Source organism: Patella vulgata, chromosome 1 (assembly GCF_932274485.2).
Source record: "Patella vulgata chromosome 1, xgPatVulg1.2, whole genome shotgun sequence".
NCBI lineage: Eukaryota > Metazoa > Mollusca > Gastropoda > Patellidae > Patella > Patella vulgata.
The window spans coordinates 90,848,017-90,920,105 of record NC_065879.2 but is presented as its reverse complement, the minus strand read 5'-3'; the positions used below and the strand labels follow the sequence as shown (position 1 = coordinate 90,920,105).

The 72,089-nt window shown below is 38.3% G+C and overlaps 1 protein-coding gene and 1 long non-coding RNA gene across 4 annotated transcripts in view; one reads left to right on the top strand and one right to left on the bottom strand.

Annotated features, from left to right (window-relative positions):
• LOC126818998 (uncharacterized) overlaps positions 1–4,735 on the bottom strand; it is a 5,817-nt gene extending 1,082 nt beyond the window's left edge. Inside the window, exons 1-4 of the long non-coding RNA XR_007679444.2 lie at positions 4,606–4,735; positions 3,630–3,846; positions 2,165–2,266; positions 1–372 (exon numbers count right to left, since the gene is read on the bottom strand). The exon at positions 1–372 is cut by the window's left edge and continues 1,082 nt beyond it. This is a non-coding gene — a long non-coding RNA (uncharacterized LOC126818998). The remainder of the gene's footprint in view (positions 373–2,164; positions 2,267–3,629; positions 3,847–4,605) is intronic.
• Positions 4,736–47,944: 43,209 nt separating this feature from the next.
• LOC126817682 (uncharacterized) lies at positions 47,945–59,495 on the top strand. Of its 3 annotated transcripts, XM_050544803.2 has the most exons (11): positions 47,945–48,050; positions 49,024–49,145; positions 50,381–50,514; positions 51,856–52,072; positions 52,403–52,536; positions 53,383–53,599; positions 53,908–54,077; positions 55,255–55,480; positions 56,431–56,556; positions 57,298–57,377; positions 58,524–59,495. In XM_050544803.2, exons 1-11 carry the CDS (start codon positions 48,013–48,015, stop codon positions 58,551–58,553), a joined length of 1,494 nt encoding a protein of 497 aa, XP_050400760.1. In that variant the 5' UTR covers positions 47,945–48,012; the 3' UTR covers positions 58,554–59,495. The 3 variants fall into 3 exon arrangements, with proteins under 3 accessions (XP_050400760.1, XP_055954290.1, XP_055954291.1); XM_056098315.1 differs by lacking the exon at positions 49,024–49,145 and having other exon boundaries at positions 47,961–48,050; XM_056098316.1 differs by lacking the exon at positions 47,945–48,050 and having other exon boundaries at positions 49,046–49,075.
• Positions 59,496–72,089: the final 12,594 nt, after the last annotated feature.

Genomic DNA, 72,089 nt, shown 5'->3' with positions numbered 1-72,089 from the left:
TGGCATATGCGACTGTGTCATTGGATGACGCATGTGTATCATCATCGGATGAAACGAAATCATGGACATCATCTCTACTGACTACTGAGTTGTCGTCAACATTTGTCTCGTTGACATTATCTTGCTCAGTCTCACGAGTTCCAGGATTTAGTAGTGACATATAAAAGTTTTTACGGTTATCAATTTCATCTCTGTTGACAGGATCGTAAGGATTGGCATATGCATTTGTGCTGTTGGATGATATATCTGTATCGATGGATGTAGAATCAGGGATGGTGCTAATTCCCCCAGGGTTGTTGAAATTAAAATTATTATTTTCAGAAATATTGGTGCGTTCCTGTCTCTCTGTGTCATGTGATCTACGTTTAAAGCCTGTAAAACATAATTATTAGTGTTTAGTGTTAATGAGCATGAAGAGGGGTTTACCCTAACACCAATAGGTTGTTACAGTGAAACAAACATTTTGATGTTATATTTACTGCAGTTGATTAAACAAAAACATGCTCATGGTCGGATGATAATCAGACCAGCGAGCTCCATTCCACATGTTATATCGAAGAGGGGGGTTGGATGGCTGAATGTCATTGAGTCGACTGGCGTGGTTTCGAATCCCCGGTTGTACGTGACAAGGAGTAGGGTCGCCCGTCCAACCTCGTGGGTTTTCTCCGGGTCCTCCGGTTTCCTCCCACTGCTAAAGACCCCTACGCGCAAGCGAATTATGTAAATAAAATTAAACCATATGTTAGTCCCGAAATGACCTAGTTTGTGTCGAGTGGACGTTAAACCCCATTTTTCTCTCTCTCCACATGTTATATCGAAGAAGTAACAATAGGTTTTTCGGCATATTTAAAAAAAAAATGTCTGGTGTTGGGAAGCGTATACCAATTGCTATATTTGGCCATAGAAAGGAGAAGATGCTGACATCATGCATAACTTTAAATCAAAAAGTGTGAACAAATTCACAACTAGTCAACTAACTTTAATCTTACTTTTATTTTTGCAATGTACATTTCATATAAATAGTGTGAACAAATTCACAACTGGTCAACTAACTTTAATCGTACTTTTATTTTTGCAATGTACATTTCATATAAATATTAATGTTAGGACGATATACATGTGTTCTTTGTGACTGAAATGAAACACAACACACATAATTTGTGTCCGTTTAGGGTCTTTAAAAAAAATCAAGTTAGTCACTTTTCGTGCTTTATATACAACTATTGATTTGTGTCTCTACAGTATAATGATGCAACTACGACGACTTTGATGTATAATGATAATACTGCAATCGGATTAAAAGACAGATCCTATTTCGTTTCGTTTTTTTATAGTTCAAAATTTCGTTTTGCTAGTCTTTACTACACTGGGATCCGGAAGAGTTGCTATATAACCCGCGTTCTGGTTGAGGCGAGGGATTAGCCAATGACACGATCTGTTAAGGATACTTCTTGGCGTGCGGTGCACGAAACTGTGGATAACCAACTAGAAACAACAACACTGATTGGTTAATTAATGCCTGGCGACATAGAGTTAAAAACCGCTCGGATGACCCCTGACGCAACCTTCCACTACAACCGGTCAGGTCATCATGTAGTAAAGACCATCGAAAGTATAAAAAAAGAAACGAAATATATATCTGTATTTTAATCAGATTGCTAATACCATTCTGCCAAACCTGTAAAGTGCATATCCAAGGGAGGAAATGAAATGGAGTTTAACGTCCTACTGTTCTGCTCCTAACCTGGGCTAATGAAGACGGGCATACGCCATACAGTGTGCTATGAAGGAAATTTTGCCCGGGCAGCGGCGCTACGGCCTACTCTTATATCGAATTCCAACTGCTAAGGGATCTTTTACGTGCACGCCAATGTGTACACGGGACCTCGGTTTTTCGTCCAATCCGAACGACTAGACAGCTGTTCTTGACAGACTCTCCATCCTGCATCACCGACAGGGGGAAACCACGCCGGAAAATCGGGATGAACTTTCTCGGCCAATGCAGGGATCGAACACCCGACCTCCGGGCTAGCGAGCCAGCGTCTTACCCACTTAGCCACGTGACCCCCCGTCCACGGGAAGCATTTGTTTTCATGTTTAATGGTATAATATCTGATTACATTTCTTAAATTAACCTTGTATTTTAATTGTAATAACCACTTACCACGAACAAAAAATCCAACAAGGAAACATACCAATATTATTATTAACAGCAACACGATCAACAGAATGGGTTCAAAGCTCATCTTTTTTGTTTCAGGTATCACTATCACAAAAACATTATAGTTTTATGGTAAAACACTATTACATATTCATAAATCTAAATCAAATAAATCGTGACAATAATTAAATATTTCAAACTCATATTCGGTACATATCTTTGTATTGTACAAGGTTAAATCCACCTAACCACTTTGAATTAAAATAAAAAAAAATTGTGGACGCAGGAATAAGACGTGCTACCAAATCTTTTTCAGACAAACGAAATGAATTGAGCTAAAAAAAACAAAAACAAAAACGGAGCGTCTTTCGAGTTTGTAGAACATTTTGATATGGACACGTAAGCAGAAACAGCACTTTTGTGCTGCATGGAGTTATTTGCAGGTTGGTACTGGCATGTTATATTTGTGTAGTTATGATGTGATTACTTCGGTAATAGCATTCATCACCCTTTATCCGGGACTAGTATCAGCTATGACACTTTTGCGAATAGCCCTTTCTGAAGGACACCACTATGGACCGTATCTCCCCACAAGATTGATTCTAGCTCCAACCGTCAAAGTATGTCAACTTTACTGATTTAGTTTTCACATTTCAAGCAATAAACACAAAACCAGGTTGATCAGCCATTAGTAGCAGATATTTTTTGTCATACGAGTGTATCAGCCAGGGCATTGCTATTTGCTGTTTAAAGTCTGGTTTAGAATTTCCAATACCCTAAATTATATCAGATATTAAACGAGTATTAACCAATTTCTGCATGACAGCTGGGAACAGTCTTTGGGGCTGAGGGACGGAAATATACTCCATTACATTAAGGCTCACTTAGAGTACCGGCCCAACTGTCCTGTGTGCCTTTGACATTTAGACGCATTTCAATGAAGTGCAAGTATTTAATGGGTTTTATTTATGCATATTAATATTGGTACAATAAACACAAAACCAGGTTGATCAGCCATTAGTAGGAGATATTTTTTGTCATACGAGTGTATCAGCCAGGGCATTGCTATTTGCTGTTTAAAGTCTGGTTTAGAATTTCCAATACCCTAAATTATATCAGATATTAAACGAGTATTAACCAATTTCTGCATGACAGCTGGGAACAGTCTTTGGGGCTGAGGGACGGAAATATACTCCATTACATTAAGGCTCACTTAGAGTACCGGCCCAACTGTCCTGTGTGCCTTTGACATTTAGACGCATTTCAATGAAGTGCAAGTATTTAATGGGTTTTTATTTATGCATATTAATATTGGTACAATGTGTTTGGCGGAATATAGACCATAACCCCGTTGGAGCATAGTTGCCACAATACTCCATTTCTTTCAATAAGTAATACTTGATAGAAACAAAGCAACTGTACATATTGGTTACTTCTAGTAAACACTATTCAGGAATTGTCCACTAACCTTTCTCAGATTGCAACTTTACTTCAATTTCGACAGAACTTGTATAGCCATTTTGGAATATGACATCAAATTTGTAGGTAGCATCATAATCTTGAAAAATTGTATCTAGTATGGTCAATGATATCTGACGTTGTTCTTGGGGTGTAGATTCTTTACGGAACAACAGTCTCTTGTCTACTGGATAAAAAGGTTTCTCGCCCCAGCAACCCAATTCAAACTGTAATATAAAAATGCATTGCCAAGGAACGACACATGTGCCCAGCTCATAACTCGACCGAGCAATTCATAATCATAAAAAGTGTATCTACATGAATGTTTGAGAATTTGATAACCATGAGCACTTGAACAATCGAGTTACAAAACGAAATGGGAGTGTTCCAAAATAGATGGAAAAAGCATCAAATAACTATAATAATGCCATTAATAATTTAATGACGCATGCAATGGATATACAAGCAATTATTTTGGAATTATAATTCTGGTTAGATTTACTTAAAGTTAAGTTGAAATGATGTATGCTTCTAATCAACTAAGTGGCTTGCTGATATTGCTTAAACTGAAATGGGCCAATGAAGACGGTATGCGCTACACAGTGTGCTATGAGGGAAACTTTTGACCGAAACCTCGGTTTTCCGCCCCAAAGAACGACTAAACATTATTTTTGCCAGGCCCCCTTCCTTCACCACTAACTAGGGGAAATCGTGCGCAAAAATTCCAACACCTAGTCCGAACCTGAGACTTCCTTGTGCGAGCCAGCACCGTTATATGACTACAACAAATTCGTTAGAAATTTGAGCCTCTTTCGCTTTCACGAAGCAGCATAGGGGCATGACGATGGTACGGATGGTAGTACAAATTTAATTGTTGACAGAAGGACCCGCGTATATAATAAAACGTTAGTGTTTGTGGTATATGAACTTATACCAGTAAATGTTACACAAATTCAGGCAATGTTTAAAATAAAAATTTATCTTACGGATACTCCCGACTGATCTATACGTGAAACAGTAACGTTGACTGCTTCGAATCTATAGTTGTATGTGAATACTACTCTTATATTTTGACCAATTCTTCCCAAAACAGTTTTGTTAGGAACAACAAATCTAGGTTCTGTATAACAAAGGAAAATACATGTACAAAGATAGCCACGCAAAGCCTAGAGATATGCCCATACAAAAGCTTTGTCTTGGAAAAATATAACAGTAGAGATCAGCTGATCTGATCACCCAAATTATCAAATGATCGACAACAACCTGCAAAGGTTTTAAAGGAATTATCTTTTTATTTTGTATTATCATTTACATTTCCGGATAAATTTGAAAAACAAAACATTTTTGCTCTATCATCTACCTTAAATGGGCAGTATACACGATTAGGGGATTACTGGAAAACTATTAACATACAGGTTATAGAAGCTACGCGTAGTCATAAGCTTGCTCTGCAGGGCGTGATTTGATAATAAAGTATTGGAAGCGATATCCATTCAAAGGGGCAAAAAATGTAAATATATTAACCTGTCTCAACCAATCAAATTGCTTATCAATGCTTAGCCTTAGTGAAAAATGTGCATGCTCGTACTCTGTCAAGGCATTTACCTAATCAAAGTGTGAAGGGCGGACAGACTCATTTTCATAGTCCACTGCTCTCTTCGAAAAGTATGGTAAATAAATGAAGTAGTAAAATATAAAAGATGGGCCTTTAATCATTGATATACTCATATATAAGCAATATTTTCCCAATGTTTCATATTTTTTCACGGAATGCTAATTTTGCAAGACACCGACAACAAAGATATGGCTTTTAATATAGCGTAGTAAAATTTCTTCACTGTATCGAAGTATTGATTTTATTTTATTATTATTTTTTTATTTTTTTGGTTGGGGGGGGGGGGCATTTATGGCACTCCATATACAGTTGACGGTAATTGTTCTGTAAAATTTCATGGTGAATTCTCAATCTATATAAAATTCTCTTACCAAATGTCAGACAGACTAGAAGATATAAAATTAGATCATCAAAATAGTAGTTTCAAAACTTGCGAATTGATACCTTAAGTCAAAGGGCCATCTCAATCAATATTATGGCTATGGTCATATAACCTTGCAGTTTTACATACGTTTGTATGTACCATAACATATATTTTGTTCATAATATTCTGAGGAAGTCACCCGGCCAGCACTTGACATGGGATGAGGCTGATAATGAAACGGGAATATATTGAACATTTCAGCCATATTACGTCATTCTGAGCGAAGGTATGATCGTTTAAAGAATAGTGTAGTGTCTACTGTGATTGCTACCGTTATAACGATAAAACACAGTTTCGATTATCCAGTTTTTTTAATTAAAAAATCGTTAACTGAAGAACGTGTTTTGATCCGTTGAACATCCCAATCATCCGATGGTATAGAGATTAGATTATAGTTTATATAACATTTGAGGCCAAAAAAAATATCTGCAATATTTAGATTTAGCTCTAAAATAATACATCTTTAAGCATCAACTAATTAAGGCAATAACTTACCCTCATTCAAAAGAACTGGTTCGCTGATCATGGAGCAATTATCACTATGTCTAAATTCTATGAAGTAATTATAGTTTACGTCTTCCTCCATTACTTTACGTAAAGTAAAAAACACTGTTGTTGTGCCTTTGTCATCCGTATCTAGAGTTAAGGTAACCCTGTCATCAATTCTCTTCACTTCCATATTTTCTATTGTCAACTGAACAAGATCCTGTTGAATAAAACAACAAATAGATCAACGTTTATTAAAGGTTATTGAGAACAGTACATAAATCGGAAAGCTCGCCATAGGTAGGTGAATAAAGTTTGATCTGCTCTCCATACGTTTAATGTGTGGCTTACTTTTTACATCAATGCATTTGTTACACCGTTTCTACGGTATATTTATTCCGTCTGAAAACCCCACTGTTTGTAACGTGACCATACAAATTTATCTACAGCAGAAGGGTTGACCTCATCATCTGTCCCAAATTTGCGGCACCTAAAGACCGATCTGAGTTTTGGAAGAGGACAAAGACGTCGTGAGCAAGATCTAGAGAATAGGCTGGCTGTGGAAGGATTTTGAAGGTATAGTCCTTGGAAAAGATCACTGCCAATTTGAGGGTGTGAATTGGAGCATATTTCTGGAGGAACGAGACACCCTTGGCACTTTTTTTTGATTTCATCAAACAAACTGCATAATTCATAGCATGATTTATAAAGAACCCGTCTTTAGATAATCTATCATGATTAAGCTCTCCGAGCCCCAGAAAACAAGAGTTGGTTTTACCATTTGGGCCTCTGACCGGGTCACGTGCTTTCCCCGCATACTTAGCTATTTGGCTCAGGGTAAAAAAATATGATTCAACAAGCAACGTGGATCTATCCAGTAATTCCTGAAGTTGTTATTTACCATGACTCTCTGACTTTTTGTATTCATCCGGATTCCTCGATTGTGAGAACAAATGAGATGGTCCATGCTGTCTGGCCAAAGGGGCTGAGTGCCGAATGGTTAACACGTGCGCGTTGTATTGGAGTCTGTCATTGAGTCAGGATGTGTGTTTTCGATTCCCCGCATGTTCGTGACAAAGAGTGTGATCGACTGTACAAACTCTTCGGTTTTTCTGGGTCCCCTGGGTTGCCCCCACTGCTAAAGACCCCTACGCGCAAGCGTATTACAGAACAAAAATTGAACCATATGTTAGCCCCGATATGACCTAGTGAAATTCACAAGTGTTTTAATTCACATAAAACCAGTTTCCAAAACCCCAAATGATTTAGTGGTTAACCATGTTGATAAACACACTTGGTTTCAAGTTGTAGCATAGTCGGTAGAATATAGTATCTAAATCCGTCCTGGATCAGTATCATGTTTACAATCCTATACACCAATACATCTGACCTCAAAAGCCAATTGCAATGGTAGATTGAAACTGAATTTAATAGCTTATTAGAATTGCAAATGTTTTTATGGTGTTGCGAAAGTACTTACTCTCCTGGACTTTTCATCAAACGGCGATATTCTATAAACCAAAATATATTTAGATACAGCCTTAGTTATATATTCCCAATTCATGGTAATATCTTCCCCTTCTCTAACTTCTATAGACTTGCCATCAGTCTTCCATTTGAAATCTGGAAGAGTATCAGATAAATATGTATGTACCATAATATAAGATTTCGTTCCAACATAAATTGATCATCACCAATGGTATGTTGTAGAGACGAATTAAAAGTTGCTGCATGCATTATCAGATAAACACTCCCTGTTTCGTATTTTAGAGAGACGGTATTGTGTACTATGGTATGGTTTGACTGAGGTTGCTTTTCACAAATGGAAAAAAAAGGCGACGTCTTTATTATTTTTTTGTGAGATTAGTATACTCACCCATAACTGTGAGATTTATATCTTTGTATTTCTGAGTTTCATCAACTACACATCTGTATACACCAGAATCATTTACTGTAACATGGGGTATATTCATATAAATATTAAATCCCTCATCTGTCTCTTTATTGTAGATCTTATACCTCTTGATATCGTTCAGTGTATTGTTTTCCTTCTTCTTGAGAGAAAACAAAAAATAGAAAAGTAATGTGCATTAATTGTTGGTGTCCAATCAAACGCCCCTCGCGAAACAAAACTTCACCATTTCATTTCATTTCTTTGGAGTATAAAAAACGACACAAAATACTTGTTGGTTATCTGTACATGCTTCTTTTGAATAGTCGAATATATTAGCTGGGCATATGGAAACAATTTCAATGCCATGTAGTATTAATTTGTTATATACTTTAACTATATATTTATGGGGCGATTACCTAGTCATTTGCGCTATCGAGGTGCTCGAAATTCAATTTCAAAGCAACCAAACATATACAGACCCCAATTTCGTCAAAATGGATCTGAGGACCATCGCCTTATCGCTAGTGGGGTTAATTGCGTGGATGAATCCACGATACTAATTTCACAAACCCCTTTCAGTCCAAGTTTAAATGCATATTTAGACATGCCCCTGCCCCCTCACATCACCAGTATTTACGAAGACTGGTGCCAGGACCTTTTGTGTACATCGATCATCAAGGTTAGTTGATTTCTCTACATTATTGTCATGTAATAAACTCCACTGTCATTGCCGTTCGCCACTGTGAAGAATAGCGATAATCCGTCAGTATATCTCAACATTGTTTCTTGTCAATATTTTAGATTATATTCAAGTTGCGTGGTACCGATCACATGTTTATACATGACAAGTATTAGGGTAGCCTGACCATCTCTAGGCCTCAGGTTTCTTATCACTGCATAATACTCCGGACCCCCAACTCCTCATTTTGACAGGTTTCTATTTAAAACGTGATCATACACCATGGGGATAATCGATAGTAAGTTGCGGCTTAGTTTGAATCACAACCGAAATTAGATTTCGTTTTTCGAAATCAAAGACACTCAGTGTAGTTCTGCCAGTATTTTGATCGTTAGTGAATCATATCTACTTTAGAGTGATGTCTTACAGTTAAAGATGGTTAATTGATTTTCCAGATTCTCCCAAGATATAGAGATATTCCCCATAAAACAGTATTCTTTTCGTTACCTTGATTGAAGTTTCGAAGTTTTTTATCTGTAAATTCCATTGAAGTTGAATGTTACAGCCGATCAAACCAACAACTGTATCATTGCCAGGGGGAAACCAGTCAAATGCTTTAGTTCCAAAACCTAACGTATAATTGTACAATTTATTATATTAGCATGTGTTATTGACAAATAAATTCAAAATGCTTCCCAGGTATACTCAAAGATAGGAAACAATTAAGACCCGACCAGGAATTAAAACACTCAAAATCGCCATTTATAATATAATATTTCCATACATTAATTATGGACACGTGTTTTCTGTGACCCAGTCCTGATTTTGCATATATTGTACACGGAAATGACTACACGGATAATTCGGATTAGTGCAATGCAATGAATGTTTATCTTTTTTTTTAAAAACAAAGTATGGTACATTAAATGGGTTAAAATTTAGCGTAGAGGATTTTAGCACAATAAAGAACGCTTGGACAACTCCCCTACATTTACATTTTCGACTGTAGATGAATTTCAATGGCCTTGTGTATCCCAAGATCACTGCATTGTATGGAGAGGAAAATAATGAAATTATCAGTGTAGCTAATGACCTCGATATATAAAATGGTATTAGACAAGCGTCAAATGTACTCATATAGAAGTTCCTACATTGTGTGATGTGGCATCCTTTGAATCTGTACTCGTTGAATTGAATGAGATATTTGTATATTGTTTGATATTATATTCAATTAAATAATGACCCTTTTTTTACATCGTAATTATAATTGCAGCCACTGTGATTCTTTAAAATTATTGATATCCATGCACAAAGGGGACCAGATTGGATAGGTGAAAGGTCATGTCAGGTCAACTCACAAAGATGTTATTAAACTAAAAAAAGAACCAAAAACGTAATTATGTTAGGGGCAAATTTAAGATGGGTGTGGACGTTCCCGACGAAATCGCCCAATTTTTGATGAGAGGCACCATTTCCTCCAAATATGTTTTGGCGTTCCTACTTGTCTTTTTTATATTAAAATATATTAACAAAAGTCGATCAAGTAAAAAAAAACGAGTTGTGATATTTTTAGATATATATAAAAAAAGACGAGTAGAAGATTTTATTTATTACCCACCCTTTCGTACGTGCACAAATAAATAAACATAATTCTATGTTATGGGTTTAATTTTACTGAACATGATTTCATTATGGCGTAGTGATCATACATCATTTTTTGACAGTAAGTCATCTGTTGCAGTTCTATATATCGATCTAGTGTTTCCATTAAGGTTATGATGGTAATTGAGAACTTTTCTCCAACAATATTGATTACTGGATCCAAAAAAGTAGCTCCGTTTTAATAAAAGTAGTTCCTTTTTAATTGACCAATGAAATTCATGTAATCAGCTGAAAGTTATCGCACAGGCGATATCTACTGTAGAATGTGTTATTGGGTGATGAATGTATTTTAAAGTCAGGGATTCTCATAGCACACTGTATGGCATATGCCCGTCTTCATTAGCCCAGTTCGGAGCAAAACAGTAGGACGTTAAAACCCATTTCATTTCATTTTAAAGTCAGGGATCATGAAGATCCAAGATGGCCGTCATATGTGCCTATCGAAAATGAATGCTAAGGCAATGAGAAACATCTGGAGATGTTTTTGTCGGGAACGTCCACCCAACCTTAACTACATTCTAAACTACAGTATTAAGTAAATTATCACGAGCACGAATTGTCGCCATTAATTAAGTTCATTTCTGTTCACCATCTTTCAAATGGTATAAATAGTTTGTTAATCCAAAGCCCTTGACACATATATTGTAACAGAATCCCTCTCCTGGGTTTGAGAATCATTGATTTAGACCATAAAGTTATACATTATTACACAGAAATAATTTAACATTAATATATTTTTATTATTACAACAGGAAATAAATGCGTATAAGAAAGGCTATGCTATTTTTCGTCATCTAGAAAAACTATGTTTCAAAGTGTAACCTTTCATATCTGTATCACATTTCCGCCATGACAGTCTAGAGAGCGTCGAAGCACAGCTTTGGTAGTATGGGGGACTGCCTAGAACAATTTGAAAATAAGATGGCCCGCCTGTATATTAGTTATTTAGGGGAAAAGGGGGCAGAACAATTGGTGGAACACTAATCGATGTCCCAAAACTCTCGCATAATGAAGTGACTACAGACCAAAAACTCACGATATTTCGGACACTGATGTTGCCGACTAGACGGCAAATCAACCTTTTTTTTTAAATTTTACATTAGTTTTTTTTTTACTTATCCCGTCCACTAAACAAATCGGATTGCCTGTACGCCTATGGGTATATACCAGTTTATTATTAAGGTCTATCGACCTCTAAAGAAATGATAATATGATCTAATTTATTAACGAAGCACATTACATTTTGAACATACAAGTTCAACATCGCAATATTCCGGTTTCCTTCGTTCGGGTTCTAAGTCTAGGGGTAAACCGTTCACTTAAATGATTTTTTTCCTTTTAACAACATAACTTAGTGTGCTTTCTTTTGATCATCAAATGATTGTATCGACTTCCTCTGTACTTCTTTCATGTGATGACGATAAGGCAAGGATATTAATATAACCTTTTGTTAAAGGAGCTAAATCGCTAATATCTGGGGCCTAGAAATTGACCGAAATGGTTCGCAACGCATATAACAATGTAATCTGATTGTATATAAACTGATTTATATACAATTGTTTCCGTTTTGACTCTAATTTCAAATCAGTTATATCCAGCGAAATACGGCATGAGTCTCAACCGACTGGCAATTTCTAGCGTCTGGTTATTCCAGTCTATTGCGCATGCTCTCCAGATAAGATATGGCGTCACCGTTTGACATCAGTTGTGGAATATGTCTAGCCTCGTTCTTCCTGGTCATTTGTTACAAATGACGCTGAAACGTACTACGATACACGATTCGTGTACCAATGGTAAAATGTTTATTGTGTCTTAAATTTTGGATATCAGAAGCCTACCTTTTCCCGCTAAGATCACAACATCAATGTTGTTTTGAATTGACAAATAATTCGTGTTTTCAACGTGTAAGACCTTGGATGATATTGAGTTAGAGAGTTAGCTACTTTATTGTGTGATATCAACATCCATTTGAACGAGAGATTGGGATACTGAACTTTATCGACTATGGGTGCTTGGTCTTTCGGAACAGACTGTAACCGTGCTCAACCCATATATACATTGGCGTAAATGTGAACTTCTACGCATTGCACATATAACCAAGTCAGTACTAACACTAGCTGGGAACCAAAAAACACCATTCGATATTAATTATACACATTGATATATTATTTTTGTTAAAATCTTTGATTGCGCGTGAGTTTTGAAATATAACTACTGCCGATACGATTCTAAATAACGATGTAGCACATGATGAGTCTGTGTGCGTGTGTTGAAATACACCAGATGGGTAGAAAACAGGTTTTCTATCCGAATTCCTGAAACGATACAAGAAATTTTGGCGATGGCATTTGAATTATAGAAGCCGAGATTCTGGGTACATAATAACATCTGGGTAAAATTTAATGATTTCAAAAGATACAGAACTCACCGATCATCTGAATAAAGCAAACAATAGCACACTGTATCTTCATCTTGATAACTAATGAACTATACCAATTACATCTTGATAAATACTGAACTATACTAATTACTTATTGTTTAAGTCTGTATCTTATTATGACGATATTTCCCTTCATTTCGATTGTTGTTCGTTATGTAAAGAAACGATACATCCGTTAAAGCAATTTGATCTATGTAAAAACTGTGTGTATTTTGTATTACGGGGCGTTTGGATAAGTCATTCGACATAAGAATGAATCAATGAAATGAAGTTTAATTTCACGGGTAGCTCCAACTGTGCTATGTTGCGCCATACTTATGGTGATATTACACGACACAATCTTGGAACAAATAATCACAATATATATATATACAAAAAGTTCTGGAAACACCTCTCAGGTGATATATAAATAAATAAGATGTTGGAAAAGAAAACAAACTACATATTTCAAGCTAGCGCTTTCAGTTCCATCAGAACCTCTTCAGGCTTTAATAGAGGTTCCGATGGAACTGTAAGCGCTAGCTTGAAATATGTAGTTTGTTTTCTTTTCCAACATCTTATATATATATATATATATATATATATATATATATATATATATATATATATAGTGTGTGTGTGTGTTTATATATATATATAACTATAAAATAAAAACAAAAATAAACTGTAAGTATTTTTATTTAAAATACGAAACAGAAATTCAAATATATACAATTAAAGTTGTCTTCTAACGTTTAACAGAACCTGTTTGGCAAATACTTTCTTTAATGACTGGCAACGATACTACTTTGATCTTACCTCGATGAAATACGTCCCCTCGAGCTAAATGTGGGATAATGTCTAACAACGGTAATATTTTGATCTATTATTTCCGAGAGGCTTGCACTTCATTAAAATGTGCTTAACCACCAAAGGGGGGTTACAGTGTTCACATTAAGTCCCGTATACCGCAACAACATATTTGGCCCTGCATGCACACCCGGGGCCATGGTGGCTAGCCTGGAAGTCGGGTGTTCGATCCCTGCATTGGCCAAGAAAGTTCATCTGGATTTTCCGACGTGGTTTACCCTTGTCAGTGGTGCAGAACGGAGGGCCTAACAAGGACAGCTGTCTAGTCCTTCGGATGATACGAAAACCCGAGGTCCCGTGTATACATCAGAATGCACGTAAAAGATCCCTTGGCAGATGGAATTCGATATAAGAGTAGGCGATAGTGCCGCTGCCCGGGCAAAATTTCCCTCATAGCACACTGTAGGGCGTATGCCCGTCTTCATTAGCCCAGTATAGGAGCAGAACAGAAGGACGTTAAACCCCATTTCATTTCATTTGTTTCCACACGGAAACAGTTCGTCAGCTGGTAGCTGCCATTTTGTCTACATCACTTGAGTCCGGAAGATCTGAATTAATCAACGTGATTAAGGAGCCAGAGATATACGACGTCCTGTAAGATGGGTGTTCATTGCTTGGATTGAGGGAAAAGAATCAGTAGTGCATGGCACATGCTTTAAATTAGATGAAGGTTGACTGAACTCAGGGCCCTGTTTCACGAAATTTTAACTAAAGATAAAATCCAAATTTTAGTAGATACTTCAATTTTGATTGGCTAAGGACTAAAATCAATCTAATATTATCCAATTAAATTACTAAAATCTGGATTTTATCTTAGTTAAAATTTCGTTAAACAGGCCCCAGGGCCCTAAGAATAGTCTGGAGCTCAGGTGTAAAATTAGAAGCTGCAGGTGGAAGACGAATAGATATGGTCTTAAGAGTACTTCTCGGTAGCAAACGCGGAGTTTGCAATACTGTCAGTCTCAGACAAATGGGGTTGTATGCGAATATCAAATGATAGAATAACTAAATTTGATGTTATATGAGGGGAATGCTCACTAGTCCGTGGGTACATTAGTCCACTGTTATCTATTATTATGGGAAGGGGTTAGGGTCAACGGGTACATTAGTCCACCGATATCTATTATTTGGGTTGGGGTTATGGTTCGGATTAAGTTTGTTGATACCCATCTTTATAATATTATGAACCCCTCTCTTATATGAAATATGATTTCCTGCCGAAATGCTAAAAATGAAGAAGACACCAGTGTACACAATAATAATAATAATAATAATAATAAAAACTTTATTTAATGAGGCAACGTATTTAGTTTAAAAAAAAACCCAAAAACTAATCTTCCATAGGTCCCTCCTAAGCTACAAAGACATATATACATGTAATATCAGGATAAATTCAAAATCATTTGAAATGCAATAGCATTTTAAAGTGGGAAGTTTGGGAAGTCACTCCCAAACTACAAAACATATACATTATACAAGTAGAATATAGGAAGAACACTATAATTACACACAAAATGAGATGGAATGCAGTTGCAAAATAATAATTATGTCATCAGTTGAATATTATGGTTCCTTCAGTGTGCAAAATAAATGAGTTTTCAGTTTTATCTTAAAATTTTCAACATTTTTACACATCTTTATATCAAAAGGCAGATTGTTCCATGAAAGACATGCAGAATAATGAAAAGTACGTTTCATGGATTCCGTTTTGCATTTTTGAAGAAAAAGAGACTTACTGGTCTGTGAACGGAGCAAGATATCCGTTTTGGAAACAAGAGATTTTTCAATTAAATAGGAATTTAGATAAAGTGGAGTATCAAATGTAATAATTTTGAATGATGAAACCATTTTATTGTAAAGGGTGTAAGGGTAAGCCAACCGAGTTTAGTTTCAATCGGTGCATAAAGAATAGTTCTTGCTGCCCTCTTTTGTAATTTTAAAAGAATGTCTAATCTACTTTTGGTAGCATTTCCCCAAATAATAGAGCAATAATCAATATTGGTAGTATCTAACTGTTATGAAACAAAATTCTTGTCTCGTAAGGTAAATGATATTTTATCTTATTTAGGAGAAATATTTTTGATGCAAGTTTTTTAGACATATCTGCTATCTGTGCTTCCCAATTAAGGTCTTGGTCAATTTGAATTCCAAGTAATTTTGCGGTAGTAACCGTCTCAATTTTCGCACCATGTTGTGATAAAATTAGGTTTTTCTGATTTCTTTTGTGTTTAGATGAAATCAGCATTGATTTGGTTTCGAAGGATTGATTACCATCCCATTGTTTTCATACCATTTAGCAACCAAATAGAGATCATTTTGGAGATTATTGGCGTTTATTAAAATATCTTTGTGTGAACAATGCAGGGTACTGTAATCAGCAAACAAATCTATCTGACTTGATTCAATATTCAGTGCGAGATCCTTTAATAAAAAATAAGGAATAGGAGAGGACCCAGGATCGATTATCCCAGTCTGGAATGAAAAAACTATTACTTGCATGAATGCATACATGCCAACTATTCCGATTTTGTCGGAATCATTCCGATTTTCTGAGACTAATTCTGAATTCCGATTTTACTCTTTATAATTCCGTTTTTTAAAATTTATTGGAAGAAATTTATTATATTTCATTCCTGACCTTTTTTGATTGATAAAATCTCTCTCGTTTTATTTTTACATTGACGACTGTCTCGGCATTCTCGCTGTTTGTTGTGAATCTGATGGCGATACTGTTTATCGTAGTATGAGTCGGTAAAACAACGAAAATAGTCGAGAACATGTGTCACGTTTTCCTTATTATTATTAATATAAAATGGAATAAGCTATTGTGTCTGGACTAATCAAGATCAAAATGTCATGTGGTTATTTCCGTCATTTGCCGTGTCTAATTTGCATAATTCGCGGTAAAACGACGGAAATAGCCGAAACCATGTCTCCAGTTTTCTCGATTATTATTTATATAAAATGGAATAAGGTAATATGTTTGGACTAATCGAGATCAAAATGTCATGTGGTTTTTTCGTCATAGGCCGTGCCTAATTTGCATACTTCGCGGATATTATTTGCTTCGCGGAGCCATTCTCGCATACACTGGTACAGTACACGGCGGGTTTACCGTTAGTTGCCAGTAACGTTGTTGCTTCTTCCTTAGCCATATTTCCTTCGGACTTGATAAAAAATGTTTTCAAGCTGTTTTCCATGTTTGAAAAAAACCAAATTATAAATAAAACCCAGTATAAATAATTTACGACTTCTACTTCCGTGTCGGTCGTCAAGACAAACAAAATGGCTTCCAAAACAAATGTCAGACAAAAATAGCGTGAAACTTACGGCAAAGAATTTCCAGGAACCATTACGTCCTCGCGTAGAGGCGACGAATTCGCATTTTGTTTAATCTGTAGGAGTGATTTATGTGTTGCTAACGGTGGTATTACGGACATTAAAAAACATTTTGAAACTAAAAAACACTTGAGCTGCTCAAACCTAAAAGCCTCTTACGAAAAATCTTCTAGGCCTATACAAACATATTTTCAGTCTTCAACGGATGTTAGTGTTATTAATGCTGAAGTTTTGTTTACAGAATTTATCATTGAACACTCATTGCCTATTGCTATTGCAGACCATGCGTCTAAGCTTTTCAAGAAAATGTTCCCAGATTCTAAAATTGCTCAATAATACTCTTCTGGTCGAACAAAGACCTCTTGTATCATAAATGAATTAGCTGACGATTCAAAGTCTAAAATTGTGTCAATTATACAACAGGATCCATTTAGTCTTGCAACAGGTGGCAGCACAGATTATGATGATGTAAAACTATATCCAGTGTGTGTCCGGTACTTTTAACTCTGATACTGGCCATGTTGTTTCTGAACTCTTATCCCTTACCGAATGCACAATGGCCTCAACTGGTCAAAATATTTTCGAACTAATGAATACTGAATTAAAGTCATGTGAAATTCCCTGGAAGAATTTAGTTTCCTTTTCCACAGACAATGCATCCGTGATGGTTGGAACATTGAAAGGGGTGGCTTCATTTATTTTAAAGGAAAATCCGTCGGTGTTTATTAATGGATGCCTTTGTCACTTAATGCATTTGGCCGCTAGCAAGGCTGCAAATTGTTTAAATTGTGATGTGGAAAGTTTGTTAATTGATATCTATTACTATTTAGAAAAATCTTCTAAAAGAAAGCAGACATTGAAAAGTTACCAGGAACAGTTTAGTTTGCCAAATAGAAAGATTATTAAACATGTGACCACCAGATGGTTGTCACTCGGCAAGTGCTTGACAAGGTTAAGTGAACAAAGAAGTGCCTTAACAGCATTTTTTGAACACGAGGTTGCATGTTTGAAAACTTTAAATAAGTCATCAAAACAAACAGTCAAAAGAAAATCAACTTCTGAACCAACAGCTCATAATACTAATACATGTACTAGTCATAAAATGCAGAAAATGAATCCTGAATCATCCTCTACTACATCTAATCAAAAGTCAGAATTTGATTTAAGTTCCTTTGTTTTTAAGGGGAGCAAGAGTTTTACACTATCTAAAGCTACAAGTAGTAGTAGTGTAAAGTCAAGTACAAAGGCTATTAAAAGTACCATAACTATTTCCAGTGAGACGAACCAACCTGACAAAAAAACATTGCCAGAAAAAAAGAACACTGAAGAAAGAAAGCCTGAAACAATTTTTAGGAGACTGAAAGATATCAAGACACTACTATATATGTCCTTTGTATCAAGCATAATACCCATATTTGAAGATGCCAATGGATTTCTTCAGGGAGAAGATCCAGCAATTCATCTTTTGCACCCTGTTATTTGTAGTCAGTTTTCTAAACTGCTGGTAAAGTTTATTAAGCCAAAAGTAATAACTGAATCCACTGATATTATTAGCATTGATGTAAAGTCAAGATCTAACCAAAAATCTGACAGTGACCTGTTCATTGGTATGGCCACCAGAGTCATCATTGATGAGAATCCAGACATTGACCTCAAAAGTATTTTATCAAGATGTGAGATATTTCTATGCCACAGCATGTCAATATATGATAAAGATGTTCCCTTTTGGTGACAGTGTGTTAACGAACGCAGAATTCCTAGATATATCCAAAAGAGAATCAATAAAATTTGAGCAGGTTAATTTTTTTAAACAGGAGATACCATTTTTTAAACTTGGATGAACAAGTTAAACTGGAAGAAGAGTTTATGGAATTCCAATCTTTTCCATTTGATGACAACATAATCAAAAGCGACAAAATTGATAGTACGTGGCATCATATTTCAAAATTGAAGAACCCTGCCACAGGATGCCCAATGTTTGGAGCCTTGGTAAAAATGGCTAAATGTGTTCTAGTGATGTTCCACACCAACACCGATTGTGAACGATTGTTTAGTATTGTCAATAAAAATAAAACAGAATTCCGATCAAACCTGTCAACAAAAACCTTGAGCAGTTTAATGACCCGAAAGTTACACCAGTCAGACAAGTGTTATGAAACAACACATGATCCAAAACTGCTAAGGAAATGTAAAATGGCCACCAGAATCCAATTGGACCATAAAGTTGACAAATAAAGAGACAGTATCCTCCCAAAACTTCTACATATCAAAACCTCTACGGCTTAGAACAATACAATTCATGGCCTAGTGAGCCACCAATCACCTCCCTAGTGTAACCGGTAGCCGTAGCTATCTTAATTATTTGTATTTCGTTTTCCGGAAAAGCGCTCCGTAGTTCTATATTTAGACTATGGGTGTAAGTTTTGGTACCTATCGCTACTCTAGTAAAATCTATGTTTTCTCGGCACAGCCATCGCCTGTTTAATATTTTGATATTTTTATATTGTGTAAGAGTATATATTTCTAATTGAGCATGCTGCCTATGTTTTTATTATTGTTAATTGTGTCTGCCGACTGTATTTTCAAGCAAGAACTTTACTATGTATTTATATGTATTTTCACTTAGTTTGTTATAATATTTAGTGGGCAGATTTTGTAAGTAAATATTTTTGATGGGAACTTATATGCATCTGGTAGATAAATTATCTAGCTATCCGTGCCTATCCTTAGTTTTATGGTGCCTACTCTGTGTCAAAAGTTCTGCATATTTTTTGGATAGTACCCGTGTCTGGATTTTAGATTCCATGCCGACTTGTTCAAGGGAGATAATATTAGCTTCTTGTTTATCAAGAATTTATTAATTAGTAGGCATGTTTAATTTAAGTCTTATTTAGTATATTTTATCCTTTCAAATTATTATTTATGCATGTTGTAAGCCATGTGTCATGTTGGTTTAGTTGAGGCATGGGTTCTTTTATTTATTTTGTGTCTGTTAGTTTAGGATTTCACCCCACCTTTTATTACTAGGTGGATGAATAAGTTGAGTCTCATTGCCTCCATGCATTAGCCTTTTGTCTTCTAGACTGGATAGTATTATCCTGGCTCTAGAAAGTATTTTTATGAAAGTGTAATTAACAGCGTTTGGTCTTCGTATATTTAGCCTTTTCGTCGTGAAAACTGGATATTATTATCCTGGTTCAAGGAAGTGTTTTATTTATATTTAGTCTTTATGTCTGGTAGTAGAAAGTGTTTTTAGAAGTGTTTTGTAAGTAATTATTAATATTACATAGTTAGAGACGACCACAAATCGTCCCGAAGCCACGTAATTTCGGATACCCGAATTTGACCTTGCTATCCCCAACCGAAAATTATATGTATCATATATGTTTCTAATTTTTATTAAACCTTTATAAGTTCCTGTTGTTTCAGTGTCTATTAGTTTATTAGACTAACAGTGTGCGGGTAACACTAAAGTTTAATTGGTGGCTGGAGTGGGATAGTTTTGTGAAGAATTCGGAAGAAGTTGATGTTTGTGGAGTTATGTTTTATCGCTGTGGATGTCATCAATTGTCAACATGAATAGACTTGATAACTTGAGTCTTGGAGAGTTGGAGGCTGCTATTGCAGAACTTACGGATTCGTATAACAGCGACATTGCAACGCTTGGGAGGATGTTATCCCAAACAAGGGTTGATGCTGTCCCTCCATCATTCATGAGTCAGAGGTCGACAGTTCCTGTTAATTCACCATCTTTATTTTCTGACATGAGCAGATCTCCTGTTCAATGTCAGAATCAAAGTCAATCCAGTGTTCGTTTCAGTTTATCTACTTCAGGTTTGGAGAGAGCTGCAGATTATTACAGAGATTCGAATCCTGTTAGAACAAGGACGTCTACGCCAGTAGATACTCAACGACAGAGAGATAATATGTATGGACCTGTGTCTAATATCTCAACCTTAGCCAGTGGTTCCAGTCGCTGTTCTCCAGAATCTAGCAGAAGGGCCAGAAAAGCAGACAGTCAAATGTTTGGATTTGACAGAGCTCAGACAGCCGATGCTAGACCATTACAAAGGTTGGCTAAGCCTATCGCGATGCCTCTTAAGTATAATGGTGAAACACGATTGAATGATTATTTGGTTCAATTTGAAGTCACTGCAGAGATCAACTCATGGAGTAAAGGTGATAAAGCGAGATTTTTGGCGATTAGTCTTACAGGTAAGGCAAGTGATATATTTGGTACGTTGAAACCAACTGATGTTCTTAACTACCATTGTTTGGTAGAAGCTTTAAAGCAGAAATTTGATCCTCCGGAATTAGCAGAGATGCACAAGGTACAGTTACGAGAACGACGAAGAAGGAACAATAAAGTTTGTCGGAGTTTGCTCAAGCTGTCCACCGCCTGGTGTATTCTGCTTATCCCAGAAGTAGTGAAATAACGAAAGAAGAGATGGCTAAAGACCATTTTATCCAGTATTTTGGAGATAGCCAGATGAGAATGCTTGTAAGCCAAGCACGTCCCCGAGATTTGAATGCCGCACTACACCATGCTATGGAGTTAGAGGCCATCAAACATTCAGATCCCGATGTACGCTCCACTCATGTAGCTAATGCAAAACCCAAGTCTGGAAAGAAAGCAGAATCTGAGAGTTCTGAACTGCATAAAATGATAGAAAGTTTGAAAGAAGAATTAAAAGATGTGAAAGAGAAGTTACGAGAGTCAGAAAATAAGATTTCAGATAGGAAAAGAAGAGACCTGTCTGAAGTAAGAGTCCCCCTGTTGGCTCTTGGCGAGATGGGAGGGTACCATTTCAGCAGACTAATCAGAGAGATACACCTGCTGTACCAGTTCCCATGCCAGCACCTTCAAGGTCACATCATTCTAGCTTAGACAGAACTGTTGGTGTTGTGAACCCTTCCAGTTCCGGTATTTTTGTTGAAGGCAAAGTAGAGGGGCTGGACACAGAATTCTTAGTTGATACAGGTGCTAGCCTGTCGATGATTTCAGAAGATTTTTATGATTCGTTTGAAGAGAAACCTGAGTTGCGTCCGGTTAATTGTAAGCTGTTACAGGCTGATGGCTCGCCTTTAAACGTTAAGGGTCGGGCATATCTTAAGATTGAAGTTACCGATAAGAGTTTTGTTTTTCCCTTTGCAATTGTGACCATGCCAACAAGGGCTATTCTTGGTCTAGATTTTGCAAAAGAGGAAAATGTTATAATTAATGTTCCTTTGTCAGAGATTTATGTTGGTGGTCAGGTGATCCCATGTCAGACTAAGGGTGGAATTGGTGTATGTCGTGTTAAAATGGTAGAAGACGCCACATTATTACCCGGGCATGAGCAAGTCATCATTGCTAAAGCAGATATTAAAGATGGCACCCATCTAGTTGGGGATTGTATTGTGGAACCTCTAAGAAATCCACCCGCGGATTATCCTTTAATTGGGTGTACCTTAGTTAAACCAGACAGTGATGGTTCGCTTCCCCTTAGAGTTTGTAACCCAAGTAAGGAATTGGTTACATTTAGAAAGGGAACTATTGTTGCCCTTTTACGGAATATTGATAGGGTTATCCCCGAATCAGTTCCCGAAAAGGATGATTTGGTTCGTGGTTCTTTGATTGATACCTTGCTTAAATCTTGTAAGGAAAGCCTAACAAGTCAGCAGTATAATATTGCAGCGACTACTTTGTCCAGGCATATAAATGCTTTTGCAGTTGATGGTGATGACGTTGGTAGAACAGAACTTATATCTCATCGTATAGAAACTGGGAGTCACCCACCGATTCGCCAACCTCCCAGGAGATTACCGTATACAGCTAAGGAGGAAGTAAGGAAGCATTTAGTCCAAATGTCTCAGCGAAATATGATCGAACCAGCTTCTGGGCCATGGTCTTCCCCTATAGTCTTGGTGAAGAAGAAGTGTGGATCAACCCGTTTTTGCGTCGATTATAGACGTTTAAATGACATAACGACTAAGGATGCATATCCTTTACCTCGTATCGACGAGTCCATAGACTGTGTTACAGGTTCCTGTTGGTTCTCGTGTTTAGATTTACAGAGTGGGTTCTTCCAGGTAAAGCTTGACGAACAAGACAGACCTAAGACTGCCTTTTCAACTCCGTTCGGAATGTACCAATTCGAGGTATTACCCATGGGGTTGACAAACAGTCCGGCAACGTTTGAGCGACTGATGGAGACTGTGTTATCAGGCCTTCATTGGCAAACCTGTCTCATATATCTAGACGATATAATTGTGTTTGCAACCAATTTTGACGAACATATAGCTCGATTAGAGGTGGTATTGCAGAGACTAGAGTTGGCGGGACTGAAACTAAAGGTCAGAAAATGTCAGCTTTTTAAATCAGAAGTTATCTATTTAGGACATAAAATCAGCAAAGAAGGTGTGACCACTGATCCATCTAAAATCTCCGCTGTTGCTGATTGGCCAGTGCCACGATGTGTCAAGGAAGTAAGAAGCTTTCTTGGTTTGTGTTCTTACTATAGGCGCTTCGTAATGGATTTCGCGCATATTGCAGAACCCCTTCATCGTTTAACTGATAAAGGGGCACGATTTATGTGGAATGATAGATGTCAAGAAGCTTTCGATGTTCTTAAATCGAGTTTGGTGTCGGTGCCGATATTAGCTCATCAAGATCCTAGCAAAGAATTTATTTTGGATACTGATGCTAGCGACTTTGGTTTGGGTGGCGTTTTGTCGCAAGTCGATGATAATGGACAAGAGCTAGTTATTGCTTATTCAAGTAAGGCATTGAGTGCGTGCCAAAAGAACTACTGTACAACTCGTAAGGAGTTGTTAGCTGTTGTTGTGTTTTTACTTCATTTTAGGCCTTACCTTTATGGCCAGAAATTCACATTACGAACGGATCATGCTTCCTTGTGTTGGATTATGAAGTTTAAAGATCCCCAGGGACAGCTGGCACGTTGGTTGCAGATCTTGTGTGAATTTAATTTTAGAATAGTTCATCGGCAGGGTAAATTTCACACAAATGCTGATGGTTTATCGAGGAAACATTGCAAGATGTGTCATTGTTTTGGTAAAGATGGCGTAGAAGAAATTGGAACCGTTAACCTTTTACAGCTCATACCAAACAATTTGGACGTGGTGGAAGCTCAGAAGAGTGATCGGGTTCTATCAGAGATACGGAAATGGTTTACGGACGGAAAACCATCCTGGGACAGCATAGCTGGGAAATCTCCGGAACTTAAAGCACTTTGGTCCCAGTGGAAATTGTTAGATATGAAGGATGATGTTTTGGTTCGAAAGTGGATTCAATTTCCAGATGAAACAGAATGCTGGAAAGTGGTTGTTCCACGAGCTCTTAAGGAAGATATTTTACGACGTTGTCATGATGAAGCCAGTGGTGGTCATTTAGGGGGTGATAAGACTCATTCGAAAGTCAGCCAGTCATATTATTGGCCCGGACTTCGTGAAGATATTCGTCATTGGGTAAAGACATGCGAGTCCTGTGTCAGACGTAAACAACCCAAGAAACGACCACAAGCTCCACTTTCGCCAGCTACAAGTGGTTATCCCATGGAAAGAATAGCTATTGATATAATGGGGCCGTTGCCAGAGACTTATGATGGAAATTTATATATAGTTGTCATTCAAGATTATTTTACGAAGTGGGTAGAAGCAGTTGCGATGCCGGATATGAGAGCCTCGACAGTAGCTACTTCGCTTCTTACTATGGTCTTGCGATTTGGAATACCCGGTAGTATCCATTCCGACCAGGGTGCACAATTCGAGTCGGAGCTATTTGCGGAATTGTGTAGGTTATTGGGTACCACCAAAACGCGTACTACTCCATACCACCCAGCCTCGGATGGACAAGTAGAGCGCTATAATCGAACATTGCAGAATATGCTGTGTCACTACGTCGATGATTTTCAACGAGATTGGGATACCTATTTAGACATAGTTTGTTTGGCATACCGATCGTGCGATCACGAGTCTACTGGTTTTACACCAAACAAACTTATGCTTGGAAGAGAGGTTAATTTACCTGTTAATTTACTGGCTGGGAGACCCCCAGGGAGTAAATTTACGCATGTGGAGTATGTTAACGATATAATAAGACGTCTGGATTCTGTATATGAAGCTTGCCGAGAACATCTCCCTGCTAGTGCTCGAAGAGCCAAGAAGAGATATGATCAGCACAGTCTGCAGAACCAATTTGATATCGGTTCTCAAGTTTGGGTTTATATACCGAGGAATCGAATAGGCTTGTCTCATAAATTGCAGAAATTTTGGGGTGGGCCATACACTGTAAAGAGTAAGCTATCTGACTTAGTCTATGCAGTGCAGCACAATAAAGACGGGCGGAAAATGATAGTTCATCATAACAAGCTTAAGTTACTCGAGGCTAGGGAATCAATCGGGAGAGAAGGTGAGGACAAGGATGAGTCCATCCTTCCCGACTCTTTTATCGAGGAAAACCAGTTGTCTGAGTCTGAATCTTCTAGCACACTTGATCTCCCGTCGCAGAGAACACGTACAAGAACAGTGCGCCCTCCTCTTCGAAATAGAGACTAAATGATTCGTATCTATGGTAATTTTGAATGAAAGTTGTTGATGTTGATTTCTGTTTTGCTGTTGATGTTCATATATGGTTATATTTTTGCAGTTAAATTATATGTATTGGTGATTGGTGAATATTTTGGAGATCAAAATGAGACGATCTGAGTTGGGAAGAGGCCGTCAAAGGAGTAGATCTCCGTGTAAAAGAGACCGGAGGGAGGAATAACGAGTAAAGAGGGAATCTCAGAAGCCTCACTCATTTCAATGTGATGACTGTCGTCTCTCCTATGCCACGAAAATAGAATATGAAGATCACATAAAAACATATCACGAAAGTTATTGTTGTCCTGTTACTGGTTGTAAAGAGAAATTTCGATCAAAATACAATTGGAGAAGACATCTAGCTACACATTTGCCGAAGAATGACAGTACTGATGATATATATGCTAAGCTTGTCATGGATGAAGTTGCTAAGTCTAAAGGTAATACTTCAAAATCTACACTGAAGACTGTTCCGGTAGCAACAGTAACAAGTAATTCTGTTGGTTCTAGTCCAGCTAGTGTTGTGGATTGGGAGGCTACCAAACGTTTTGTATGTCAAATTTCTCAGCAGCCCGAATCGAACGAAGAGAAGACTGTTGATCTTGAAATACCTGTCGGTATGTCCTTTAGTCAGAAGGAATCTGTTGCAGTTTCGTTAAGTCCAAAGAAACTGCCTACAATATCGTTGAGTCCCAGGAAGGATAATTCACCTATGAAATCTGATGCAAGGCCTAAAACTTCCGATGTATCAACATCTCCCCCACCCTTATGGCCCATTGCTATGTCTAACTCAGATGAGCCATTGTGATTTACAATTAAAGAATCCATACACAAAACATCAGGGGCTGGTGGAAAAGAACGCCTTTACCGACTTTTACCTAGAGGGGGACAGGAAGTTGCAGACTTTGATGGTAACGGGAAACTGAAGGGTTTCAGGACAACGCTACAATCTTTGTATTGGCCCGTCGATGAAGCTCCCCCACCGCCCTTGGAAAAATTAGAATAAAAGAGATAACGAAAAGTGAACTTTAAGTAATGTTTGCGAGTTTAATCGACAATTATCGTGTTGAACTGATCGTGGTTCATAGTGATATAAAAGTGTGTTGACTGTATACGTTATTTGTATTTGTGTTGTGATGAATATATATATCACGGGAACAAATCAGTGATTTTCAACTCTAATGACTGTGTTAATTCTTTAACCTGTGATTTTATAGATCATCAGTGTGAACTGATTTCGCGAAAACATCGCGTTTGCGAGCTGAAATTTGGACAATATGTCGCGTGTTGGAGTAAAATTGACTTGAACTGTGATTTAATGATTTGACATTTTGAACTTTATAAGTTTATTCCAGTTATCAGTGTTTTGAAATGTTTAATTTGTTCATTATGTTTACTATTTCGATCGAGGACGATCGATTTTCGGAGTCGTGGGTAGTGTAACCGGTAGCCGTAGCTATCTTAATTATTTGTATTTCGTTTTCCGGAAAAGCGCTCCGTAGTTCTATATTTAGACTATGGGTGTAAGTTTTTGGTACCTATCGCTACTCTAGTAAAATCTATCGTTTTCTCGGCACAGTCATCGCCTGTTTAATATTTTGATATTTTTATATTGTGTAAGAGTATATATTTCTAATTGAGCATGCTGCCTATGTTTTTATTATTGTTAATTGTGTCTGCCGACTGTATTTTCAAGCAAGAACTTTACTATGTATTTATATGTATTTTCACTTAGTTTGTTATAATATTTAGTGGGCAGATTTTGTAAGTAAATATTTTTGATGGGAACTTATATGCATCTGGTAGATAAATTATCTAGCTATCCGTGCCTATCCTTAGTTTTGTGGTGCCTACTCTGTGTCAAAAGTTCTGCATATTTTTTGGATAGTACCCGTGTCTGGATTTTAGATTCCATGCCGACTTGTCCAAGGGAGATAATATTAGCTTCTTGTTTATCAAGAATTTATTAATTAGTAGGCATGTTTAATTTAAGTCTTATTTAGTATATTTTATCCTTTCAAATTATTATTTATGCATGTTGTAAGCCATGTGTCATGTTGGTTTAGTTGAGGCATCGGTTCTTTTATTTATTTTGTGTCTGTTAGTTTAGGATTTCACCCCACCTTTTATTACTAGGTGGATGAATAAGTTGAGTCTCATTGCCTCCATGCATTAGCCTTTTGTCTTCTAGAATGGATAGTATTATCCTGGCTCTAGAAAGTATTTTTATGAAAGTGTAATTAACAGCGTTTGGTCTTCGTATATTTAGCCTTTTCGTCGTGAAAACTGGATATTATTATCCTGGTTCAAAGAAGTGTTTTATTTATATTTAGTCTTTATGTCTGGTAGTAGAAAGTGTTTTTAGAAGTGTTTTGTAAGTAATTATTAATATTACATAGTTAGAGACGACCACAAATCGTCCCGAAGCCACGTAATTTCGGATACCCGAATTTGACCTTGCTATCCCCAACCGAAAATTATATGTATCATATATGTCTCTAATTTTTATTAAACCTTTATAAGTTCCTGTTGTTTCAGTGTCTATTAGTTTATTAGACTAACAGTGTGCGGGTAACACTATTACCTCAGGTGCACTGAATGGATTAGTCCAAAGAGTTTGACTTAAGAATGTCATTAACAATTTTTTTTAATCAACAGTATCAGCACTGATTTCAATCTTTTACTTGATTTTTCAAAAATGCATTACTCTGATGACTGCATACTACATAGGTTATACTAAAGTTTTAATTTCTAATAAAGTGAGAAGACTATATTTGCAATATAAACTTCATTTTACTTTTATTGGCATTTAGAAGTTTTGGGAAAAAACCAAAGAGACAATTAAGCACAATTTGAGATTAGTTTTGTTATACATTTCCTTGATTTTGGATCTAGTCATAACTTAGTGTTTTAAAAAGACACATTGTTGAAGAAATAATATGTATATTATTACATTAAACTATTTTAAACAGTACAAGTCTTATACAGTAATTGGGAACATTTCTGTGTACATCAAGGTCGATATTTATTGTTAACTTTGAGCAAAAATATTAACTGGGATTTTTTTCTTTCTTAACTCGAGGCCTGGATTATTTGGGACTACCCCTTTAACTAACATAGTTTATATACTTAATGTCGATCCCAACTAAGCACATAGCTAATGGTAATCTATTATCTTCACTTAACAACAAATTTAGGTCATGCCTGCATGTAAATGACCAAAAGCATATATGCATACTTTCGTATATAAATAGGTAAAAAACCTCAGATACATGGACCTAAATCACCAGCTGTTTTTATCCAATAATACAAGGTACTGCTTTAAATAGGTGCTAATTTCTCAAAATTTTCTTGGGGCCCTTAGGCGGGCCCTTCAAGCCTCCGGCGCATGCGGGGCCTCCAGCGCACACGGTGCTTTGCACCGATCGAACTTGGACCTGCGGTCCTCGCTCTACCCTCAATACAAGGCATTCTGATTTTCAATCTCCTCAGGTTGGCATGTATGTGAATGGCATGTGAATCAAAATCCTTGTGTCGGCTTCAACGTGGTCAGAATGTAGATCTGGTATATCTTCTGAAATTAAAATTCCCTCTTCAGAAACTGCCACCTTCCGACAAATCTGATCATATGTGGCATACATTTCTAAGCCCTGGAAAAGGTTTGTTGAGATTTTTTTCCATTGTTAAACAATTGATACCATTAGTCTGTCTTTGTTGGTTCAAACCATTGGCTTGGGCATTTTTTGTTCTGGCCTTGCATGGCTCCCATTTCATGTTGTTTGATAGACACATTAGAGTACCTGTCCACAACAAAGTCAACCCCCTATGCATGGTAAATGTATCAGGAATATTCCGATGGTGCTGAATAAATGCCATGGCATAGTAGACAAAGCGGATATAGGTAATGCAGATGCTTCTATCTCATGAAGGAAAATGGATTTGGTTATTTGGACCATGGTTGCATCAGAATTGACTATCGATGATGGAATTGAATTCGCTGCATCAGAAAGGTCTTTTTCCTGAGCAACAATTAGCGGTCTGGACAACATCATGTTTATCTTCTCGTAGTGTGACAATAAGTGATGTGGGCTTCTTCTTGTCAAGATTCGAAAATGCTTTTGTAGTTGGCTAAGAAAGTGGATCATAAATATGTTTCTGGTCACTTGCCGTAAGCCGAGAGTAAGTCTGATCTTACAGAATCGGACGCCATCTGCCCAGAAGAAATATTGAATAGTTCATTTTCATCATCACAGGTGAAGAGTTTGGTGTAGAGAACAACAGTGCTGAGCACATCTTGGACAGCCTGTTCATCATTACCGATTCTTGCAGAGATTAGCTCGTTTTGATAAGATATCGAATTTGTGAAGATATCGAATTTATGCAGGTAGTTGACATTGGATAACACCTGTCAGCAAACGCAGTTCGGAAGGATATCATAATCCAGCGCCTTAAATCACAACTGTTTAAATTTCTGCCGATCATGCCACCTCTTGCTTTAGAGCCATGTTTCACAACCTTTTCTCACCCCTAAATGAATTCCCAACCGACCCATTTACCCCAAGAGTTTTGAGGAGGTTACTGACCGCGGATCCTTGCACGGGCCTGCACCCCCTGAACACATTAACATTGAATATGGAATGAATACGGATATAAGTTGAGATTCAATAATCACCAAATTTATATTTTAATGAAAATACGTTTCCAGTTCAGTGCGAAATTTGCTCCTGGTGATTGTCACAAACTATTTTTTTTTATTCTCGGGACAGTTTTTGAGAGTGCTAATCTCATGTCATTTCGGAAATTCAGTCTGTTCCGGTAGTTGGTTTTTATCACAACCAGCGTTGAAAATCCAGATTCACAAAGGTATGTTGTAACGAACGACATAACACTGGAAATAGCCAGCGACGCTATGTTAGCGAATCCTCGTCTGACCTCTGTACTACACCAAAAAGCTTCGATAGACATTGTTTGGAATGCGTTCTTCAACATATCCTTCGACTTGAGCTGAATTAGCTCGTCCTTGAGTATATTGTCATCGTCCATGTCAAAAGTGAACGGATTTCGAATCCTCTGGTTGTCGCTGTCGTCCTCAGTTTTGAAGTAGCCATCAAATGAGTTTCCAAGCTGCACTAGATGAGTGCAGATGTCTTCCTTCAACTGTTCAGGGACATCTTCAGGGTCCTCCTGTTGCTCGGTGCGGTTGTCCAAAGTCGGAAAGTTTGCGAAATTTCCTCGAGATGCGCGTCGCTTCCACAGACCCAGCTTACTTTTGAATGCATTGATCTTCTCATTCTCATCGAATATTATCATACCTCTACCTTGCAATGATGTATTCAGTTCGTTCAGTAGAGTGAAGACGTCGGCCAAATAAGCCAGTTTGAAGACAAAGGTTGCCTCGGTGAATTTTTCATACAAAATTCTGTTCCTTTCTCTCAGAAATTCCTCTATCTCCGCCTTCAGTTCAAGTACTCGATTCAACACGCGACCCCGAGATAACCATCTTGCTTCAGTTGTTGCTAGTACATCCTTCAGCTCATCAGGCAGCGTTTTTGAAGCCAATGCCTGGCGATGCAGAACACAGTGTGTCACGGTTACATGTGGAACTTCACGGCGAACTAATGCAGCAAATCCTGATCTATTTCCCAACATAGCTGGTGCCCCGTCAGTGCAAATCGACTCGTACGAGTCGAAAGACATCTTCTGCCTTTGTTGTGGTCATCAGTAGCTCACAGAATAGGAACTCCTTTTTAATATTGTCCATGTAATAATAGCGCACGCACACCAAAAACTGACTTAAAATGGCGCAGTCTGTTGACTCATCTAGATGCATACTAAAATTGTACGGACTGTTCTTGATTTGTTCAATGACCTGGGTGAGAATGTCCTGGGACATGTCATCAATTCGCCGGCTGATGGTATCATTTGACAAAGGAATCTTCTCTATCAACTCTCGCTGAGTTTTACCGCATACAATTTCAACCATTTCCAGAGCACGTGGTTTCACCAAAGTTTCGCCAATGGTGTGGGGTTTCTTAGAACGTGCAATTATGTACGCAACATTATACGAGGCTTCAAGAGGTGGCTTCTTTGGGGTCGCGAAACCAAATTTCGCCAATGTCCCAGATGCTTCGAAACAGGCCTTCTTTTGTAACATCATCTCTTTGGTGTCATTGCGATTCCCCGCGTGCAGAGATTGTAGGTGATTCCGTAATGTCGAGGGTTTCAGACTATCATTGATCAAAACCTTACTACAGATGAAAAACTGAGGCTTCTCGACGCCATCCGCGCATGTTATCGACTTGAACCCGAACGATACATACTCTTCTTTTGGGGACTCGTCTGTTGAATGGGCTAGCCATACAATGACAATGGACACCTGCGCCGTTCCCCACTCACACAGCCAAGTAAACTAGCTATCACCATGGCAACCACTGATGAGCGGATCGCGAGATCGAGGCCTAGGCTGCCTGGATCGAGCACTATCATCAATTCAAATTGAAATTGAGAAAAAGTTGACATCTGAAATCTTGAAATGCAACTTCACCTCTCATAGGACTCCACAACCTTTATATGACCATTTTTAAAGTCACTGGGAGTGTGGTCATTCACCCCCTGGACGCGAGCCATTCCCCCCTTGGGGGTGAATTCACCCCAGGTTGAGAAATGCGGCTTTAGAGTTACTGTTCAAGGACTGCTTAATTACTTGGTCGCATGCGGTCATGGCAAACCCATGTTTGTCGCAACGTTTCACAGCAAAGCTTACATTCTTTAAGTTGTAATGAGTATCAGGGTGTGAAGAATAAAGAGATGTCATCTCAAGAAAGTAGACTGATAAGTATCGAGAATAATTGATTTTACCATGGAATGATTTTACGCACTACTGATAAGTGAAGATCCCTGTTCCTTTCTCTGGTTGCTCTCAGGAACAGAAAGAGGAGTTCCATCATTTCAAAATATGATGACCAGAAAATGTACATTGCATTTTCTCTACTGTGTTTTTTCCACGTTGGTCTGTAGAGTTTCGTTTTGAAGAGTTCTTGGACAGTTTTCATCTAAGTTGTCTGTAGTCATCTGCATAAGATTAGTGATTTCATATGTGTCTCGTTGATCCATATACACCATTCATAGATCCCTTTGCCACTAGTCTAAGCGGTTTCCAACTGCTTCTAAGAAAGCCATACATGAATGAAATTCTCCAATTCGTATCACAGGTTGTTTTTTGAATTCAGCTCGAAGTTGCCACCGGATTTATTTTGCCTTAGCATAAATAACTTGGTCTATGACCAGTACAATTGGTGGTAGGTTAAAAAAAACTGTGGAATATATCCAGACAATTTTAAAAATAGCAAGACCTGTCGCCTTTGCATCAATGACAGGCTGATAACCAATCTTGCTTAGTGGACAAGAATCGTTGCACAACAGCTGGCTACACCAAGTCCATCCGGGTAAAGTGGCGCCAACCTGGGAAAGATAAATAACAATGACATTACAACCAGATAGACAGAGAGTAACAATTGGCAATGAAATGGTGTTTAATGTTCAATGTACCTTATCTGCCTGCACCATGCAGAAAATGTTGTCTTTACATCGCATCAACCAGGGCAACTTCCAATAATCTTTTGCGACTACCAGGGAAAGCCTGGTTAATGAGGCACTGCTATACACACTGCTCCCAGATTTGATAATACTTCACGTTACCAAAAACCAGTTAAATAAACTATGTACTATTTTAAACACATTTTCGATCTGTTAAAGATTGTCTTTTAATCATTTACCTGGCCAAAAAATAGCTTGGTCCACCAGTCTCTTCTTTATCTCGACCTCGGATCAAAATTAATAACTTGCCATGAAAAATTACAAGTCACTAATTACATAGCATAATGAAGTAAAATGAAATAATATATATCTTCTGACAGCTTTTTATTCCTTTTGTAATTTGTTGCTGAGTTTACCATAGTTTACTAGGATAATTGACGATGCAAATGCTTGCTCATTTTTGTAACCCCATAAAGGGTAATTACCCTTAAATTAAACAGGAAATGTCCTTTTACAAAAATAAAATAGTTATATGATGTATGGTTGGACTTGAATAGTACGCCTTATATTCCGACGACTTGATGCAACCTTATCATAGTTTTGTTCCAATAATGTTCATGGAAATGAAATGAAATGTGGTTTTATGGCACGTCAGCTCCAACCGGGCTATATTGCGCCAAACATATGGTGAAAATATTCGAGACAAAATAAAAGAAATCACAGAAATATATTTATATCCATAAATAAAAACAAATATCACAGATAATATATAAAATTAAAAATAAATATCAAATACTTTATGAATATAAATAATTAAAATGAAAGAAGATAGGTATATATATATATATATATATAGAGTTAAAACTTATAATAAAATTTTGTCTCTTTTAAAAAGTTTACTATCTCGCAATATAGCTCCGGTCGAGCAAATAAATAATGTAATGTCTGGCAACGGTAATACTTAGATCTAATATTTCCAAGATGCTTGCACTCGATCAAAATGTGCTTCACCGTCAAAGGTACATGACAGTGTACACATTCTGGTTGAGGCTCTCGTTTCAAGATGAAAAAGTGAGTTAAAAAGTATGACCAATGCGAGAGCCACACAAAACAACTTCATCCCTCCTGTTGGTTCTGTAGGAGCTTGGCCAGTCTCCTAAAAGAGGCTTAATGTGATGAAGTTTATTTGTGTCTGCAAGATCCCAAGACCGTTGCCAGCGGCCATAAATAAAATGATTTATACATGATTTAAAATCTTCATATGATAATAAAAAGGGTGACTGGGGAAGATCTAAAGCAGCTTTGGCAGCAAAATCTGCTTGATCATTCCCCCTTATATCAACGTGACTGGGGAGCCAGCAAAAGACGTCTTTGCTGCTTAACTCGTAAGATAGTAGCAGACGATAAACATCTGCTACTAATGGGTGATCAAGCCGTTTGTTATTAATTGCTTGAAGACAGGACAAAGAATCAGAAAAGATGATGTGTCTCAAATCTGTTGAGGACCGAATGAACTCCAAAGCTTGGAGAATAGCCTCGAGTTCAGCTGTAAAAATAGAAGCAGCAGGTGGTAAACGAACATAAATGGTCTCGGATGGCGTCACGGTAGCCGAAGCTACCCGATCACCATATTTAGACCTTAGCTCTCTAAAGTGCGACTGGAATACCGTAGAGCTAGTATCTCTCTTTTTATGTTGCGTAAGATCGAAATCGATCTTTGGAGTCCCAAAGAAAGGGGTATTCGCAATACTGTCAAGGCTGATACCAGCCTCCGACAAAAGGGGTTGTATGCGAATACCGAAAGATGGAATGACGTTAGTTTTAACCAGATACAAGTGCTCATGAAGAGGTCTAAATATGGTGTTAAATGAAATGTGATGCTATTTTCGTAGCATACTGCAGGGCCAGTTTATCCCGTCTGCTGTGCAGTGAGGGCTCATTCGCCTCGACGTATAAACTGTCCACTGGAGATGTACGAAATGCTTCTAAGTCCCTGGTTGTGTATGGTGTCGAGCTCTTTGAGATAAGACTCGCGGGCAGACCCATACACAATACACCCATAATCGAGTTTGGATCTTATTAATGCTCGATATAATCTGAGCAAGACCTTACGGTCTGCTCCCCAGTCAGTATTTGATAAGACTCTCAATATGTTGAGGGCTTTCAGACATTTCCTTTTTAGGTTTTTAATGTGGGGAATAAATGATAATTTCTTATCAAATATCAGCCCCAGAAATTTGGTTTCATCCACAACTGGAAGGCGAGTGCCAGCCAAGTAAAGTTCTGGATCGGGATGCAAACCTCGTTTCTGACAGAAATGCATGCAGACAGTCTTGGATTTCGAAAAACGAAATCCATTTTCGGTTGCCCATTGTTGAAGTGAATTCAAACAAAGCCGGAACTTACGTTCGATTATCCGCATGTCTGTAGAACCATAGCACATCTGAAAGTCATCAACATAAAGAGCGCCGTTTGTACCTGGTTTAAGGCACGCTGGGATAGTATTAATTTTTATAGCAAAAAGAGTAGGAGATAATATGCTTCCCTGAGGAACCCCCATTTCCTGGGAAAATGGGTCAGAGAAGATTGATCCCAGTCGTACCTTAAATGACCTATCTTCCAGGAAAATTTTAATGAAGATAGGTAAGCGACCTCGTAGGCCGAGGTTATGGAGGTCGCGCATGATACCATGTTTCCATGTAGTATCATAAGCTTTCTCCAGATCGAAAAATATTGCAACTAAATGTTGCTTCTGGATGAAAGCATCCCTGACGAACGTTTCAAATCGAACGAGATGATCAAGAGTGCTCCTTTGGGACCGAAATCCACATTGGGGGTCAGTAATGGGGTTGTTGGACTCAAGGTACCAAACAAGCCTTCGATTGATCAATCTCTCCATGGTTTTGAAAATACAGCTAGTTAAAGCGATCGGACGATAGTTGGTAGGATTCGTATGCTCTTTACCCGGTTTAGGGATGGGAATTATTGTGGCTTCATGCCACGAAGAGGGAAAATTCCCATCAACCCAAATTCGGTTAAGAAGATCCAATAAAATTAAAAGAGTGGAAAAAGATAAATGTTTTAGAATTTGGTAGTGTATTTCATCTGGACCAGTTGCAGTATCCCGACCTCACTTTAGCAAATCCGGAAGATCAACAACGGAAAAGGTATCATTGTAGCATTCATCATTGCGGGACTTGAAATTAAGTCGCCTTTTCTCCTGCTGTTGTTTAATGCCTCTAAAGGCATCGGAGGAAAAATTGGATGATGAATTAAATGAAATTTTACTGGCCAGAGAATTAGCAATATCAGGAAATGTTGTTAAGGTGGTATATCAACATTTAGATGGTTAACTGATAATGCACTACTTTTACCTTTAATCCTACGAATCCTATCCCATACCGACTTAGGTGTGGTACGGGAATTGATCCTTGAGACATAACCTTGCCATGAAGATTTCTTTGTTTGACGTATCGTTCTACGAGCCTTCGCCCGGACCATTTGGTATGCCGCAATATTCTCCATGGAAGGGTGATTCTTAAGTCGTCTCAGGATGCGATCACGCTCTTTCAGAGCGGATTTGCAATCTTCGATATACCATGGTTTATTGAAACGTTTTGGTGCAGTCGTGGTTTTCGGAATCGCCTGCTCAGCCACATCTTGAAGAATTGAAGTGAACAAGGCCATGGGTTCATCTAACTCCTTTGCATCAAAAGAGAAGAGACCCAAAGATTCCAAAAGAGCCAATCAGCCTTATGCAACTTCCACCTCTGCGGTCTTCCGACCGGAGAGGGACCATTATTATCTATCAAGATCGGGAAGTGATCACTACCACACAGATCTTCATTTACCCACCATGTAAGAATAATAGAAACACCCCCATGAACTCTACCATCACCAACTGAGTGATGATGGTAACCAACAAAATGTCTAAAAAAAAAGTGTCAGAATTCTTTAAGAAAGTTTCCTGTAAACAAATAGCTAAAGGATTGTATTTGTATACGCCCACATTTTCATGTGGACGTATTATGCCGTCGCCCCTGTCCGTCCACAATTGTTTGTGGACTCTCTACAGGTCACAATTCTTATCCGATTTCGACGAACCTTGAAATATAGGTCTATCCCCAAAAGATCTCGGCTGCTTTCGATATCGGCATGTATCAGATCGAAACTTCATGGATTATGGCCCCTGTTTGTACGAGAAATCACGTTTTTAGCTTGTGGACCCTATAGAGGTCACAATTTTTATCCGATTTTGTTGAAACTTGAAATGTAAGTTTATAACCCAAAGATCTCGGTTCCTTTCGATATTCGTGCATATCGGACTGTAACTTCCTGAATTATGGCCCCTGATTGTACGAAAAATCACGTTTTTAGCTTGTGGACCCTATAGAAGTCATAATTTTTATCCGATTTAAAAAAAACCTGTCTATTATATCACCGTTACACCCTAAGGATGACTGAGTTCGAATTTCGTGAAAATCGGCTCAAAATTGACAGACAAAATGGCCGCCGTTCGTTCTCAAATAGCGTAAAAATATGGTATATCAAGGTTTTGGACCCTATAGAGGTCACAATTTTTATCCGATTTTGTTGAAACTTGAAATGTAAGTTTATAACCCAAAGATCTCGGTGCCTTTCGATATTCGTGCATATCGGACCGTAACTTCCTGAATTATGACCCCTGATTGTTCGAAAAATCACGTTTTTAGCTTGTGGACCCTATAGAAGTCATAATTTTTACCCGATTTAACAAAATGTATTATTATATCACCGTTACACCCTAGGGACTACTGAAATCGAATTTCGTGAAAATCGGCCCAAAATTGACAGACAAAATGGCCGCCGTTCGTTCTCAGATAGCGTAAGAAAATGGTAGATCAAGGTTGTGGACCCAATAGAGGTCACAATTTTTATCCGATTTTGTTGAAACTTGAAATGTAAGTCTATAACCCAAAGATCTCGGTTCCTTTCGATATTTGCGCATATCAGACCGTAATTTCCTGAATTATGGCCCCTGATTGTACGAAAAATCGCGTTTTTAGCTTGTGGACCCTAATGAGGTCATAATTTTTATCCGATTTAAAAAACCGTTCTATTATATCACCGTTACACCCTAAGGACGATTGAGTTTGAATTTCATGAAAATCGGCCCAAAATTGACAGACAAAATGGCCGCCGTTCATTCTCAAATAGCGTAAAAATATGGTATATCAAGGTTGTGGACCCTATAGAGGTCACAATTTTTATCCGATTTTGTTGAAACTTGAAATATAAGTTTATAACCCAAAGATCTCGGTTCCTTTTAATATTTGCCCATATCGGACCGTAACTTCCTGAATTATAGCCCCTGATTGTACGAAAAATCATGTTTTTAGCTTGTGGACCCATTGGAGGTCATAATTTTTATCCGATTTAAAAAACCGTATTATTATATTACCGTTCCACCCTAAGGACAGTTGAGTTTGAATTTTGTGAAAATCGCCCCAAAATTGACAGTCAAAATGGCCGCCGTTCGTTCTCAAATAGCGTAAAAATATGGTATATCAAGGTTGTGGACCCTATAGAGGTCACAATTTTTATCCGATTTTGTTGAAACTGGAAATGTAAGTTTATAACACAAAGATCTCAGTTCCTTTCGATATATGCGCATATCGAATTGTAATTTCTGAATTATGGCCCTTGATTGTAGGAAAAATCACTTTCTTGTTAGCTTGTTCTCTATCAATCTCTCGAAAATGTGGGCGTATCCTGCCTGGCAGCCGCTGGTTGAATTAATAATTGAACTTCATTAAAATTTGGTTTTAAACCACGACAATTCCATTGAATGATGGAATTTACCATTGTCAGGGATTTTTAAATTTGGACGGATTACTGACGGGGTCCATATGGACATCCACTACGGTAATACCGTCCATCAGATCAACCCCATATTTATTATAGAGAGTGATAGGGTTTTGTGAACCCTTTTTCATTCTCTCTTTAAACTTTGCTAATCTCCTCTCTTTCCTAGAGAGGACAGTTTGGTCCTGGGAGGGTGGGATATCCTTCAGCTGCGAACTTGATTCAGCAGAACTAGAATCAAGAGCGACAGCTTCAACAGACTTCAGGTTGCGGCAAGGAAGATGACCCCTCGCCAGGCAAAGTTTGAATAGTTTGAATCGAGCTCTCTCGCGTCAGAGAGGAGCTCGATACCCCTTGATCTGATATGGTTTTTGGCATTTCTTCTTTATATGGCCAGGTTATGTCTGTCTGAACTGAAATAGTTTTAGTAGAAACTTTGACTGTACTTGCGTAAGATTTCCCTTGTGGTACAATTGGAAATAGTGCAGTAAGTTCTACTTGTTTACGGGCATCGAAATATGACATCTTTCGTTCAGACATCACCTGTTGGATTCGTTTCTCCTTCTGCCAAACTGGACATTCGCGAGAGTAAGCAAATTGCTTACCCTTGCAATTTATACAACAAAATTCCGCCTGGCAGGTAGCGCTCTCGTGGCCATCATGACCACAACGAGCGCAGGTGTCTTTACCTCTACAGACGGTTTTGCGGTGTCCAAATTTTTGGCATTTATAACAGCGAAGGGGTGTAGAAATATACGAATCAACAGGTATGTTAAGATAAACTGCCTTCAGAGTCTTTGGTTTTTCGGGACGATTGAAAGTGAGGATATAGGTGCTTGAAGCAATCACCTTATCTCCCCGGCGTACGCTAATTCTTTTAACATGTGAGACGCCTTGGGATGGAAGGCATTCAACCATTTCATCCTTACTCCTGCCTTTAAGTTCCCGACAGCGAATAACTCCTCTACTTGAATTTAACGACCTATGCGGCGACACCTTGATAGGAATGTCTGCTAAGGAGGTGGATTTCAGCAGCATGGTTGCATGCTGTTCCTTATCACATTCTATCAGGAGTGTTCCATTTAGCCTTGGGCTCACCGGCCAAGCCAGCTATGCCCTTGGTTATCAAAAAGGGTGACATTTTCGAGAGGTCTGTAGAGGCACTCTCAATCAAGAGAAACCTCGGCCATGCCTTTGAAATTTTACTCGTAGACTTAAATAGATTAGAAACGTCCTCTGTATTAGGACGTTTCTGTTTCTTATTTTGTTCTTTAATTGGGATTGGGGAATCCACGAATAGATATATTTTTTTAATTCACCCCTCGTCGTCCCCCAGGTAACTTTCCTGCCTACCAGGGGGAAGACTAGCACGGATCACCAGCGCATGGCCTCAGGGCTCGACGAGGGGTATACCCAAGCCAGAAGTAAAAAATACTATCCAACCTGATTGACCGAAGCCGCCGCTCTGTAGAATGTACTAAGGACACAAAGGTAGGTAGCATGCTGAGTGAAAAAACAACAGAGCATTAAACTGGAAGGGTACATTCTACAGAGCTAAAAACGACGAAAGCCGATTGATCAGAGTGGGCCACTCAGATCTCCCGTCTAGGTGAACCATGGGCCAAAGTAATGTGTTGCAAAGGAATGGCTCGCAAGACAAGCCCCACTCAATTACCAGGATTCCACTCTCCACCGACACGGGTCGCAACGCACGGCAAATACGTTGCCCCATAAAAGGTCGCCTTTTACGACACGCAGGACATACGAAGGGTATATTCTTATCACCCCCTACACCCCAGGGGGGTAATGTTCATGGAATTATTTTATCTGTGGGAATCGTCTTATCTCTTTGACGTACATTTATTCCTTGAACTTGTTCGACGCCTCGAGAAGAAGGGTATTCTACCAATTCATTCCCACTGTTGCCTTCAACATCCGGGCATCGAGAGAGAGAGCGATAAATGGGGTTTAACGTCCACTCGACACAAACTAGGTCATTTCGGGACTAACATGGTTTTATTTTTTTTATTTCAATAACTCGCTGGCGCGTAGGGGCCTTTAATAGTGGGAGGAACCCGGATGACCCGGAGAAAACCCATGAGGTTGGACAGGCGACCCTAGTTCTTGTCGCGTACAACCGGGGATTCTAAACCACGCCAGTTGACTCAATGATAGGCTTTATGATACAGCACGCACGTACTAACCATTCGGCCATCCACACAGCCCCCCCACCGCTAGATAATATACTAGGATTTAAAGACCTGTGTAGCGACACCCGATAGGGACTCTCAATCAAGTGAAATTTCGGCAATGACTTTGTCATTTTACTCTTAAAAATATATATAAGAAACGTCCTGATTTTGGACGTTCCTGTTTTTTGTCGTTCATAGATTGGGGTTGTCGGAAGTGGAATTCAATGATTTTTTTTTTGATTTTTTTATTCACCCCCTCATCGTCCCCGGCCCCCATCTCACTACCAAAGAGAGGACTGGCACGGATAACCTGTGCGTGTCCTCAAGGCTGGGTGGGGGTATACTCAAGCCAGAAAGGACAACTACTGGCAAACTTGCTAACGTATAAAAACAACAAAGCATTGAAATTAAGAAACGTGCATTCTACATAGCTAAAACAATCGAAGTCGATTGATTAGAGTGAACCAAGACAACCCTACTCTCCACCGACACGGGCTTCAAGGCACGGAAAACACGTTGCCGGACTACAGGAATTATTTCAGTCGCCTTTCTACGACACGCTTGCCACAAGACGGGTGTTGTCTAATCACGCCTAAGGAATGAATGAATGAAATGTGGTTTTATGGCACGTCAGCACCCACCGGGCTATATTGCGCCAAACATATGGTGATTTATGTGAGACAAGTTAAATAAATATCACAGAAAAAATATTATATGCATAAATAAATATCACAGTAAATAAAATTAAAAATGAAATAAACCTTTTATGCATATTAATATTTAAAATACAAAAATGAAATGATAAATATACAATTAAAATTTATTATAAAACCATGTCTCTTTTAACAAGTCTAGTATGTTACAATATAAACCAGGTTGGGAAAACAGATGACGTAGAGACTGGCAACGGTAATATTTCGATCTTATGTTCTTGAGATGATTGCACTCAATCAAGATGTGCTTCACTGTCAAAGGAACATGACAGTGTTCACATTCCGATTGAGACTCTCGCTTCAAGATGAAAATGTGAGTTAAAAAAGTATGACCAATGCGAGAGCGACACAAAACAAATTCATCCTTCCTGTTGGTTCTATAGGAGCATGGCAAGTCTCCTAAGAGAGGCTTGATATGATGAAGTTTATTTGTGCCCGCAAGATCCCAAGACCGTTGCCAGCGGTCATAAATAAATTATTTATAACAGATTTAAAATCTTTATAAGGCGTTAAAAATTGTGATATGGGAAGATCTAATGCAGACTTGGCAGCCGAGTCTGCTTGATCATTTCCTTTGATATCCATATGACTGGGGAGCCAGCAAAGGACAGCGTCCTTGCTTACGAACTCGTATGATAGTAGCAGACAATAAATGTCTGCTACTAATAGGTGATCAAGCTGTTTGTTACTAATTGCTTGTAACGAGGACAAAGAATCAGAAAAGATAATGTGTTTATACCTGATGAGGACTGGATGAAATCCAGGGCTTGACGAATAGTCTGGAGCTCAGCTGTAAAAATAGAAGCAGCAGGTGGTAGGCGAAAAGATATGGTCTCAGATGGCGCCAGGGTAGCAGAGGCTACCCGATCACCATCTTTCGAACCATCTGTATAAATGGGAGTATAATCACCATATTTAGACCGTAACTCTATGAAGTGACCTTTGGGGGAGATACAGCCCACGGTGGAATCTAAAAGAGAGGGGTATTCGCAATACTGTCAAGGCTGATACCAGCCTCAGACAACAGGGGTTGTATGCGAATAACAATGGTGGAATGACGTTAGTCTTCACCAGATATATATGCTCATGATATGGTCTAAATATGGTGTTAAATGAAATACGATTTAGTAAAGATGCTATTTTCGTAGCATACTGCAGGGCCAGTTTATCACGTCTGTTGTGCAGAGAGGGCTCATGTGCCTCGACGTATAAACTGTCCACTGGAGATGTACGAAATGCTCCCAAACTGATTCCAAGTCCCTGGTTGTGTATGGTGTCGAGGTCTTTGAGATAAGACTCGCGGGCAGACCCATACACAATACACCCATAATCGAGTTTTGATCTTATTAAAGCTCGATATAATCGGAGCAAGACCTTACGGTCTGCTCTCCAGTCAGTATTTGATAAGACTCTCAATATGTTGAGGGCTTTCAGACATTTCTTTTTCAGGTTTTTAATATGGGGGATAAATGATAATTTCTTATCAAATATCAGCACCAAAATTTGGTTTCATCCACAACTGGAAAGCGATTGCCATCCAAAAACAGTTCTGGATCAGGATGCAAACCTCGTGTCTGACAGAAATGCCTGCAGACATTCTTGGATTTCGAAAAACGAAATCCATTTTCGGTTGCCCATTGTTGAAGTGAATTCAAACAAAGCTGCAACTTACGTTCGATTATCCGCATGTCTGTAGAACCATAGCACATCTGAAAGTCATCAACATAAAGAGCGCCTGGTTTAAGGCACGCTGGGATGGTATTAATTTTTATTGCAAAGAGTGTTGGAGACAATATGCTTCCCTGAGAAATGACCTATCTTCCAGGAAATTTTTAATGAAGATAAGTAAGCGACCCCGTAGGCCGGGGTTATGGAGGTCGCGCATGATACCATGTTTCCACGTGGTATCGTATGCTTTCTCCAGATCAAAATATTTTGCAACTAAATGTTGCTTCTGGATGAAAGCATCCCTGACGAACGTTTCAAATCGAACGAGATGATGAAGAGTGCTCCTTTGGGACCGAAATCGACATTGGAGGTCTGTAATGAGGTAGTTGGATTCAAGGTACCAAACAAGCCTTCGATTGATCAATCTCTCCATGGTTTTGCAAATGCAGCTAGTTAAAGCGATCGGACGATAGTTGGTAGGATTCGTATGATCTTTACCCGGTTTAGGGATTGCAATTATTGTAGCTTCATGCCACGAAGGAGGGAAATTCCCATCAACCCAAATCCGGTTAAAAAGATCTAATAAAATTAGGAGAGTTGGAAAAGGTAAATGTTGAAGTATTTGGTAATGAATTTCATCTGGACCAGTTGCAGTGTCCGGAGCTCGCTTTAACGAATCACGGAGCTCTGCTACAGAGAAATTTCCACTGTAGCATTCATCATTACGGGACTTCAAATTAAGTCGCCGTTTCTCCTGCTGTTGTTTAATGCCTAGAAAGGCATTGGAGGAGAAATTGGATGATGAATTAAATAAAAATGTACTGGCCAGAGAATTAGCAATATCAGGAAATGTTGTGAAGGTGGTATTATCAACATTTAGATGATTAACTGATAATGCGCTACTTTTACCTTTAATCCTACGAATCACATCCCATACCGATTTGGATGTTGTACGGGAATTGATCCTAGAGACGTAACCTTGCCATGAAGACTTCTTTGCTTGACATATGGTTCTACGGGCCTTCGCCCGGATCATCTGGTATGCCGCAATATTCTCCATGGAAGGGTGGTTCTTTAGTCGTCTTAGGATACGATCACGCTCTTTTAAAGCGGATTTGCAATTGTCATTATATCATGGTTTATTGAAACGTTTTGGTTCAGTCGTGTTTTTTGGAATCGCCTGCTCAGCTACATCTTGTAGAATTGAAGTGAATAAGGCCATCGGTTCATCTGCATCTTCTAACACATAGATCTTCATTTACTCTCCATGTAAAATCCTGAAACCGGACCGGAGAGCAAAGGGTGAGATCTAGGGAAGAAAAGGAAGCTGTGGCAGTGTTATAGGAATATGGAAAGTCACCCTAACTGCAACTGTCTGTAAAGGCGAGTTGAGGGTGACTTGACTCTGAGGGATATCTTCATTAAGAATAATAGAGACACAACATGAGCTCTACCATCACCAACTGCATGATGATGATAACTAACAAAATTTCTAAAAGACAAAGTGTCAGAATTCCTTAAGAAAGTTTCCTGTAAACAAATAGCTAACAGATTGTACTTTTGAATTAATAATTGGACCTCATTAAAATTTGGTTTTAAACCACGACAATTCCATTGAAGAATGGTATTTACCATTGTCAGGGATAATTTATTTTTGGCGGCTTACCGGCGGGGTTCATATGAACATCCGCTACGATAATACCATCCATCAGATCAACCCCATTTTTTTTTAAAATGGGTAATAGGGTCTTGTGAACCCCTTTTACCCTTAGCACGCAATTTTCTTTCCTTTTTACTGAGAAATACTTGTTCCTGTTAGGGTGGAATACCCTTAGGCTACGATTCTGACCCAGCAGGATCAGGAAAACAGCTTTAGCGTGATGCGAGGGACGAGACCCCTTGCCTTTCCCAGTGGAAGTATTAGGAATGTTCCCAGGAACTTCCGTTTGGGGCAATGAAGATGAATCCTCAAAAGGCAAAGGAGAAGTAGTTTGAATCGAGCTCTCAGATGTTTGAGAAGAGCTCGAAACCCCTTTAATTTGATCTGATGTCGTCAAATTCTTTGGTTTATCCTGCTTATCAGGCCAGGTTAAGTCTGTCTGAATAGAGATGGATTTGACGGAAACTTTAACTACACTTGAAAATGTTTTCCCTTGTGGTGCAATGGGAAAAAGTGCAGTTAAATCTACCTGTTTTCGGGCATCGAAATAAGATATTTTTCTTTCATACATGACCTGTTGGATTATTTTCTCTTTTTGCCATACTGGACATTCACGGGAATAAGCGAAGTGTTTTCCCTTACAATTTGTACAACAAAACGTAGCCTGGCAGGTAGCGCTTTTGTGACCATCATGGCCACAACGAGCCCAGGTGCCTTTACCCCTGCAGACAGTTTTGCTGTGTCCAAATTTTTGGCACTTATAGCAACGAAGAGGATTGAAAATGTATGAATCCACAGGTATGTTTAAATAACCTGCCTTGAGAGTCTTTGGTATGTCGGGACGATTGAATGTGAGGATATAGGTGCTTGTTGGAATCACCTTGTCTCCTCGACGAACACTAATTCTTTTGACGTGTTGTACACCTTGAGAAGAAAGGTATTGTACCATTTCTTCCTCACTGCTGCCTTCAAGGTCCCGGCAACGTATTACACCTCTACTAGAATTTAAAGACCTATGGGAATACACCTTAATAGGAATGTCTGCCAAAGATGATGATTTAAGAAGCATGGTAGCATGCTGTTCTTTGGCACATTCTATTAAGAGTTTTCCGTTCTTAAGTTTTTTGATAGCCTTGGGCTCGCCGGCTATACCCTTGGTTAAACAAAATAGCGACACTTTTGATAGGTCTTTCGAGGGACTCTCAATTAAGAGGAACCTCGAGCAAGACTTTGACATTTTACTATTATTAAATATATTAGAAACGTCCTCAGTATTAGGACGTTTCTGTTTTTGTCTTTCAGTTGTTGGGGTTTGGGGGATTGGGGAATCCATTAAAGATTTTTTAAATTGATTCACTCTTCGTCGTCCCCCAGGTTACTTCCCTGCCTACCAGGGGGAGGACTAGCGCGGATAACCTGCGCATGGCCTCAGGGCTCGACGAGGGGTATACTCAAGCCAGAAAGTAAAATACTTTTCTAACCTGATTGACCCAAGCCGTCGCTCTGTAGAATGTACTAAGGACACAAAGGTAAGTAGTATGCTGAGTGAATAAACAATCGAGCATTAAAATGAAAAAGGTACATTCTACAAAGCGAAAAACGACCAAAGCTGATTGATCAGACTGGGCCACTCTGACCTCCCATCTAGGTGAACCATGGGTCAAAGTAATGTGTTGCAGAGAAAGGGCTCGCAAGCCAAATCCCCACTCAATTACCAGGATTCCACTCTCCACCGACAAGGGTCGCAACGCACGGCAAACACGTTGCCCCATTACCGGGATCCTTTTAGTCGCCTTTTACGACACGCAGGACACACGAAGGGTATATTCTTATCACCCCCTACACCCCAGGTGGGCCACGCCTAAGGGGGTGGCGGATAACACAAACGCCGTCATGTGCTCTACGATACAGTTGAGTGTTGATGGTCAGCAACAAAGACGAAAAGTCGGCAACCTTAAGGAAGTTTCTTGCAGAAACAAAATACTAAAAGATTGTACGTTTGATTTAATAGTTGAGCTTCAATAGAATTTGGTTTCATACCACGACAATGTACATGATGGTTCATTTTGATCTGCTTACGAGGTCCGCAATGCTATACATCAAATCAATCCCATATTTATTATAAAGATGAACAGATTTTTTGACCAGTTCTACCCCTCTCTCGATTTACACATCTACTTGAATTAGGTTATCTATGTGGAAACACCCCTTAAGAGTAATGTCTGCCAAGGCCGTTTAATGATGTACCATGTAGCTTTGGTTATTACAAAGAGAAAACTAAGGGAGTAGGGGCGAGCACTGAAGGGGTATAGTGAAGCCAGAAAGTAAAATACTAGTCTAACCGGATTGAACAGGGTCACCCTTCTGAATAGTGTACTATATATAAGTTTTCCCATTATAGGAATCCCTTGTAATATTTAACACGATAAACGGGTCTATTAATAACACATGAATTCACATTGTCACTCATACGGTTAGATATATTAGTTGTATTTAAGTATTGTTTAATGGTCGAGAGCGAGACATTAAGTAATATATTGTAACAACATGAGGGCCGTAGGCCCGAATGTTTTTACAATATATTACGCAATGTCGTAAGCTCGAGACCATTAAACATCTTAAAATACTGACACTCAGCACGAGCTTTTACGTCACATTAGTCCAATATCTCACTGGTTTGAACAAAGTACTATTGGCAAGTTGCCCGTACGATTATTTGAAATAACAATGGTATGCCAACACCCCTAACTACTGTTATGGTAACGCTTACCTAACAACTATATTTGACTATGATTGAACCCGATCAAACATGTTAAGATTGTTGTGGAATGCTTTTTCACCAATCAGGTAATCATTTTAATTAATTTAGATAACTAATTAATAAACTAAGTGATGCGTAATAACATGTTATACCTGCCATTTGTGCGCTGGGCTTTGTGTTAAATGGGTAATTTAATGGCATCTATTAAAGGGGTTAAATCGCTTTTCTTTCGCACCCAGTAAGGGACTCAATTAGTTGACAACGCATATAATAGTGTAATATGAATGTATATAAACTGATTTGCATTACATTATTTCTGTTTTTACTGTATTTCTAATCGGAAGTTAACCGGCTTAGTTTGTAAATAAAAGATTTGTGCAAATGTTCTTCGGGTCATTTAGGCAATCCATGTAGAGTGGACCAAATTTTAAGAACGTTGTCGGGTAACCCTTTCAGGGCCCTTATTCACGAAAACTTGAAGATACAATCGAAATTTTAAGAAATACTGCAATTCGATTGGCTGATTAGTAAAATCAATTTGCATATATCCAATTTGCATATTGGTCAGCCAATCGAATTGCAGTATTTCTTAAAATTTCGATTGTATTAAGGTTTCGTGAATAAGGGCCCAGGATATTATGAAAAACATGTTATAGGACATATTGACATATGTTAAACTTCAAATTTATAGAATTAATACTCAGTGAGATGTGGCTTTTTGAATAAGAATCACCATTCGCAAGTATCGAAACTACATTGTGTTCTGGTTTTATTATTCAGTTTTGGGGATTTGGAAGAATTGTTTATTTAGATTAATAATCCATCAGATTTTCAGATCAGGTACTGACAACTACGTATGGTGAAAAATAAGTGCCGAAATTGACTGCTTGTACGTGAGAAAAAAAAACAACAATATCTAGCAATCTTACTACATTTAGAAATCCTACTACAGTATATTAACAAATACATTTGGATTATTTAAACGGGGTATTTCAGAACGTTTCTGTATTAAGTGTCGTCATTCGGTTCAACGTTCTAATCTAGGGTTATTTATTTCAGATTGATGATTGTGTTGAACATGTTCAACTACACACGTCCTTTATATTTAATGGTACTAATAGTTTGCAGTTGTGGATTTGCAAATATGGACACAATGCTAGAAGGAAAGAACGAACTCAATCGTAATGAGAATTAGGGTTTATTCCCACGAAGGCGCAGTTATTGACCGTAACGGATTTAACGAGGTCGTTTTCGACGCCTTCGTGGGAATCCAGCCCCTAGGGATTAAAATGGATTAAAAACGTAACAATGGTGTTATAGATTGTTATGATAAGAATTTACACTTTCATAATCCCCAATGTAACTAATTAACCAACATTTTAGCATCATTTTTGGCATAAGAAATAAAAACATAACTACACCCTGTCTAAATACTCGACTAAAGTCAATTCCTCTTCCTCGTGTCGTCCTTTTAATTCCTGGAGCTGGCTTTGGATCTGAGCATATTTATATCTCTTCATTGGTGGTTCCTGTCCCCCAGCATACTGAACGATTCAAATCTCATTAATATTTTGTTCTTGTTGTAAAAATGTTATCATTTCAAAAACATTCGGATGGGCTTTTCCAACTATAGCTTCTCGATTCTTGCATGCTATCCTTCCAGAGAGTGTTGTTGGTTCTGTGCTCCTCTGTGTCGTGGGGGTTCCACTGATATCGTCCTCCGCGATTTGTAGGTACAAAGTTGAATTCACGTTATGCGTTTGCTATTGTAGAATATTATCTGAATTTCGGATAGTGTAACGGAATTTTATACATCTTTAAAAATGACACTGATTGAGAGTAAGCGAATAGGTGAACACTACTTGGGTGATTTGATGACATTCATCATTCAATTGGTGATTAAGATTCATATTGAATACTTGGATGATTTTAATCATTAGTTGCCAATTGGTGAATAAAATTCAGAGTGAACATAAATTCGTAAAATCTTAAACACCGTTAATTGGGTCCTAATAACAACAAGCCCCTCTTCAAACGAAAGCCAACAAGTGGATATCTGCGCCTTCGTGGGAAGGATTAATTTTGGCCACGCTCTGTAACTGCGCCTTCGTGGGAATACACCGGAATTAGAGGTGCCCAGTGGTCCAGGGTATTGCGGGTCTATGTCTACCTGGTTTGATGAGGTATGTGACTAGAGATAGGGGCGCCTTCTCAACTTCGTGGGTCTAATCCGGGTATCCCAGTTTCCTCCAACAGGAAAAACCCATGCACGTGCGCTAAACTAATAAGAATAAGACAACTTGTCTGTGATATCACCCTCGTTGGAAGCGGACGTTAAAAACTAATAGAATACAAGATCAATCGTTATGCAACTTATTTCAGAGTCATTCAGATAATTTTTTATATTCTATTTCAGGCCTTGACGTATCTAATAATGTGACTAGCATACGCGGTTATCCCAAAGACAATATTACATTTATTTGGAAATATAACAACACAGAACCAATACACATGATCATATTTAACCGTAAGAAGGAGAAAAACGGAAAGGTATTGTTAATTGAACTACTTGTATATTGTTAGCCTTTTTTAAAAATGATACTTAATTATACATCATACCATAAAAGGGATTAACCCCAAGTTCAACCGAGATGTAGGCCTCACGATTAAGTTACACATTGACCCCTATAAATCTGTGGTCGTGTTCGTCTCTATACTGCCGCACAACACCCGTATTAAAAGAAGATACTTTAGTTAATCCGATTATCTATTTAACATTATTAACTTTTATACAATATCTTGCATGCTTTGTCTTCATCTGTCTATCTATTAATTGTTACTTTACCCCCCCCCCCCAAAAAAGGACAAAAACGCACATTCCCTTTTAGATGGTGTTTAGTCATAGCTTTTGTTAGACATACATTATGCAACAGCTAAATTTACCTATTGTGGGTATTTCTTTAGGCCCGAAATGTTATTTAAATTATTAACTAGACATTAATTGACTTATCCAGACCATAATCAGTTCTAGATGCCATAGTTAGCCCGTGATATTTAGTGGATTTGAATACATTTTGTGATGGATAATTTAATAGAGACTTTTCAACGTTAGTAATGAGGATCGAAGATAGCCTAAAATGAAATCGCTATTTTTTTAACTATTATAGCGAGAACCGTCAGCTCTTTATCTAATGTTAACTAATTCCCCATTAATTCGTGTCCCATTATTAAACTCTTTTTATATTAGTTTTACGCATTTTATGTCTTAAGTTAAATTCACCCCCATGCATTTCATTGTGTGCCCATGGCTATATAAATAATTTGAAGAAGTGTCTTGCTTGTGCAGATGTATCTGTAAGAGGTAATGTTAGTTCGTTATTCACCAGATATGTTATACGTAATATAATAGAGGCACTTTTATTGGGAGTGAGATTTTTATGAGTCTAATTAGTGTATAACACTTCAAAGTCTTGGGAAATATATTCTAACAGGCTGTCTTTGTACGAGTTGTTATCCTAATACCAGTAAGTCTGTGGTCTGTGTTTGACATCAATTATATTACATAAACTATAGACGAACGTTCTTAATCGCTCATAGTAATATCCGGACTGAACTGAGCAACTTAGCGCCAATGATAGCTCTCTGGACATTAGGCTCTATATATTAGAATTATAATGTATTTTCGATATTTACCTATATTTTATTACCCTTAAGGCATATTCCAATTTAAATGTTTTACTGTTTCAGACCATTCTGTATAAATAATTATTCGATGTTTATGTATTGCGGTCTGTTCATCTTGAATCTGTGGAACCTAGCTGCAATCTCAAATACATTGATAACCGGAGTTATGTTCAATAAAACTGGTGATCCTAATACTCTTTATTGTAGCTTAACCACCTTGGAGTTTGGGAAGATAGCATCTTTAATAGAAATGCTTCTAGCGTGAAAGTAAGTGTTAGGTTCAATAAAACTGGTGATTTGGAAGGTATCATATATTTGACACTACTAGATACAACATCAGGAGACTACAACTTGAACTACACCTGTAGGATTGTTTTTAATGACAAAAAATCAAGCTCTATCATTGGTATATTCCTTGCTGGTGGTAAGTAAATTAATACTGTGTATACTTTATCTTTTGTTTATGGGGATCATTTCAGAATACAGAAAAAATAGACGTGGCTTTCAATTTGATGTTTTAACACAAATTTTGAATAAGACGTGTTTTTACGGAATATTGCATGTAATTAATGACGAAGCCGACTGATTGAAACATCCATATTGAAACGAATTTAGAAGGCCGTACTTTCCACTCGGTCCTCCGCAAAGACAAACTTTAGGGTCTTGGTGCTTCACTTGCATTGACATATTTCAAACAGTAAAAGATAAGCACATGTTTACTTTTTTGTCAGCCTGTTTTTTTTTTCTGTTTCAGGTCCGGATGTATCAAGTAACGTGGCAAACATGAGCGGGTACCCCAACGATAACATTACATTTATTTGGAATTATTACTATACAGTAGAAATAAACATGATCACATTTAACCGCAAGAATGAGAAAAACGGAAAGGTAATGTTGATTGAACAAGATTGTTAGACTTTTTAAAAGTGATACTTAGTTGTACATCAAAACATTAAACGGATTAACCCCATGTTAAACCGAGATGTGGGACTCTTTAAATCTATGGTCGTGATTGTCTCAATACAGCCCCACAACACCTATATTAAAAGAAGATACATTAGTTAATCCGATTATCTGCGAGATAATGCGTGAAAATATATAATGTTCAAACATTATATATTTTCACATCTTCCAAGCAAAATGTCTAGAATAGTGTTTGATTATATTAGACCCCCAAATGAGAACATGCCAGAAAACTAGTATCTTCATTAAACAAATGCAAGGAATTTTCCATAATATTAAAACGGTGTTAAAAGCTGTGTACAAAACAATAACCAGCTGATAGATATGACAGATGCATCTACAAAACATTTTGTTGCGATAATCCTGCTGACAGACATATTTTGGAAAGTTAGGTAATTATAAATTGTACGAACAACTCGCATAGCACACCTTTACAAGTTATTATCATAATATCAATAAAAGTAGTCTTTGGGTGGCATTAATTATGTTACATAAACTATCAAACTCAGGGCGAACATTCTTATTCCCTCATGACTTGTAATATCCGGACTGGACTGAGCAACTTAGCGCCAATGAACATAGCTCTCTGGACATTAGGCGCTTTACATTAGAATAATAATGTATTTTGGATATTTACCTATACTTTATTATCCTAAAGGATAATTCGCCTATGTATTGTAGACTGTTCATCTAGGATCTGTGGAATCTTATATGCATTGATAACCGGAGTTATGTTCAATAAAATTGGTGATCCTAATACTCTTTATTTAGCTTAACCCCCTTGGAGTTTGGGAAGATGGCATCTTTAATAGAAATGCTTCTAGCGTGAAAGTAAGAGTTATGTTCAATAAAACTGGTGATTGGGAAGGTGTCATATATTTGACATTACTAAATACAACAGCAGGAGACTACAACTTGAACTACACCTGTAAGGTTGTTTTTAATGACAAAAAATCAAGCTCTAGCATTGGTATATTCCTTGCTGGTGGTAAGTAATATTAATACTGTGTATACTGTATCTTTTGGTTATGCGGATCATTTCAGAATACAGAGAAAATAGACGTGGCTTCCAAATCGATGTATTAACAATTTTAAATAAGATGTGTATTTACGGAATTTTGTATGTAATTAATGACGAAGCAGACAGGTTTAAACACCCATATTGAAACGAATTTAGAAGGCCAAGCTTCCCACACAGTCTTCCGGAAAGACAAACTTTAGGGTCTTTGTGCTTCACATGCATTGACATATTTCAAACAGTTTCTTTATTTGACAACCTGTTTTTTTCTATTTCAGGTCCTGACGTATCTAGTAACGTGACAAACAGTTCAGACCCTGGTGTATCTAGTAACGTGACTAACATGAGCGGACACCCCAAAGATAACATTACATTTATTTGGAATTATAACTATACAGAATCAATAGACATGATCATATTTAACCGTAAGAATGAGAAAGGCGGAAAGGTATTGTTAATTGAAGTATATTGTTATGAGTTATTTAATACTTAATGACATTAAATGATGCATCATAACGGGAAATAACTATTTAACTGTAAGAATAAGAAGAACATAACGGTGAGGTCAATTGATCGAGAGAGAGCGAAATAGGGTTAACGTCCACTCGACACAAACTAGGTCATTTCGGGACTAACACATGGTTCAATTTTATTTCAATCATTCGCGTGCGCGTAGGGGTCTTTAGCAGTGGGAGGAAACCGGAGAAAACCCACGAGGTTGGACAGGCGACCCTACTCCTTGTCACGTACAACCGGGTAATTGAAACCCCGCCAGTTGACTCAATGACAGACCGTATGATACAGCGCGCGCTAACCATTCGCCCCCCCCCCCCATTGCACGAGAGGCAGGATGAATAAAGAAAGAAAGGACTAGTTCATGTATTAACATCTACAATAATTCGCAGAAAGATAAGCACCGGTGACCCTGCCATTGTCACGTACAATCCAGGGATAGAAACCAGGGCACTTGACTAGTATAGTATGGTTTCGATTTCCCGGTTGTACGTAGCAAGGAGTAGGGTCGCATGTCCAACCTCGTGGGTTTTCTCCGGGTCCTCTGGTTTCCTCCCACTGCTAAAGACCCCTACGCGCATGCGAATTATTGAAATAAAATTGAAACATATTTTAGTTCCGAAATGACCTAGTTTGTGTCGAGTGGGTGCTAAACTCTTTCTCTCTCTCTCTGTCTCTCTCTCTCTCTCAACACGTTTGTGCCGGTACGGCGGCGACGAATGCTGACTGTTGGTAACTGGACAGGATACTGAGCTCTCCTTCATTCTTAAGGAAAGGTATTACTACTAGTAGTGACTTATGTCCGATTCCTCGAAATCTGAAATATTTGCTCGTAAGCGAACACGTTGCTAAGTTAAGGTCACTGTGTTCTGATTATATGCAGCAGATATCACCATAAATTATATATGGTACACATTGCTGAATATAGCCTTGCTTACCTTGTAACCCTGCAGCGATTCATGTTCATTTGATTAGAGCGGGCGCAGGTGTAAAGTTAGCTATTCCTTTGTATAATATGCAAAATATCCTTTACAAGATTTTGGGTTTGCATTTTGTGTTTGCCGCATATAATTTGTGGTTCCAACATTTTAAACAGATGTATTATGTTACAGATTGATAAGATAGGATATTGGCAAGGAGGCAATTTTCTACCAACAATACCAGATGGTGAAAGTAGACTGACATTTAACAAAACAGAACGAAATATTACCAATGGTATTGAAGGACAGATTATTCTAACGTTACTTAATGCATCAAGGGAAGACTTTAATTATTTCTATATATGTCGTATTATCTTTCATGATAAAGAAGAAAGTAGTTGGGGTATCTTGCTCAAAGGTAATTCGCACGTTTAGGGATATACTGTAAACACTGTAAGTACAAATGTGTTTCCGCATAAGGAGTGAGGATGACCTAGCAGAAAACAACAATACCATTAAGAAATTAGTTCGAGTTAAGTTTCCATTCGCAATATTAACAGTCTTACACATTATGATATTCCGTGAAATGTGCATCTCTTCACCAATTTATTACAATGATTTTCGTCCAGAATTTGGAGCTCGGATTGAATGTGAGTTTAACTTGGATGTTCCATTAGATTGGTACCCTGACTAACTATGATGATGAGCAGTTTCTGCTGGGGCTATAGTAGAGACGTTAATTTTCTGCTCTAGTAGAGCAGAGATGAACAAATTTATACGACCCGTTGATCAAGATGTTGGAGCACAAGGGCCCTGCTCTTATTTTAGAAATAATGTATAATCTTTGCGTAAATGTCCATTTTGTGGAAGTCTTGGACGAGTTCGATGATTAATATTTTCTGCGAGGCTACGCAGAAGGACGCACATTCACAGATCGATGCATTAGGGCGCGATAACTTTAATTCAGTGAGAGTTGCGAAACTTGGCGATTTTATTATAGATGAACAGTTCGATTATTCGATGGTTTTAATTCATATATCGTAGCCTCGCGGTTGATACCTAAATTAATAAGACCGCTGTTTTAAATTTATTTATATGGGACGTTTTTATGCTCTGTATATATTTATAGTTGTATCTTATTGCTGACATTTAATCCAGGTGCCGACGTGTCAACTAAACTGGATTCAGTGGAAACATGACTGTACAAAAGAAAAACAAATATCTGTAGTTGCGTCATATATTTTAAATTTTGACCAAAATAACAAGCCTGAAGTACTGGTTCACAAGGTTATCCGAGTATATTTCTATTTTATGTAAGTGGCAAATGTATTCTACATTGTAGTGTTATCAGCGTTCTTGTCATTTCAGAAAAGGTATTCGTCCAAGATATTTCTGGATTATCTTCCTGGGAAATTGTTGGTATAACTGTGGCTGTTGTATTCCTGGTCGTAATAGTAATAGTAATAGTAATAATAGTATTGGTCAAACGATATGGTGAGGCTTTTTGTATATTATTCGGCATTACAGTAGTCGGCTTTTATTAATATAGAAAAATCAATATTTCAATAATAGTATGCAGTTCGTATCTATAGCTGGTTCCTAACACAAATAACTTTACTGGGAGTCAGAACTTAAAATCCAAGTTTTAACAATTGTGTGATGAGAAACACTGATCACGTTTAACTGTTAGGCTATTGTCCCGTGTCCTCAAAGATCACACAGGTTCCAAATGAGGTGTTTCAGAAAGATGGTCCCTCTAATCTTTACCATGTTATCTATAAGTTATTTTGATACTTTCTATTCATAGACAAGGTAGGCTAGTATTTTCTTCATTCGACAAACAATTTTTGTTGAAACACTAGTTACAGCTATGTAGAGACGGACGTGACTTGTCAGCGGATATCGTCCGATCAGAGGCAGTTCCTGAAGGAACTATTGAAACACTTGCCTTTCTAATAACTAAAAATAACTATGCTCAGTAAATGCAAATGTTAGTCTCAAAATATACAAGCATAAGATGTTAAGTTCCATTGATTGTATATTTTTGTTTTATTTGATGTTTTCGTCGAGTTATATGTTTTTTTAAATGTATTTTGTGGTTTTCGACGGTTTTGGTAAGCGGATGGTGACGCTATTGGGTATTCTTGGGTTTGATATTGAAGATTCCCTGGTTTATAAATTTGACAAACTGAATATTGTATAATAATTTTGACAAATATTGTCTTATATTTCCAGATTCAGTCAGACAAAAAATAAAATGTTGCATAGGGGAAAACAACACTGATACGAAAGAGGGAAACAACACAACAGACCAGGTAACAAAACCAGTAGTGGTTACTGCATGTAATAAATATATTATCACTAAGCCCGACTTATACTGTGTGCCACGAAACCTCCGTAAGCACGGCCCATATTCCCAACCCAGTCTCACGAGAGAGAGCGAGGGGGAAACTAGGTCATTCCGAAACTAACAAATTGTTCAATTCTATTTCAATAATTCAGCGTAGGAGTCTTTAGTAATAGGAGTTGGTATGTTCAAGCGGGGAATCAAAACCACGTCACTTGACTCAAAGACATACCTTACTATCCAAAGCGCACGCATTAACCATTCGGTCACTCAACCCCAGTCTCATTTGTGTAGATCTTCACAAACCTTGATTAATATAGTGTTGGTGGAACTCGTTTTTGTTGAATTGTACATATTTGTGGAATTCGGGAGTGAAATAGTTCAACGAATAATTGGTATTCCCATGAGCATCAACTATGCTTCATTATCTACTGATTTATTGCTACAAACTTACAAATACAGACCGATCGTTGATAGGACAAATTGCTGATATCGCATATAGAACACACACTATAGTATCCAAATATATACACCATTAAATTACAAACAACACCGTCCTGAGCAACTCTACAGGACCATCCTGTGTCCTGTGGGTATAAAGTACTATACAAAATTCACATCTTCGTATTACCTTCGTGTGTGGTTCGGGTGCCATCGCACTTGCTTCAGCTGTTGATTTATTGTTGACCAAGTTCGGAGCCATGGTCGCGCAAAATGTCATATTCGTATGCCCATCTGGTGTCAATTTCGTTGAAATGTGGCACCCGTATAACGAAACGACAGTGGTGGAATTGGTGATGGGAGGGCTGCTTGTTTTATTTCACAGATTGTCACCGGTGAAAGTCCTTGATGTGCCCAAACCTTTAGTTGACATGAATTATATAACCCTGTTGAATTCGCCTTGGTGGTTCCTTGGCGTAACTGAAATAGCTTCGTTTTCATTGGCTGTCGATAAAACTGAGTTCTGTAAAATATAAAACGCGGAAGCTAAACACTTCAGTTTAATGAGCCTTCGGTGAACTGTTTAAGAAATTGTTGAAAGCTGCCTAATATATTTTCACTTTATATATCTTAACTACAGTGGTACATAAATATATTTAATCAATTTTTACAGCAGGAAACGATTCCATTGAATGAGCTATAGTAGACGGAGTGAACAGCATCGGTTATTTAAACAAAAAAAAAATGTTAAATACCTTATGTCCATTTTAAGTTCAGTTTTATATTGATTGTCATTTATGTATTTATGTTTTTAATTGTATATATTAATCTGTGATATATTATTGTTCGTCGACCATTGTTTAAGTGTATCGTCACCCATGTTTGTCAGCCTGTCTTCCCGCGATACAGATTATCCCCCATGTTCGTGCGATAGAGAGTATCTCATATCCTCACTTGCCGCCGTAATAACAAACCGCAAGCATTGTTTTAGTTCGCCGTCTTTATTAGCTAGGTCGGAGCAGAATAGTAGGATGTTTTTTGTTCAGTTCATTCTAGTCATATTTGTGATACAAATAGGTAACGTCACCGTAAGGATTTCGTTCGTATTTGGTTACGAAAGAATGCTAGTAGCCGTCGCTTCATTAAATTAACGATTATTTTGATTGAATTTACCCAGATAAATTGGAGAATTTCACAACTGCCGAATATGACTACTCGGTCGAGACTTGCAACTCAAAACTAGCTTGGTTGTTTTAAAGGAACTGTTGCATCTCTTTAAGCAAAATCAAAAGTTAGAAATACGCCAGAATTTCTTTAAGTGGGATGAAGTAATTGAACAGTAACACACTAAGACTATTTATGGAATAACCTTGCGTGTTAATAAACCAGTAATTGTTTTTCCATAAATAGTGTTAGATATACGTGCACTTTTTCAAATCAGCTTTGACAAATCACATGAATTATGTTTATATGAAATATGGATTTCCGCGCAAATTTCAAATTTATACCAATTAAATCCATATATAAAAAAATATATTTTTGTATTACAGTATATGATATATTTGTATGCTTTTTAGTCGTTGATTTTATCATTCAGAACTAATTTTATATTTTTACTGTAATTATATTAAAATACAAACAAAAATATCCATATGGTGTTTAACTTTTCTGATCAGACATCGACTGCAAAAAAAACAAACCCAAGAGAACTTGTGGGGACGATGTTTGATGGTCTCTCTACATTGTTCGATCATTTGTGGATAGAATTAATGTTGTACAAATTATCCTTGGTCCTAGTAATGAAATGAAATGGGGTTTAACGTCCTAATGTTCTGCTCCGAACTGGGCTGATAAAGACGGAAATAAAATGAAATGTGGTTTTATGGCACGTCAGCTCCAACCGGGCTATATTGCGCCAAACATATGGTGAAAATTACAAGACAGGCTAAACTATACTATTCAAAAAAAGTAGGGGATATTTGATTTTGGGGGCATAATACTAAAATATGCAAATGACTACGAAAAAAGTCACTATAGAACCTAACAGAAGAAACATTTCCAGTTACATGTGACGCCCAAACGAACCAATAGCAACCGCATGGAATGCAGGTGATGCTTGGGATCATCATGGGGGTCCAACCCAAGATTTGCACGACTCTGACTTTGAATGTTACAGTCATTGTGGCATTGAATTCCAGGGTGGAAACATCAGTTTAATTGTTTTAGTGACCAGAAAACAAATTTTGATATGCGTCGGCTTACCCAAAATGAAAGGTTACGTGCTCTTGGCATGCTACAGATCGGCACAACACAGGCGGTTGTGGCGCGGACGATGAATGTTTCTCAGTCTGTCATAAGCAGGCTATGGTCCAGATACCGTGATACACAATCTGTACAGGACAGACAACGCTCAGGTCGACCAAGGGCGACAACTCAAGCCCAGGATCGATTTATCCGTACCTTGGCCTTGAGAAATCGTGTCATCACAGCAAATCAGATCAGCGCTCGTCTTCAAACAGACACTGGTGTGAGAGTGAGTGGCCAGACGATTCGGAATCGACTGCATAGGGGTCACCTTCGCGCCCGACGTCCTCGCGTGATCCCTTGTTTGAGAGATCATCACATTCAGGCAAGACGTCGTTGGTGTAGGGATCGTCAACACTGGGATAATCGACGCTGGAGCAATGTGATGTTTTCAGATGAGTCAAGGTTCACTGTTGATTTTTTGGACAGACGTAGGAGGGTGTGGCGTCGTCGAAACGAGCGCTTCCAAGACGTTAACGTCATCAGACATGATCGATTTGGGGGTGGTTCTGTTATGGTGTGGGGAGGCATCACTGTTGCTGGAAGAACGGCTTTACATGTTGTTGCAGGGCGTGTTACAGGCCAGTACTACCGGGACAACATCTTGGCAGTCCATGTTGTGCCGTTCGCACGACGTCATGGCCGCCGTTTCATCTTCCAGGATGACAACGCAAGATGTCACAGGGCCAGGATCGTTACAGGTTACCTCCAACAACAGAACATCACCACATTACCTTGGCCAGCACTGAGTCCCGACCTCTCCCCCATCGAGCATGTCTGGGACATGCTTGGACAGAGCTTACGTCAACGTCAACAACGTCCTGCCAATGTCCAAGAACTTGCTGCTGCGTTGCAACAGGAATGGGACAATCTGGACCAAAATGACCTTAGACGTCTCATTAGGAGTATGCCACGTCGGATCAATGCTTGTTTGGCAAACAGAGGAGGATTTACCCGTTACTGACTTGGTTGTGATGCTGTGGTAACTTTGCTGTTTGACCCCGGGTATCAGTTTACCCTTATAATGGTCAGTCTGTGCCTTACTTAGTCTAACGATCATTTGGAATAAATCGATGAATGTGAACTTCATTTCATTTTGTCATTTGTTTCTTCGTCAGTTTCATTAGGTGACTTCAATAACACTTAAAAATCAAATATCCCCTACTTTTTTTGAATAGTATATATCACAGAAAAACATTATATGCATAAATAAAAACAATATCACAGTTAATAAAATTAAAAATAAAATACAACTTTTATGCATATAAATATTAAATACAAAAATGAAATATATATATATATATATATATATACAATTAAAATTTATTATAAAAACCTGTCTCCTTTAAAAAGTCTAACACTTTACCATATAAACCCGGTTGGGCAAACATGTGCTGTAGTGACTGACAACGGTAAAAATTTGATCTAATATCCTTGAAATGCTTGCATGCACTCAATCAAAATGTGCTTAACTGTCAAAGGAACATGACAGTGCTCACATTCTGGTTGAGGCTCTCGCTTTAAAATCAAAATATGAGTTAAAAAAGTATGACCAATGCGAGAGCGACACAAAACAACTTCATCTCTCCTGTTAGTTCTATAGGAGTTGGGCCAGTCTCCTAAGAGAGGCTTAATGTGGTGAAGTTTATTTGTGTCTGCAAGATCCCAAGACCGTTGCCAGCGGTCATATATAAAACAGTTAATGGACAATTTAAAATCGGTGAATGGTAAAAGAAATTGTGATATGGGAAGATCTAAAGCAGACTTGGCAGCTAATATCAACATGACTGGGGAGCCAGCAAAGGACGGTGTCCTTGCCGATAAACTCGTGTGATAGTAGCAGGCGATAAATGTCTGCTACTAAAGGGTGTACAAGCTGCTTATTGTTTATTGCTTGTAAAGAGAACAAAGAATCAGTAAATATAATGTGTTTTAAAGATGAAGAGGATTTAATGAACTCCAAAGCCTGAACGATGGCCTGGAGTTCAGCAGTAAATATGGAAGCAGCAGGAGGAAGACGAACAGAAATAGTCTCAGATGGCGTGACAGTAGCCGAAGCTACCCGATCGCCATCTTTGGAACCATCTGTATAAATTGGAGCGTAATCACCATATTTAGACCTTAACTCTCTGAAGAGAGACTGAAACACCGAGGAACTAGTATCTCTCTTTTTGTTTTTTGTAAGATCGAGATCGATCTTGGGAGGAGATATAGACCATGGTGGTGTCTCAAAGAAAGGGGTATTCGCAATACTGTCTTGACTGATACCAGCCTGAGACAAAAGGGGTTGAATGCGAATACCGAATGATGGAATAACATTAGTCTTCAGTAAATATAGATGTTCATGATAGGGTCTAAATATGGTGTTAAATGAAATATGATGAGGCAGAGATGCAATTTTTGTAGCATACTGCAGTGCAAGTTTATCACGTCTATCGTGCAATGAGTGCTCGTGCGCCTCGACGTATAAACTCTGCACTGGAGATGTTCGAAATGCTCCTAAACTGATTCTAAGTCCTTGGTTGTGTATGGTGTCAAGCTCTTTGAGATACGACTCGCGCGCCGACCCATACACAATACACCCATAGTCGAGTTTGGATCTTATTAATGCTCGATATAATCTGAGCAAGACCTTACGGTCTGCTCCCCAGTCAGTGTTTGATAAGACTCTCAATATGTTGAGGGCTTTCAGACATTTCTTCTTGAGGGTTTTGATATGGGGAATAAATGATAATTTCTTATCAAATATCAAACCCAAGAATTTTGTTTCATCCACAACTGGAATGGGGCTTCCATCCAGTGTTAGCCCCGGATCAGGATGTAAACCTCTTCGTTGACAAAAGTGCATACAGTCTTGGATTTCGAAAATCGAAATCCATTGTCAGTTGCCCATCGTTGAATAGAATTCAAACAACGCTGCAACTGACGTTCGATTGTCTGCATGCTTGTCGATCCGTAACACATCTGAAAGTCATCAACACCAAGAGAGCCGTCGACCCCGCGTTTAAGGCACGTCGGTATCGTATTTATTTTAATAGAAAAAAGTGTGGGAGATAATATACTTCCCTGAGAAACTCCCATTTCCTGAGGAAATGGGTCAGAGAATATTGATCCCAAACGTACCTTAAACGACCTATCTTCTAAGAAGTTTTTAATGAAGATAGGTAAGCGACCACGCAGACCGAGGTTAGGCAGATCGCGCATGATACCATATTTCCATGTGGTATCATAAGCTTTCTCCAGATCAAAAAATATAGCAACTAAATGTTGTTTCTGGATGAAAGCATCCCTGACAAACGTTTCAAATCTAACGAGATGATCAAGAGTGCTCCTTTGGGACCGAAATCCACATTGGAGGTCTGTAATGAGGTTGTTGGACTCAAGGTACCAAACAAGCCTTCGATTGATCAATCTCTCCATGGTCTTACAAATGCAGATAGTTAAAGCGATCGGGCGATAGTTGGTAGGATTCGTAGGATCTTTACCAGGTTTAGGGATGGGAATTATTGTGGCTTCATGCCACGAAGGAGGGAAAGTCCCATTAACCCAAATCCGGTTAAAGAGATGCAATAAAATTAAGAGTGTTGATAAAGGTAAGTGTTTTAAAATCTGGTAGTGAATTTCATCTGGACCAGTTGCAGTGTCCCGGGCTCGCTTTAGCGAATCCCGGAGCTCTGCAATGGAAAAGGTATCATTATAGCATTCATCATTGCGGGACTTAAAATTAAGTCGCCTTTTCTCCTGTTGTTGTTTAATGCCTCTAAAGGCATCAGGGGAGAAATTGGATGATGAATTGGATGAGAAAGTACTGGCCAGAGAATTAGCAATATCAGGAAATGTTGTTAAGCTGGTATTATCAACATTTAGATGGTTAACTGATAATGCACTACTTTTACCTTTAATCCTACGAATCCTATCCCATACCGATTTGGAAGTGGTACGGGAATTTATCCTTTAGACATAGCCCTGCCATGAAGACTTCTTTGCCTTCGCCCGGACCATTTGGTATGCTGCAACATTCTCCATGGAAGGGTGGTTCTTTAGGCGTCTGGGGGGGTGGATGGCTGAATGGTTAGTGTGCGCGCGCTGTATCATAAAGTCTGTCATTGAGTCGACTGGCGTGGTTTCGAATCCCCGGTTGTACGTGACAAGGAGTAGGGTCGCCTGTCCAACCTCGTGGGTTTTCTCCGGGTCCTCCGGTTTCCTCCCACTGCTAAAGACCCCTACGCGCAAGCGAATTATTGAAATAAAAATAAACCATATGTTAGTCCCGAAATGACCTAGTTTGTGTCGAGTGGACGTTAAACCCCATCTCTCTCTCTCTCTTTAGGCGTCTTAAAATACGATCACGTTCCTTCAGAGCGGATTTGCAATCGTTATCATACCATGGTTTATTGAAACGTTTGGGCTCAGTCGTGGTCTTTGGAATCGCCTGCTCAGCTACATCTTGAAGAATTGAAATGAATAAGGCCATGGGCTCATCTGCATCTTCTATCTCTTTTGCATCAAAAGAGAAGAGACACAAAGATTCAAAAAGAGCCCAACCGGCCTTATGCAACTTCCACCTCTGCGGCCTTTCAACTGGAGAGGGTCCATTATTTTCTATCAATATCGGAAAGTGGTCACTGCCACACACACAGATCTGCATTTACTCTCCATGAAAAATCCTGAAACAGGACCGGGGAGGAAATGGTTAGATCAAGGGAAGAAAAGAAGCTGTGGCAGGATGTAGATAAGTAGGCGAGTCATCATTTAATAAACACAAATTATTAATGTTAATGAAGTCCGCTATTTGTTTACCTCTGTTGTTATCATCTGGACTACCCCAGAGTGAATGATGACCATTAAAATCTCCTGTTATGATAAACGGGAGAGGAAGTTGTGCAACAAGGTCATCAAGATCTCTGGGGTTCAGATGCAAACTTGGTGGTAAATATACAGAGCATATTGTAATAGGAATATGTAGAGTCACCCTAACTGCAACTGCCTGTAAAGGCGAGTCGAGGGCGACTTTACTCTGAGGAATATTTCCATTAAGGAAAATTGAAACACCACCGTGTGCTCTACCATCATCGCTAGCAAAATCAAGATAGGCAACAAAATGTCTGAGTGATAAGACATCTGAATTCTTTAAAAAAGTTTCTTGTAAACAAATAGCTAAGGGATTAAATTTTTGTATTAAGATTTGAACTTCATTAAAATTTGGTTTAAGACCACGACAATTCCATTGAATTATGGAATTAGCCATTTTCAAGGAGGTTTAACAGGACTTCTAGGATGCTGTTTGGGGTCATGTACTCCAACAACAATATCCATAAGATTGTCCTGTATCCCGAACCTGTTATAGGTTCCAACAGGATCCTCGTCACCCTTCCTACTACGGAAGGGAGTTAATTTTTGAGGAACGTCTTTATCAGGACGTTCCTTGTTTTTGTTATTTTTGGGTGGATTTCCACCATTTGGTTGAGGAGTGGGGGGCACACTCTCCTCTATCATAGGCTCCCTAGTCTTACTAACAGCCTGGGAGCTGGGAATATTAATTATAGGTTTAGGTGGAATCGGTGGTTTTTGTTGTGACGAGGAATCCTCTGTCTCAGCTGGAAATTCAGCAGGTGTTTGACAAGCAATTGAAGCGGTTTTCGGCTTGACTACACTTGCAAAAGACATTGCAAATGATGGGGTTGCAGCCTCAACCAGCTTCCTTGCTTCGGGGTATGGTATATTTTTTTCTGTTTTCACCTGCTGAACTTGTTTTTCTTTCTTCCATATCGGGCACTCTCTGGAATAAGCAAAATGGGGCCCTTTGCAGTTAATGCAGTGCTGGTCGAGCTGACAAGAGGTACTGTCCAAAACGTTGGCAATGAAAGCAACGCAATGGATTTGGGATGTAAGGGGTAACTGGTATGGCAAGGAAACCAGCTTTGATCATCCTAGGAAGATTTGGTTTATCAAATGTCAGGATATAGGTGTTTGTTTGAATAATAATACCATTACGTCTGATAGAAATACATTTGACGTAGGTAACACCTTGTGAGGCGAGATTTTCAAGCATCTCTTCCTCACAGCTGCCTTCTAAATCCTGAGACCGTATAGTACCCCTTGAAGAATTAAGAGAGTTATGCGGTGCTACCTTGATAGGAATGTTGGCTAAAGTTATTGATTTTAATAATGATGTAGCATGCGATTCTTTAGCACATTCCACTAACAAAGTACCATTTCTCATTTTCTTGACGCTTTTGGGCTCACCCGCTAAGCCAGCAAGACCTTTAGCAATCAAAAAAGGAGATGTTTTACTAAGATTTATATCGTTAGTACTTTGTATGACCAGAAATCTAGGCCAGGTTCGGGAAGTTTTTATTGGTAATGGTTCCAAATCCTCGGTCGACATACGTTTCGTAGCACGAGTCTTCTTTGTTTGAGAAGCCATTTGAATAATTGAAAAGTTTCATCCCTGTCTGCTCTCCAACCACCAAATAGTTGCAATATCCATGCAGGCTACTGCGCGGATATCCAGCGCATGCGCCCTACGAGGACAGACAGGGATATACCTAGACAAAGTAAAGATTTAAAATTTTACTCTACCCAGTTGACCCAAGCCGTTGCTTTAGAGTAGGCACATGTAGCCGTGCAGGCGATTCCAAAGACCACGACTGAACCAAAACGTTTCAATAAACCATGGTATAATGACGATTGCAAATCCGCTCTTAAAGAGCGTCATCGTATCCTGAGACGATTAAAGAACCATCCTTCCATGGAGAATATTGCGTCATACGTCAAGCAAAGAAGTCTTCATGGCAAAGTTATGTCTCGAGGATCAAAATCGGTATGGGATAGGATTCGTAAGATTAAAGGTAAAAGTAGTTATTATCAGTTAACCATCTCAATGTTGATAATAACACCTTAACAACATTTCCTGATATTGCTAATTCACTGGCCAGTAGTTTTTCATTCAATTCATCATTCAATTTCTCATCTGATGCCTTTGGGGGCATTAAACATCAACAGGAGAAAAGGCGATTTAATTTCAAGTCCCGCGATGATGAATGTTACAATGATACAGCTACTGGTCCAGATGAAATTCACTACTAAATTCTAAAACATTTACCTTTTCCAACTCTCGGGTTTGGCTTGATGGGAACTTTCCCCCCTTCGTGGCATGAAGCTACAATAATTCCCATCCCTAAACCGGGTAAAGATCATACGAATCCTAACAACTATCGTTCTATCGCTTTAACTAGCTGTATTTGCAAAACCATGAAGAGATTGATCAATCGAAGGCTTGTTTGGTACCTCGAGTCTAACAACCTTATTACTGACCTCCAATGTGGATTTCGGTCCCAAAGGAGCACTCTCGATCATCTCGTTCGATTTGAAACGTTCGTCAGGGACGCCTTCATCCAGAAGCAACATTTAGTTGCAATATTTTTTGATCTGGAGAAAGCATATGATACCACGTGGAAACATGGTATCATGCGCGAGCTCCATAACCTCGACCTACGAGGTCGCTTTCCTATCTTGATTAAAAATTTCCTGGAAGATAAGTTATTTAAGGTACGACTGAGATCAATATTCTCTGACCCATTTCCCCAGGAAATGGGGGTTCCCCAGGGAAGTATTTTATCTCCAACATTGTTTGCAATTAAAATTAACACTATCCAGTGTTAACCAGGTACAAATGGCGCTCTCTATGTTGATGACTTTCAGATTTGCTTGAATTCACTTCAACAATGGGCAACCGAAAATGGATTTCGTTTTTCGAAACGAGGTTTGAATCCTGATCCAGAATTGTTCTTGTATGGCAATCGCCTTCCAATCGTGGATGAAACCAAATTTCTGGGGCTGATATTTGATAAAAAAAAATATCATTTATCCCCCATATTAAAAACCTAAAAAAGAAATGTCTGAAAGCCCTCAACATATTGAGCGTGTTATCAAATATTGACCGGAGAACGTTAAAGACGCTCGAAGTGGTTGAAATTCTTATGAATTATTCTGACTCGGATTATAACGATGACACCGATTTTGAAGGCAATATTTCTGACGAAAAGAATTTAGAATTATTTGCAAATTATAGATCAACTTATCCCCTTCAAATTTTTTATTGGTGTCAAGAATCTATCACTTATAATTATTCGGCAGTAGTCGATTGAAATAGGCATACAAAATATTTCACGTCAGCTTTTATTTAGCCTGACCACTTGACGTCATGACGTCAAAATGACGTCGACCGGTTAAGGGTTAAAGAGATAAGGTCTAAGTATGGTGATTATCCCCCTATTTACACAGATGGTTCAAAGGATGGTGGTCGGGTAGCTTCAATCTGCACCTGCTGCTTCAATCTTTACAGCTGAACTCCATACCATTCTCCGAGCTCTGGAGTTCATTCAATCATCGCATCTACTACATACAGTACGTCATCTTTACCGATTCTCTGTCCTCGCTTCAAGCAATTAACAATAAACAGCTTGAACACCCATTAGTAGCAGATATTTATTGTCTGCTACTATCTTACGAGTTTAATAGCAAAAACGTTGATATAAGGGGGAATGATTAAGCAGATTTTACTGCCAACACTGCTTTAGATCTTCCCCAATCACCCTTTTTAATTCCATATAAGGATTTTAACAAACTTCATCACATTAGGCCTCTCCTTGGGGATTGGCCCAACTCCTATAGAACCAACAGCAGTGATGAAACTGTTTTGTGTCGCTCTCGTATAGGTCATACATTTTTAACACATATTTTCATCTTAAAGCGAGAGCCTCAACCGGAATGTGAACACTGCCAAGTACCTTTGACGGTTAAGCACATTTTGATTGAGTGCAAGTGTTTTAAGGACATTAGATTAAATCATTACCGTTGCCTCTCTTTACATAAAATGTTTGCCCAACCGGGTCTATATGGTAAAATACTAGACTTTTTAAAAGAGACCAATTTTTATAGAAAATTTTAATTGTATACTTATGATTTTCATTTCTGGTATTTTAATATATATACATAACATTTGGTGATGATAGTTTTTAATAGATATTTACTTTGATATTTGTTTTTATTTATGTATATATATAATTATTGTGATAAACCTTTAGTTTGTCTCGTCTAAATCACCATATGTTTGGCGCAATATAGCCCGGTTGGTGCTGACGTGCCACAAAACCATATTTCATTCATTCATGTCTAGTATGGCGCGGTCCGCGTTGACGTGTCATCCAGCACCATTTTATTCAGGGGGGCGGCTCAGTGAGTATTGTTAAGTTCGTAAATATGATATAAATATGATATAAATAGAGACTTGGAATCCATCCTAGCCAGATGAGGCACATTAAATGATCAATCTTGCTGTGGTTGATGCAAGTGGCTAAAATTAAATGTTTTTGAAACCGTATACACATAGTAAACGTGAATAAACAACACGGCACACGCGTCTAGATACCAGACCTAAACTACCCAATTAGTTATGCACTAATTAGTTAGGAGACGGATGCTTTCCTATTCTAGACCATCTGTATAAGAAGTCTCAATCAAGATCGCAATCTACTGTATCGTTATATGCTAATGACTCTCGGCTTCGTGATAGCCTCAGTCAAAATCCGGTTATTGTCATCCGGAATCGCGACGGATGTCCTGGAAACATTAGATTTCACCAACTGCCATTTTAGTTATGGGGCATGCATAAGAGAGAGAGAGAGAGAGAGAGAGAGAGAGAATGGGGTTTAACGTCTACTAGACACATACTAGGTCATTTCGGTACTAACATATAGTTTAATTTTATTTTTATAATTCGCTTGCGCGTAGGGGTCTTTAGCAGTGGGGGAACCGGTTTCGATTCCCTGCTTGTACGTGACGAGGAGTAGGGTCGCCTGTCCAACCTGGTGGGTTTTCTCCGGGTCATCAGGTTTCCTCCCACTGCTAAAGACCCCTACGCACCAGCGAATTACTGAAATAAAATTAAACCATATGTTAGTCCCGAAACGACCTAGTTTGTGTGTGTCTCTCCCTCGCTCTCTCTCAGAGAGTTTTCTATTTATTAATAGTTTATTCTGTCATACTGTGGGGGAAATATATTGTACAAGATTGTATTTTGGTGTCTTTCACCACAAGATATTTGTCTTCGAAAAATGAATGAATATATCTTTGTAAAAATCAAATTCAAAAATTTATTCCCAGACTCCCTTATCCCCGGTGTCTCATTCAGCACGATTTTCGACATTGGTGAGTGTGTTTTTTTTTACCGCAAGGGTTCCACAAAATATTGGACCTTTGTTGTCCATACAAGTCCATTCGTCTTCTCATAACACCTTACAGCTTAGCCCGGTCCTTTGTGTGCTGCAGAATTGACTGTCGTAATATTTTACTGGTATTTTTGATAATAAAGCTGCACGAAATCAAATTTTCACTAAAACAAAATCAGACATTACTCCATTCTTAAAAGGCGGGGGTTGGCTTGTCGAATGGTACTTACACATGCACGTAAGATCGTAACGCCTGTTTCAAAAACATTTAATTTTAGCCACTTGCATCAACCACAGCAAGATTGATCATTTAATGTGCCTCATCTGGCTAGGATGGATTCCAAGTCTCTATTTATATCATATTTATATCATATTTACGAACTTAACAATACTCACTGAGCCGCCCCCCTGAATAAAATGGTGCTGGATGACACGTCAACGCGGACCGCGCCATACTAGACATGAATGAATGAATGAATGAAATATGGTTTTGTGGCACGTCAGCACCAACCGGGCTATATTGCGCCAAACATATGGTGATTTAAACGAGACAAACTAAAGGTTTATCACAATAATTATATATATACATAAATAAAAACAAATATCAAAGTAAATATCTATTAAAAACTATCATCACCAAATTTTATGTATATATATTAAAATACCAGAAATGAAAATCATAAGTATACAATTAAAATTTTCTATAAAAATTGGTCTCTTTTAAAAAGTCTAGTATTTTACCATATAGACCCGGTTGGGCAAACATTTTATGTAAAGAGAGGCAACGGTAATGATTTAATCTAATGTCCTTAAAACACTTGCACTCAATCAAAATGTGCTTAACCGTCAAAGGTACTTGGCAGTGTTCACATTCCGGTTGAGGCTCTCGCTTTAAGATGAAAATATGTGTTAAAAATGTATGACCTATACGAGAGCGACACAAAACAGTTTCATCACTGCTGTTGGTTCTATAGGAGTTGGGCCAATCCCCAAGGAGAGGCCTAATGTGATGAAGTTTGTTAAAATCCTTATATGGAATTAAAAAGGGTGATTGGGGAAGATCTAAAGCAGTGTTGGCAGTAAAATCTGCTTAATCATTCCCCCTTATATCAACGTTTTTGCTATTAAACTCGTAAGATAGTAGCAGACAATAAATATCTGCTACTAATGGGTGTTCAAGCTGTTTATTGTTAATTGCTTGAAGCGAGGACAAAGAATCGGTAAAGATGACGTACTGTATGTAGTAGATGCGATGATTGAATGAACTCCAGAGCTCGGAGAATGGTATGGAGTTCAGCTGTAAAGATTGAAGCAGCAGGTGCAGATTGAAGCTACCCGACCACCATCCTTTGAACCATCTGTGTAAATAGGGGGATAATCACCATACTTAGACCTTATCTCTTTAACCCTTAACCGGTCGACGTCATTTTGACGTCATGACGTCAAGTGGTCAGGCTAAATAAAGGCTGACGTGAAATATTTTGTATGCCTATTTCAATCGACTACTGCCGAATAATTATAAGTGATAGACTCTTGACACCAATAAAAAAATTTGAAGGGGATAAGTTGATCTATAATTTGCAAATAATTCTAAATTCTTTTCGTCAGAAATATTGCCTTCAAAATCGGTGTCATCGTTATAATCCGAGTCAGAATAATTCATAAGAATTTCAACCACTTCGAGCGTCTTTAACGTTCTCCGG

What these genes read in the sequence shown, in the direction of transcription:
- LOC126817682 (XM_050544803.2), top strand. Translation starts at nt 48,013, where the DNA reads ATGTTAAGATTGTTGTGGAATGCTTTTTCACCAATCAG. An exon ending in AGGAAAGAACGAACTCAATC is followed by an intron (nt 49,146 to 50,380) that starts GTAATGAGAATT and finishes ATTCTATTTCAG; the next exon opens with GCCTTGACGTATCTAATAAT. An exon ending in AGAAGGAGAAAAACGGAAAG is followed by an intron (nt 50,515 to 51,855) that starts GTATTGTTAATT and finishes TCTTTATTGTAG; the next exon opens with CTTAACCACCTTGGAGTTTG.